Source organism: Lepisosteus oculatus, chromosome 18, assembly GCF_040954835.1.
Source record: "Lepisosteus oculatus isolate fLepOcu1 chromosome 18, fLepOcu1.hap2, whole genome shotgun sequence".
Lineage (NCBI taxonomy): Eukaryota > Metazoa > Chordata > Actinopteri > Semionotiformes > Lepisosteidae > Lepisosteus > Lepisosteus oculatus.
Window position 1 is genome coordinate 17,025,906 of NC_090713.1, and position 72,089 is coordinate 17,097,994.

General features: G+C 42.2%; 1 long non-coding RNA gene and 2 gene segments (V, D, J or C); all 3 read left to right on the forward strand.

Moving 5' to 3' along the window:
• The first annotated feature begins 2,719 nt into the window (after positions 1-2,719).
• Positions 2,720-6,856, forward strand: LOC107076261 (uncharacterized). The gene is made up of 3 exons (XR_011182346.1): positions 2,720-2,803; positions 3,109-3,878; positions 6,154-6,856. It is a non-coding gene; the product is annotated as an uncharacterized lncRNA (long non-coding RNA).
• A 4,270-nt stretch (positions 6,857-11,126) lies between these two features.
• LOC138223919 (Ig lambda-3 chain C region-like) lies at positions 11,127-16,010 on the forward strand. The segment is given in 3 exon segments: positions 11,127-11,147; positions 11,814-11,898; positions 15,462-16,010. Coding segments are annotated over 3 exon segments (420 nt in total).
• Positions 16,011-16,595: 585 nt separating this feature from the next.
• Positions 16,596-17,696, forward strand: LOC138224002 (Ig lambda-3 chain C region-like). The segment is given in 2 exon segments: positions 16,596-16,602; positions 17,085-17,696. Coding segments are annotated over 2 exon segments (399 nt in total).
• Positions 17,697-72,089: the final 54,393 nt, after the last annotated feature.

The window sequence follows — 72,089 nt, forward strand, 5'->3', positions numbered from 1 at the left end:
AAACCACATCTAGAAGATACTACAGAGACATGGCAGAAAGTCTTGTGGTCTGACAAGCCTAAAGTGGAACATTTTGGCCTGAATGGTCAGAGGTACTGTACTGTATGTATGGCTCAAATCAAACACTACACATCAGCGAAGTTACACCATCCCCTCTGTGAAGTTATCAGTAGTTATCATGTCATCAGGATCAATGGGAAAATGAACAGTGTACAGTATATCACTGACAAATCCTGGACAACAACCAGCTTCCCTTTTGAGCCAAAAAGCTAAAAATGACAAGGACGTTAGTCTTTCAAGCAACAAACAGACTAGATAGGCTACAAAGGCATTTGAGTCTGTCTTATGTTCTTATTTTCATTGACAAAGTAAATTTCTTCCACGATTAAATTTCAGATATACTGTAGGAATACAGTAACTAACATTTTCTGTCTATAGTAGTTCAGGTGGGTAGCTGCGTCAGCATGCGTAGGCTGCAAAGGAACAGGTAATAGGTTTATTCCATGCTAAAAAAAAGAAGAAAGAAAACACAACTTTTCGGCCATGGAGCCTTCTTCAGATGTGAGAGAGACAAGGCAGTAGGTAATGTAGCAGGAGAACAAAGGCTGGGAGGGAGGAGGAGTGAGAGGTGGGAGCAGGGGACAGGAAGAGAGGCCAATCAAGAGGTGTGGAGTCAGAATAGGTATAGAGGTGTGAAATGAAACTTCCAATGAATGGAGAAAATTTAAAAGAAGAGTAGTCTGTCGTTAAGACAAGGGGGAAGGTGTGATCCTAGCTGCAGGATAATTTTGGTTTCGGTAGTCTTTCTGATGTATGAATTTGGAAAACCATCTTTGAGAACACAGACAGAGAGATTGGAGTGGCCGTGGTCATCAGAGGTGAAATGAGAAACAATGGGCTTGGAGAGATCTTTAATCTTCACAGCCCTGATGTGTTCTCTGAAGCGGTCTCCGAGTCTCCTTCCTGTTTCTCCAATGTAGATGGCTGGGCATTTACTGCAAGAGATACAGTAAATAAGGTTGCTGGAGGTACAAGATGCCATCTGGGTGATCTGGAATTGTCCTGAGGGGTCTTGAATGAGTGTGGTGTTGGATGTGTACTTGCAGGTTATACAGCGAGCTCTGTTGCACGGGAAAGTGCGGATGGTTGCTGAGGGCAGTCAAGGGAACTGTGAACAAGAAGGTTGCGCAGATTAGGTGATCGGCGATATGAGATGATGGGGTGGTCAGAAAAGAGGGCCCCAATGGAGGGATCATTTTCTATCTGTGTCTTACAGTATCTTCAAATTCAGAGTTGAGCTTGAAAACATTATTAAGCCCCTTCAGAAAAGAGAGGGCTACATGTCCAAATTAAATAATCATAGCCGTATTCATATTTTTTCATCCCAAAGGATTGCAAAGAGCCATATAAAGTACATATGAGGTCAGCTCTTCTGCTCCAGCTACCCCACTGCACAGCAGATCAGGCGCAGATGTGAGAAATTACTTCATCAGCTGAACTTAAATGAAATAAGGAGGGGGCAGATTGTGCAAGCCCTGCTCCCTATTGAATTACCACATAGATAAATAAAAGAGACACAGATTAACATTTAGCCTGGATAAAGTGGTTAGAAAATGGATGAATAGATAAACAATTATTATATCTTTCTGAAATATCAAGACTCATCACAATGTTAAACATACAACACTGGCGATCTTACTAACCAGAGATATACAACTATAGTAGAAGCCCTGTTTTTTTTTCACAAAAAGTGATTAAAAAAACATTTTATCATATATTTATCATTTATTTTTGCACGCATGCTTTATTTTTATTTTGTCATATTAACAAGATGTTTAACCCCTTTTAGTTTAGAGTTAGATGTTTCATGTCCTGTGCTTTTTAACTATGTCCTCGGGTTAGCTCTCTTATTTCTTAATGCCTGACTGCAGGGATTATTGAGTTTCAATGCTGGGCCTCTGACACAGATAAAAACACATTTCTGTGTCTTTGTCTCCCCCTACAGGTGTTTCTTGCAGCTGCAGGTAAAATAACTTGGACCACTTTCCCAGATGGCTGCGCTTTGCCTTGAAGACACCTCAGTGCCTCTCAGTGCCTTTCCTGTCACTCTGATTGTTGAAGTGAAACAGTCCTTTCACACTCCTTGTCTGTTTCTACAAATCAATATCCTCTACCTTTAGAAATTCAGTAACTAAAGAAAGTTTCACCATGCTCCCAGAACTTCTTTTCAACATACAGAAATATCTTAAAATTGTTTAACTGCCCTTTTTTAAGAAATACTGCCCATTTACTGTCTGGGTGAAAATGAGAAATGGAATATATTACCAAGCCAGTGAAGGAAGTAAAAGATTTTTCTTTAAGCGGACAGGCATTGTGATCTTGAGTAATTCTTTACTTTAGATGCTAGATGTCAGTGATATATTCTTGTTCTGTTGTTAGGTGCTGTTAGGTGTTTTTTTTTACTTATAGCACTGCATTCTGTTTATTGATATACTGTATAGTGGAGAACAGTTCACTCTGCCACCACAGAGCAGGAAGATGCACTGAGACAGAGCGGACCAATAAAATACAGATTCACATAATCCACAGTTTACTATTATTATCATTAATCAAAAGGGTGACTTACAGCACATGCAAATTGTTTAGACCACAAGCCTGCGTGGTTTGCATAAAGGGAGTCAGACAGTTTTAAATCTGAAGACTCATCACCACTCTGACATTTTTTTCAAATCAGGAAAAGACATCAGCCATGGTGTCAGTCATTTCAGTCACCTGGATTATTTTATTCTACACTTACTGTATGGTGAGTCAAAGAAATATTTATCTACATTTAGTTCAAGTAGATAGGTGCGTCAGCATGCGAAGGCTGCAAAGGAACAAGTTAAAGGTTTATTCCATGCTGAAAAGAGAAGAAAGGAAACACGATTTTACGGCAGTGGAGCCTTCTTCGGTTGTGAAAAACGTTGTGTTTCCTTTCTTCTCTTTTCAGCATGGAATAAACCTTTAACTTGTTCCTTTCTCTACATGTGTTTTGTATTTTCACTTAAATATATATTACAATAAAATGGGATCTGTCTGACACACATTGTTTCTGTGTTGTTTCTGCAGGGACTGATGGTGAGATTACAATGACTCAGACTCCAGCCACACTGTCAGTGTCTCCTGGGCAGGATATCAGTCTCCAATGCAGCGCAAGTCAGGACATTAGCTGGAAATTAGTCTGGTACCAACTGCAGGCTGGTCACAGTCCTAAACTGCTGATTAAAGCTGGGGATGGGTGATTTGAGTTTCCAGTCGGGTTTCCAACTTGATTTAATGACAGCTGATCCAGAACTGTTTTTACCTTCAAAATCACTCCAGAACTTCAGGTGGAAAATGCAGGAGATTATTATTATCAGAAGTATAGAAGCTTTCACAGAGTGATACGTAATAATAAGTAGAACAGAGTGATGCAATTAATAGATGGGGATTATTAGGAGGCCAACAGGAAATTATACTAGGATGCCAGGGTAACACCCCTGCATTCTTCAAGAAACACCCTGGGATTTCTAATGACCACAGAGACTGAGGACCGCAGTTTTACATCTCATCCAAAGAATGGCTACTTTTTACAGTCTGGCATCCCCGTCACTATACTAGGGCATTAGGACCCACACAGACCACAGGGTGATTGCCCCCTACTGATCCCTTTAATATCTCTTCCAACAGCAATTTTAGTTTTTACCAGGAGTCTCCCTTCTAGCTACTGACCAGGCTCACACCTGCTGAGCATCAGTGGGCTGTCAGTTGTGAGTTGCAGGGTGATATACTCTTCTGGAGACTGAGAAAGGACACATACAATGAGTCAAACTGCCAACCAGTCTTTCTGCTTTTTTCAGGTTGGCATTTTGGCTCCTTCTTGCTCATACTCTTGCTCATAATCCATCTCTATCTCATTAGGAGTGAATCTAATGTGAAGTTAGCCTGTGTTACTGTACATACTGTACTGTACGTCCTCGGTTCGTCTCGTACATCTGTATGTAAGATATTCTTTATTTTACCACTCCCCACCAGATTTATTCAATTGTAAATACTTAGTAGTTACAAATGAGCTTCTAGATTCTTGTTCATTCCAGTGTTTTCTAACACAGAACACTTTGTTCATCTCATTTCTTTCCTAATATTTGCTTTCGAATACTGTCTGTAAGGCTGTTCACTTTCATGATAATCTCTTTGTTTGCTTCATCCTCTTTTTCCTTTCACTTGAAAGGGGAGTTTGATCTCTTTTTTAGATTTTCCTTTGCTTGACTGGATTGTTTTTACATAGCTCAGTAATAAAAGAGTTAAAGAGCAGGAAAAACAATGTCTTACATCAGCTATTCTCAGATTTCTGCACATCATTTGAACATGATTGTTATACCTGACTTCCCCAACTTCCACAGCAATACTAACTATGGGAGAAAGAAAATAGCCTTAATTGGAGCAGGGGAGGAGTGCTGGTGTCATCCATGCCTTTTCACCTGTGCTCCTCTTGGGAAGAGTGCCAGCCTTAAGCCTAAAACTTTGGCCTAAAAAGCACATCACTCTTCAGCCCCTTCCTCATTCATAACTGAGCTTCAGGTCCCTCTCTGTGTGCACACTCTATGATAGCCCTTAACAATGACCAGGATTACACAGCCCATTCCAGGTGCACTTCAGTGTAAATAACCTGACCTGAGAAAGCCTCTTGCCTTTGCCTCCGGACTGTGTTCCCTGATCTCCCCTCAGATCTGATCTCTGTGTGTCACTTGACTTCACCCCTGGCTTTTAACTTGACTGAACCTCACCCTGTCTCCTGATCAGCCCTTGTGCGTGACTACAGCGCCTCCCCAGTGACCCCCCACTTGTTTCGTATTACAACCCCGGACTGTGGTTACCAGCATCCTGCAGGTCTACCAATCAACCATGACCCAGGAAATTCCATGTGAGCTGTGACCTGTGGCTGATGTGAGAGCAGCCCCCGACACAACATGATCCTCTGATGAAACTGTCAAGATCCTTCCTAGAATGTGTGCTGGACGTCACCCAGTTGGATCAGCTTCAGCACCATGACTGAATAGCTGATTATAGACCCACAATGACGTGAAGTGAAAGGGTTTGTTACAACCTGATGGATCATAATGACTGTGTGGCAGCTCCTTTTTATTTTACTTTCACCCAAGAAAAATCTGAAATTGAAAGCATTTGTTTGTTGTGCTTGGTCTGGAAGAATCTCCGTTTCTCTGTCTCTCATTCATCATCGATGTCTGGGCTCTTGTGCAGAAGCCAGGTGTTTGGTGTCTCTAACCCTCCTGGCTGCCTCACACACCTGATGAAAGGGAGCCCGAGTGTAAATGGGGAGGATTGCCCTCTAACACAAGATCAGGCTGCGGTTGTTAAAAGTGAAAGTCTGGGAGGATGAAAGGCGCTGGAGTGTAATGCTCTGTTAAGCTCATGCAGTTCCCCCAGCACAGCATGAGGCAGCCTGTGAGGCAGAACTGGGGAAGGTGAACAGGGTTTCAGCTCAGGGCTGTGAAGGGAGGCAGGTGAAGGCAGCGACCATCTGGCTGTGTGGTTTCTCTCTCTGCTGCTGCCCTGAAACTGACTGTTAGTCTGCTGCTCTGTGATTGCAATCGCACTCTTTTCCTGTGATTGTCTCTTTGCTACTGTTCTGTGATTGTCATTCTTCCTTCGTTCTGTGGTTCTGCCAAAAGCAAAACAGACTAAATTAAACTTACAGTTTCAAATCTAATTTTAAGGTAATTTAAACAAATTAAGCTGAATTTCATGGGCTTCTGAGCAGCAGTGTTGTGTCATTTATCTGTGAAATACCATGTTGGCACTGAATGTGATTAATTCTTTCTCACTTTTTGTTGAAATGTGAAAATACTTACAGTATGTACAGTAGGTGACAATGCTGAATGATTGAATGAAGTGTGTCTATTATGAAGAGTTCAGCATATCATATTAAATGAACATTGTATATTGTATATCATATTTTTCTGGTTTATAAAAAGCAATCACTTTGTAGTAGCCTTAAAACAGCATATTTTAATTTTGAAATGTTAAGGACATTTTTGATGAGAGTTGGCTTTCATTTTTTTCATGTAAAAAGTATAATATATATCTGACTATATTGCAAATTTGTCCTCACAGCTCTCTGGTCCAGGGGTGCCTTCTGCATGGAGTCTGGATGTTCTTACTCTGATCAAGCAGGATTTTTCCTTGTGCTCCAGTTCTTCCCACCTTCCAGAGCCCTGCTGGCTGGGATAATCGATCTCCACAAGTTATTGCCCCCGTCTGCTTGTATCAAAGTGCCCTGTGTTGGACTGGCATCCTAGCTGCTGTCCCACCTTGCGCGAAGTGCTCCAGAATAGACTCTGGACCAGGAATAAGAGACTTTCTGATGATGGATGGACTCAGATTTGTATGATACAAGAACACAACTACACAATGCATCTGACTGTCAGACATGTCTGTTGTGGTGCTGGAGACTTCAGCCTTAGATGTACTGTAAGTCTTAGTAATAATTATTTCAGTACTGTACATCGATAAAGTTTCTAGTCAAACACCACAGAAAGAAAATCAAGTTAGAATAAGAAGAACTGAAAGTAAGACATTGACAGTGGAGGGCTGGGAAAGAGCAGTTTGGTGCAGGTTTTGGTACAGCTGCGTATGAGACTTCACACCACTTTATTTTCACTGACACAACTTTTTGATTTATAATTAGAATTATTAGATGTCTTGATAGGTACAGAAGATATACTGTAGTGCTTTATTGGGCAATCTGTGTATGTAAACGAATATATGTATATAGAAGTGCTACTGCAGGCAGTTAATTGTGCAGTTTATGCCCTAGATGGGCTGCTGGAAAAGGACTAAGTGCTGCTGTATGCATGTATGTTGATCTCCCTATTTAGATTCCTCACCGGGTGACTGTTTATAACCCCATCAGCAGCAGAACCATGAGTCCCCCCCATAGACTGGACTCCAGTGGTTTGGTGGTGAGCAACTGTGACAGACAGTAGGGGGTGGAGCTTATTATTAATTTTCTGGCTCCCACCTTCCCAATCCCACACTGTTATGTGGCTGAGGAGATTGATGTTTCATTTTCTATTGGTTTGGAAGCAGGAAAGACTCAGGAGGGAAATAATGTACAGGCCGCTACCCCTGGGGGAGAAGTCTATCCCAGACATTGCCATGAAGCTGCTGTGCATCTTCCTGACCTCTGTACTGAGAGGTCTTGCTAGAGCACCTGAACCACAAATCTGGACTTAATTCCCCAGGTGTTGGGGAGGTAGGGAGGTACCAGACCCAAGCTGGATGTCCCATTCTCTGACACATGTCCTGCAAGTTACAGCACAGATAAAAGCATTTTAAGATCGGATCCAATTGGTGATCTTTCCCTCCGAGATAATGTATCAGTATCCAAAAACTGGAAGATCTTGTCATGCCTCATAAGGATTGGCTGAGCATTTTAACAGCAGCTCAAACAAGAAAGGTGAGGAAACACACTTCCTCCAGGCTTCTGTGCACTGTTCACAGAGCCTTAGGCTGGGATTGTGAATGCATGTGTCAAGCCCTCCACTCATCAACCCCCATATGATAAGATCCTCCATCTGAGACTGAAGAAATGAAATTATATCTTTGTTTCACACATTGAATTGATTTATTTATGCTTTTATGATCTCAGTATTCTAAATGAGGTCGAACACGTGTGAGGGATCATTTTGGCTAAAATTTCCCTCAGTTCCTGTGTGAAATGTATCTTTATTTCTTTATGTCTGGTTCTCCCAAACCTCTCATTGCTGTCCTACGCTGAGAGACGATGTGCCTCTTCTCTCCAGCCTCACTACATGTTGCTTTTCTCCCAGGTGACACTAGACCCTCGCTGACATCCTGCCCCCCTCCAGCAGGGAGCTGTCGGGGAAGAGTGTTGGCCATACCACTGGGTCTGGCCAGCAGGGGCTTCCTGTCTGGCTGGAGCCTGTAGTGGACAGTGGACCAGCAAAGTCACCAAGACCCCCGGCCTCCTGGACGGCACTGGCCTGTACAGTTGGGGCAGCACCCTGACACTGTCAGAGGCTGAGTGGTCCTCAGTGGGCACTGTGGTCTGTGAGGCCACCCACAGCTCCCAGACTCCCCTCTCAACACCCCTGAAGAAATCAGAGTGTACGGAATAGCCCAGCCCAGATTCTCAGCTTCATTCCCAGATTAGAACTGCAGATAGTGGTGTTTAACTGTAACCTGTCCGTACTGTGATTCAGAAGCAGAGGCTCTCACCCCTTCGCCTGTGTGGCCCTTCATCTTGAGCCAGTGAGCTGCTTGTGTTAGACCCCTCTCAGAGCTCTGGTCATGTCTGAGTGTGGAAATGGTCTGTTGCTGCTAGTGACACAACAGTCAGAGTAATAAAGAGTTTTTGGATCATAAGCATCAATGTTCTCAGTATTATTGACAAACATTTTGTCTCATATTAGACTCCTGTAGCTAAACTGGTGGAGTTACTAATGATTTATTCTTCAAGATTCATATACTGCTGGAGATCATTTTTGCACAGTGTGCTAATGAATGGAGTTTAGAAAAAAAGTTCAGGAGGGATGACAAGAGCCAAGTTCAATCAGACTCAGCTCTCAGTAATTCAAAATCACCTCTGACGTCACTTTCTCACCTAAAACATTATAAATACTGTATGTGATCCCCTTATCTCCCTCTCATACATCTTTTTACATCCCTCCTCCACACCATCTCTACCTCTGCAGCTGCCCCTTGGTCACTCCCCACTCTGCAGGGGGTCCCTGCCTCCCCGTCCTCTGGCCAAAAGGACCAGGACGGTGAAGCCAAATTTTCACTGAACACTCCAGAAACCTTCTTGGGTGTTATTCCCTGTGGATATTCCCTTGTGTGTGTGCCCTGTGGTAAAGTTGGCTATGATACACACTCACACTCGGCTCATCCCAGAGTGAAGACTGACCCTCCGAGCAGCAGATTAAAAACTAATTACTGTCAAATGTGTGCTGCTGTACGGGCTACTACCTGTTAATGCAAATCATTTTAGGTTAGTGGATCACTAACCTCTTGGGATAGTAGATCAGTAGATCTATAGATCAGTAGATAGTAGATCAGGAATCTGTCATTTACATGTACATGCTAAAAGCTCTTCCTTTAGCCAGTTTTAAAGAATGATATGTGTTTTTGAAATTTGATTGTGTCTGATGTTCTTCAGTGTGAATTGACCCCAGACTATACCCCAATTTGCAATGTGACTCAATGGTTCTTAGCCACTGTTTTGTTCCTTTTGTATGAGGTCATTACAAGCACCTGAATGAATAAAACATCGCAATATTCACAGATACCCTGAAAAATACACACACCTGTCTTCACAAAATTGCAGTGAAAGAGGTGTCAGACAATATTTTTAGAGCAGCAAACAAAACATCAGCTTTGCTATATAAGAAATAGGTTTACAGAATTTTACAGTGCAACTTCTTCCAACTTGAGAAGGCTAACCTGTCTGGAATACTTCTTATGTATGATTCATAAACTGAACATTAATTAAATCCTTCAACCTTTCGAGTTTTAGCCTTGAAACTTGAGAGTTTATCATTTTTTCCAAACAAGGATTCGAGGATAGAGGAAGAAAGCAGGAGACAGCTTTTTTCACAAACAATGGTGAAATCTATCTAGATCTTTCACATTCTTTGTTTTTTTTTTGTAAAACTGAATATTTATCTTGATCACATTTTTTTAAGAAAAGAATTAGTTTCCATGTAAGAAAAATTGTTGCTTTTCAATACATCATGTTGTAACATCTTGTACATCACTACACAGTACTAACACATACAAAATAGAAGATCAAGCCTTTTACAATCTCTCCTCCAAAAACCGACAGTATCAGTTGAAGTTCACAGACAATGGTTCTGCAGTTTAATATGTGATCTTGCTGTTTTAGATAGTGAGGTTGCCTGAATGGCTTTTTACTGTTTGTAATCTGTGGTGCATTTAATTACTGTTATTTCAACTGTAGCCATAGTCAACAACCCATGTTAACACCTGTGTGTGCAAAGCACCAGTGAACTAACAATTTAAGAAGGGATTCGATGTGCACAGTTTCTGTGCTCTTGAAACACTGGCACTGGGCAGGAAGGCTGCAGGACTGTAAGATATACATTAATTGGTAAACCAGGCAGAAACCAGGGGGATCTGTTGGGAGAATCTTCTAAGATCACTTCAGTACTCCAGACTTACAAGGGTTGCTTGTGTTCTTCACGGCTCTTACTCACTTCACAAGGGGAATGTTGTTTTGTTGGTGGTGTGTTAGGATAGGAAATGGAAACAAAGAGCACGCCTAGTCAAAGCAAGATCTGAATGAAATGCAGAAAGACACTGACCATAACATGGAGGAGGAATCGTTTGAAAGAGTCTTAATGGATTATGGATCAGATTGGTAATCCAACCAGCAATTTCTTTTATTACTGAAGTCATCGTTAGGATCAAGGAGATTTATCACTTGGCAAGAGCAATGTTGTCTCTTGTATCTTAGAAGAGGATACTCATGAATTCAATGTCTTTGTTTATCCAGGATGAGGATGAATTAAAGGCCATTTCCTGACTTATTAACTTGTGGAAGTCGGACACATCATTGGATAAATACAAAGAGAGACAACATCACAGAGTCTTGGAGATCCATCTTGATTTGATCTTTGTGTCAAATGAAATTAGTCTTTGACACATGGCTTCTGTCCAATCCATGCTGGACAGAGTGAGCAGCACACAAGACAGAAGCAGACACTGGGCTAAAATTGTTTCTAAGAGAACAACAAGAATGCTGGACACATTCCATAAATCACAGAGTGACCTTTTGCTTTAGAACTTCTAATGAATCCTGAAGGATATTACAAAAACTGACTGAATGATCCTGAAACTCCTTGGTCCAAAGTCCATTCTTGACTGTATTTCATGGGAATAACTTACATTGGCTGGAAACTGCATTCTTTACTGACCTTTACATGGAACTGAAATCAATGTTTCATATTTGGAATGTGTGGTCTTTGGATGTGTTTTTAAAAACATTCTGGAGAACTATTATTTTTATTGGACTGTGGATTCATCTTGGAATACATTTCATCACAATCCCGAGGAAAGAGATGAAGGTATGTTAAGTTTACATAAGTCACATGTAAGTCAAGAATAGACTGTGATCAGAAATGACCTCCAGGTGTTATATAATCTACTAAAACGTCACCAGTGCATCTGGTGGATATACTGTGCTGCACAGATTTTACATTACAAATGCTTCTGTCAGCAAAGACAAATTAAACAACCTTGATTTATACATATACCCAGATACCTTTAATTGACAGTTTACGTCCAGGTCTCAGGTTCAGGCAGGATGTCCTTGTTTAGTGACATTTGGCTTAAAAGCAACAGCAGGCTGGCTTTCAAAGTGAAGTTTGCTCCAGTCTTCTGAACTCTAAATAAACCCCAACTTTTCTTCTTTTAAAAGTGGTCATCAATTCAATAACACTTTGTTCTATTTTCATTGTAATTTGCTACATTTAATATGTATGATGTCTTTTTAAAAATGAGGATAACATTTAACTGTGAAACAGAAAGCTATGAAAGTCTCTCTGTAAGTGTCCTGCACTTCATCCATACCTGAATCCATAAGATAGTGATAGCCCTCGTGTTTTGTTCTTGAAAATAAAGTGCATTTAAAAATGTGATAAAGACAAATAACATGTTATAATTGCAAAGCTTAAAGAAAAGCAGTATTGGCAGTAGGCAGTGTATTGAAGAGCAGGGTCTGCTCTCTGCAGCAACAGGAGGTTTTTGTACGGCGTCTGTATGGCAGTGAAGCACTGTGGCTCACTTTTGGACAAGGCACCAAGGTGGTGGTCAAATGTAAGTGACTTCTCTTCTTTTATTCAACTCCGCACGCTTCTTTGTCTGCACAAATGTTTTTATGATGTTTTAACTGTGATCCAGTGTGCTTTGTGCCTCCTGATCTTGGTCATTCTTAACTGATGTACAGTACAGCATATTTGTGGAAGAGGAGGGAAATCTTGACAGGACAGAAGCTGCTTCAGTCGAGCTTCTTGTGCAGCATTTTCCTCTCTCATGATCCTCAACGATCTTGGGTAACACAGTCTTCTGGGCTGGTTCGTTAAATTAATGCTGATTCTTTCACAGGGAAAATAAGCTTTCACATACTAACCCTCTTTGTAAAAAGATCTAAATGTAGAGTTTGAGAGTTGTTTTGGGCACTTAATTAGAGAAATAAAAGAGGAAAAACTAAAACTCAGTATGTTCATTTCTAAAAGAGGTATTTTAAACTCATCTGAACTGCAGCACAGTAATATCACCATAAACAAAAAGTAAAGCATTAAAGTATAGTGAGTACATAGAGTGGGCAGTGCACTGGAGAGCTGGGTGCTCTCTCTGGAGGTTTTTGTACAGCCTCTCTATGGTAATAAAACACTGTGGTGGACTTTCGGGCAAGGAACCAAGGTGGTGGTGAAATGTAAGTGACTTCTCTTCTTTTTCTCCACTCAGCAGACTTTTCTTGTCTTTTCAAATGTTTTTATTATGTTTTAACTGTGATCCTGTGTGCTTTGTGCCTCCTGATCTTGGTCACTTTTAACTGATGCACAGTACAGAATATTTGTGGAAGAGGACGGAAATCTTGTCAGGACAGAAGCTGCTTCAGTCGAGCTTCTTCTGTGGCATTTCCCTCTCTCATGATCCTCAACGATCTTGGGTGACCCAGTCTTCTGGGCTGGTTCATAAAATTAACGCTGATTCTTTCACAGGGAAAAGAAGCTTTCACACAAACTTTCTTTGTTTAGAGATGTGAATGTACAGTGTAATTAATGCTCTTAATTATAGAAACAAAAGAGGAAAGACTCAAACTCAGCATGTTCACTTACAAAAGAGGTATTTTGAAGCAGCACAGTAATATCACCATTAACTAAACTGAGATATTAAAGTTTTGGAATCCAAATGATCATAGAGCAGGCAGTGCACTGGAGAGCTGAGTGCTCTCTCTGGAGGTTTTTGTACAGCCTCTCTATGGTAATAAAACACTGTGGCGCACTTTTGGACAAGGAACCAAGGTGGTGGTGAAATGTAAGTGACTTCTCTTCTTTCTCTCAACTCAGCCGACTTGGAAGTCCTGCAATTTTTACATTTTAGCAGTTTAGAATCTTTAATTTCTCCTGCAGCCAGACTGTCCTGTAACATTATACTTCAGAACCTGCTTACTTTTGAATCAGCTCTAGCCCTGTCTCTTCTGTGACGTGTCCAGCTGTAATTATCACAACCAGCCGTGTGCTGTGTTCAGGTTGGCTTTCAAAGTCTTCTCTGAACGTTTTGATCCAGTCTTCCGAACTCTAAATTACCCCCAGCTTTTCTAGTGGTCATCAATTCAAAAATGCTTTTTAATGATGTTCAAACAGGGAAGAATGTTTCCACTCCCAGTGTCAGTGACTGAAATCTGTTTTATTGTTTTCTTATCCTTGTATTTTGTGTCAGGTTGCTAAAAGTAAATCAAGATCAGGCACTTCACTTACAAAATTTAATTTTCTATGCAGGCTAAAAACAAACCGCCAAAACTCCACTAATAGTGGTGTTCCTAATACTAATGAATTCCCATTGCCAGTCAGATTTGACATAAAGATTGCAGTGAGTCTAATCACTGCAGTTCACGTTCAGACAGGACTGGTGAAGAAAACTTTTTTTTTCTTTTATTGTATTTACTCAGCAGAGAAAAACAAAACCTCTTTAGTTTTTTTTTATCTTCATCAGAAGTAAGGTTATTTTTCAATACACTTTGACTGATCTGTAGGCAACAGAATCTAACTGAACTGGAGGCTGCTGTCACTGTTGAGGCTGAGGTCAACTGGCATTTTAATATTCACCCCATTTGCAATGGAATGGTTTTCTAAAGATACTGTTGCTTTTTCCTTAGACAGAGACATTATGTAAAGATAGAAATGATCAACATTCAATGTCTACTAATTCCGGTAACACTAGAATAGTGTAGGAATTTACAAATCATCATCATTATTTTCAATATTAAATTAAATTAATTTCAGTTGATTAATCAACTTTGTTATAGTAGTAATTAAAATAATAATGATATTGATATTAGTATAATGCACTGCAGTATGTTCATATTAATATATTAATATACTTGCAATCCACAACTGCTATCTTTAATTATCTATAAATGATCAAGTAATGATCAGATGGACTGATGAAAAAATAGTATTTGAGAATGTAATCACGGACAAACTGCAGGTAAGTCTTTTATACTTTTTTTATGTGTAGAAATTGATGACTTCTAATGTACTGATCAGCACAGGATCAAAAGCGTTGAAGTTATTTTATGAACCTTGTGAAAGTATTTCAATTTAAATCTTCAGGTTTTGTTCCAGCTGTTTCTTCAGACACATTTTCCTCTGCTGTGCTGCTCAGTAAAGCATTAAGTGGAACACAGATGACAGACCTAACGCAGTTGTTTTATTAATAATGCCTAATGATAGTATTAGACTTTAATTTATATACAGTACGAACTCAAAAAATCATTTTAAAGTGCTTATACATTGCAGGCATGTGTGTTTACATGATTCTTGTCACATTTTGTAACAAATGAAAACTATTCCAGCACTACTCAAGTCCAGACCAGCATCAGCCTGTGCTTTTTTCAGTCTCAGCTAACAGTTACCTCCACAGCTGAAGTTTAGTTTACAGCGCAGAGAAGTGACACTTACAGTATAATGTTTAATAAGATCCTGTTAAGTGATATGTGTTGCAGATATATTAATACATGTTGTCTTTAAATTGAGAAGATTATGCATTGGCTTATTTCAAGTCTTTCATGCAGACAATCCTCATAAAATAATCACTATTTGTTGATTTTGAATTTCAGCAGCAGGTAGAACGGGGAGTTAGTTCACTTGGTGGCTCTGTCTAAGTGTCAGTGAACTCATTGGAAACTGGGCTGGCTGATTCAGCAGACCTGTTCTATCTGTATCAGAGGCAAACAGGGTGCTCAGGGTCACAGCTTGGAGTCCTGGCTGGTCCAGGACACCTGGTGCAGAGAACTCAGGCGCCACGATTCCAGTGACGAGTCATCAGAACCTCAGAAAGGCTCCAAACAAGCACAGACCTGTCCTGCTCACTAGGATACTTGTAGCACATTGATCTAAGGATGTCAAGGGGCTACTTTGAAAGCATTCTCATTTATGATATGTGTGACTTTAAAATATATGTATTGATGTTAATTGTTGGGTTTCAAAACTACTGATACAGGAGTAGAAGGAAACCTGATCTTTGTTTAGAAGCGCATGTGGTGTTTCTAGGAGTCCCAAAGTGCGGTGTGTGTTGTCAAAGTTAGTGAGGCTCAGTCTTCTGCTGTACACCAGTCCTGACTCTCTGCCCTGCTCTGTCTCGCTCTCTCCCAGCCGGCACCAGCGTGAAGCCCACAGTGTCGCTGTTCCCCCCGTCCCCCAGTGAGCTGTCCGCCAACTCGGCCACACTGCTCTGCCTGCTCAGCGGCTACTCCCCCGAGGGGGCCAGCGTGGAGTGGACGGTGGATGGCTCCAAAGTGACCAGCGGGGTCCTGACCAGCGCCGAGGAGGGGAGGGATGGCAAGTTCAGCCGCAGCAGCTCCCTGAAGCTGAGCAAGGCCGAGTGGGAGGCCAAGGAGGAGTACGTGTGCACGGTGACCCACGACAACTCGCCAGCCTCCTACAGTGTCCGCAGGAGTCAGTGCACGGGCGCCGCGGCGTGATGCTGTCCTGGGAGAAGAGGGGAAGAGCCGCCCTCCCCTCGGCCCCAGTGTGTTTGCAGATCCTGTCGAGCCACGCAGCAGCTCAGTAGCCTCGCATGTTAGTCTCAGCCTCCGGCCGTCACTAGAGCTTGTCTGGTAACTGGTGTGTGTTTGTGTAGTCTAGGACATTTTTCACTGTTTGTTTCGCTCTAGATGTTCAAATAAAATATTGAAGTCAGAATCTGGAGTTGTGTCACTCTTTTTGTATGCGTTTGATTTTCTGAAAAGGAATATAAGATCTCCGGGTTGAGAAAGGCCCCAGTTTGACCCTGTGACACAGAGAGCCTCCATATCAAAGGCAGCTGGCAGCTCTTAACTGAAAGACAGGGGGTCAAAGCCAGTGAGTGGAAACCATCTTCTTATAACAATAAAAATAATAATTTAATTGATTTACCTGACATCTTCATCATCAAAGATACCCAAAAATTAAAGAACTTAAAAATAATAATAAACTTTATTTTATATAGCGCTTTTAAAGGTGGCTTCTCAAAGCGCTTTACAAAATGACAACAACAATAAATAAAAAGAATACACAAGATAAAACACAATTACAATATACAGAGGAGACCGTGGATGGTGGTACTAAGTATAGTAGGAGCAGAGGGGTAAAGAATGGAACCAGTTCAGAAAAGGCTCTTCTAAAGAAGAAGGTTTGAGTCTGGATTTGAAGGAGATTAGAGAAGGTGACTCTCTGATATCCTTGGGGAGAGAGGATATCAAGTATTATCATACATTACATGATAATATATAATATACATTATATAACATGATATGTAGAGTGGATGGATTAAAAAATCTTCTTTCATGGGTTATTATCAAACAATTCAGTGACAAAAAGTAGTGCAGCACAAGGGACAGAGACTTCAGTGAAACCGCAGGTCGAGACAGCAGAGGCAAACAGGGTGCTCAGGGTCACAGCTTGGAGTCCTGGCTGGTCCAGGACACCTGGTGCAGAGAACTCAGGCGCCACGATTCCAGTGACGAGTCATCAGAACCTCAGAAAGGCTCCAAACAAGCACAGACCTGTCCTGCTCACTAGGATACTTGTAGCACATTGATCTAAGGATGTCAAGGGGCTACTTTGAAAGCATTCTCATTTATGATATGTGTGACTTTAAAATATATGTATTGATGTTAATTGTTGGGTTTCAAAACTACTGATACAGGAGTAGAAGGAAACCTGATCTTTGTTTAGAAGCGCATGTGGTGTTTCTAGGAGTCCCAAAGTGCGGTGTGTGTTGTCAAAGTTAGTGAGGCTCAGTCTTCTGCTGTACACCAGTCCTGACTCTCTGCCCTGCTCTGTCTCGCTCTCTCCCAGCCGGCACCAGCGTGAAGCCCACAGTGTCGCTGTTCCCCCCGTCCCCCAGTGAGCTGTCCGCCAACTCGGCCACACTGCTCTGCCTGCTCAGCGGCTACTCCCCCGAGGGGGCCAGCGTGGAGTGGACGGTGGATGGCTCCAAAGTGACCAGCGGGGTCCTGACCAGCGCCGAGGAGGGGAGGGATGGCAAGTTCAGCCGCAGCAGCTCCCTGAAGCTGAGCAAGGCCGAGTGGGAGGCCAAGGAGGAGTACGTGTGCACGGTGACCCACGACAACTCGCCAGCCTCCTACAGTGTCCGCAGGAGTCAGTGCACGGGCGCCGCGGCGTGATGCTGTCCTGGGAGAAGAGGGGAAGAGCCGCCCTCCCCTCGGCCCCAGTGTGTTTGCAGATCCTGTCGAGCCACGCAGCAGCTCAGTAGCCTCGCATGTTAGTCTCAGCCTCCGGCCGTCACTAGAGCTTGTCTGGTAACTGGTGTGTGTTTGTGTAGTCTAGGACATTTTTCACTGTTTGTTTCGCTCTAGATGTTCAAATAAAATATTGAAGTCAGAATCTGGAGTTGTGTCACTCTTTTTGTATGCGTTTGATTTTCTGAAAAGGAATATAAGATCTCCGGGTTGAGAAAGGCCCCAGTTTGACCCTGTGACACAGAGAGCCTCCATATCAAAGGCAGCTGGCAGCTCTTAACTGAAAGACAGGGGGTCAAAGCCAGTGAGTGGAAACCATCTTCTTATAACAATAAAAATAATAATTTAATTGATTTACCTGACATCTTCATCATCAAAGATACCCAAAAATTAAAGAACTTAAAAATAATAATAAACTTTATTTTATATAGCGCTTTTAAAGGTGGCTTCTCAAAGCGCTTTACAAAATGACAACAACAATAAATAAAAAGAATACACAAGATAAAACACAATTACAATATACAGAGGAGACCGTGGATGGTGGTACTAAGTATAGTAGGAGCAGAGGGGTAAAGAATGGAACCAGTTCAGAAAAGGCTCTTCTAAAGAAGAAGGTTTGAGTCTGGATTTGAAGGAGATTAGAGAAGGTGACTCTCTGATATCCTTGGGGAGAGAGGATATCAAGTATTATCATACATTACATGATAATATATAATATACATTATATAACATGATATGTAGAGTGGATGGATTAAAAAATCTTCTTTCATGGGTTATTATCAAACAATTCAGTGACAAAAAGTAGTGCAGCACAAGGGACAGAGACTTCAGTGAAACCGCAGGTCGAGACAGCAGGGGCCTGAGGAGGCTGGAGACACACAGGTGTGTCTGGGGATCTGGCTCCACCTCAGGGGTGGACAACCAGCAGCACTGAAAGCTAGAGAGCAAAGAGAAGCAACAGCTGGGCTTGAACAGAGAGGAGGGGGGAGAATGAGAGATTATAAATATTATATGTGTATTGAATACTGACACTGTGAAACTTTTCACATTACTGTGAGTTGCAAACTGAGCACTGACACGCTAGGATCTACAGTACCACAGTGTTTTCAAATTAACAATTGTTTTTCCTGCATAGTGACAAAAAGAGTCAGCACACAATTCTGTGCTTGTCCTGCCGTTACTTGTCCTGTTTCTAATCTTTTATAGTTTGTATACATTTTGCAACATGCCTTTGCATTTCACATCTATTTATCTAGTAGTAACATTTACACACCCTGTAAGTATATATCACCAGAATACATGTATCACATCTGATATAAATCAGAATAAGGAATATGGTCTTATAATGAGACCTCAGGCCAGCTCAATGGAGAGTCAGACAGCAGGGTCCTGAGGAGGCTGGAGATACCCAGGAGTGTCTAACAGGAGGCCAGTTGGCTCATCTTGCTTATTTGTCAGTTTAGTAGCAAATTGAATCTAAAAGTTTGCCTGGACTTTTCTTAAATGTGCCTAGAGTTTGGGCCTCAACCACCAGGATGATATATTCTAGATACCCAGAACAGTTTGGTTACAGCATCAATTTTTATTTTCCATCCTGTATTATTTCCGTTTTAGTTACTTACTTTGCATCCTTGTTTGACTTCTGAGTGTGTAAAAGTCCCTATGTTGAATCTGTCTATAACCCATAACAGTGTGTATATCTGGAACAAATCTCTCAATTTCCTCTGTTCTAGTCTGATGAGATTTAGCTCCTTTAACTTGAATGTACATGATAATGCACTGAAACTAGAATTTATTATTGTTGCTCTTCATTTAACTCTTTCTCAGACTGCATTCTCCTTTTTGATATGTTGCCTAAAACTGAAAACAATTTTCTAAATGAAGCCTTAGAATTGCCTTGTAAACCTTGAGTATAACCTCCCTGGAATTAGATTCAACACTTCCTGCTCTACACTCTAGTGTTCAGTTTGATTTACTGATTCCCCATATTGTCTGGATGAAGACATAGAACAATTTACCAGATCTCTTTTGTGTGTAGCATCCTGCAGCCCAGACTCATTCATGCTTAATATACACAATGTACACAACATTTTCCTCCTACCTGCCTGTGTCACTGTGCACTTAACAATGTTAAATTTCATACCAGGTGTCTTCCCAATTTCTGATTTTGTCTTTAAAGTCTTATTTAGTTCCCTGTTTCTGTGTTAACCACTCTCTCTCTCTAATTTGATAACTATACCTGAAGCTGATGTTTATATGGAACAGGAAGATGATGGGCCAAAAACACATCCTTGAGGTACACCACTAGTTTCATCTGCCCAGATAAGTGTGGCACCCCTTAAGATTATGCACTATGCGCTTAAGGCTATGAACATTATGTTCCCTGTTAGTCAGTTACCAATCCATATATATAAAGAAAGGAGACCTGAACAGTGATATTTGCAGTGCTGTGAATATTTTGTGCCAAAGGTGTCTTTGTTCCTTCTTTCCTTTTAAGCCATTAGGTGTTTTGGTCTCTGGTCCATTTTAAGCTTCAAGGTGCATTGTCACTAAACTCTACTGGACACTGTTATTGTTTTTTACTTCAAGTTCTCCGCTTAAATGTCTAGTCACTTCAAAGCACATAAACAACAAACCAAATAAAAGGTGTTCCTAATTAATTCAATGATTAGTGATTAGATTTTAAAAAATCTGCAGATCTAAAGGAGCTACTTGCAAATGTAAGTGGTAAGAATGGGCAGACGATCATCCTCTAACTTGTACTTGTAGCTTTCTCTTACAGACAGTCCGACAGAAAGGGCTCAACCGGTGAAGGCACCTTTTGGAGTTCAGGCTGGGCTCTAAAGAGCTGGACTGAATCTATGATATCATTTACTCACTACCATAACTTAAACACAGACACAGACACACTCACACCAGGGCCAATCTCCCATAAGCCAATTAACCTGACAGTATGTATTTGAACTGTGGCAGGAAAACAGAGCACCCAGAGAAACCACTGAGAGAATATACAGACTCCACACAGACAGCACCCCACGTCCAGAATTGAACCCAGGACCCCAGTGCTGCCAGGCCACACTATCCCTGCTATCATTATCATAAGTACAATTTAACAGAGTCTTCTAATAAACTGTCTCTTTGACACTACCTGTGCTGAATCTACAACAGTCATTTCCAAAACCGTCAGTACCTACCATCAATCTTAATTTGCAGTGTGTGAGCACTGGCCTTTTCCTAGGGATCAGCCTTTAATGTTTGTGGGGATTTTTTGGGGGGTTTCATCTTAATTATTTTAATTACCATGCTGTACTGTGAATGGCCAGTGTGAATATTAATATTAATCGTGTTAAAGTCTTTAAAAACCTCTGAGGGAACTGCACAGTATTCTAAGTGCCAAAGAAAGAGAGTAAATTCATCTATCATGAAGGGATACGGGTGATGGTTTGTGAGACTGGAGCTGCCTGCTGCTCTCTGAGAGACTCTCACACCTGCAGCTGGTCTATTCCGGGAGCGCGTCGGTCACGCTGGGGCAGCTGCGCATCTCGCTATGCAAATCCTCTCGGCAGCGGTTTCGCTTTCTCCTCCCCGTCTTCCAGTTTCACAGCCAGAAATAGCCCGGGGACGGCGGGGCAGCGGAGCGCGGCTGGGGAGATTTGCCTGCTGTGGCAGAGAGCCAGCCGGGCGCACAGCGCGGTGGTTTCGGAGAGCCCAGCTGTCTGAGCCACAGACAGGAGCTCAGGAGGAGGAGCTCAGCTGCGTTGTTAAACTCTTTGACTACGTGAGAGACGGAGAAACGAGAGGTGCCGTAACAGTACACAGATAATGAATTCAGATTTCTAGATTAAATGTAATTTTCTGAGACTGAAGATTTCTGGAACTGTCAATTACAAAAGAAGTTCAAGTAGGGAGCTGCGACAGCATGTGTAGGCTGCAAAGGAACAGGTAAAGGTTTATTCCAGGATGAACGGAAAAGAAAAGAAAAAAAGACCTTTCAGGTGAAAGAAGAAGGATCCACAGCTGAAACGTGCCCGTTTTCTTTTCAGCATGGAATAAACCTCTACCTGGTCGTTCACAAAGATATTTGTTAAAATCTGACATATTAATGGAATAATACAGATTAAATTAGTCTAAATTCCCACCAGAAATCTTAATTCACAGTGTGAGCAATGACCTTTTTCTAGAGATCATCTTCTAACATTTGTGTAGATCTTTTGTGATTCCCCATTTTATTGATTTTAATTACTATGTTTTTACTTATACTAAAATATTATCCAGGTGTCAGAGTCTGATTTTTACTTATTAATCTGTAGTACACAGATAATATATCATATCTAGCAAATAATTTACTAATATAACTTCATTTACAATTTTCTACCTGTAATTTTGAGAATTAAAATGACCATTTTATTTATACATCTGACGTGCTTTAATTGCACCCAGGTTTAGTCTGAGTGCTGTATGAATGTTGGTAAACTCCTGTTTTTACTGCATTGATGAATGATGACATCAGCAATAAGAAACGGTTTAAGAAACTTAATCTGCCTGGGGTCCTTTAAGATCAGCTTGTAAGGCATTAGTTTTACTTTTTTAGCTTGTTCTCACACTGAATCTAGGATTCTAGCCTCTTTCTTAAATATTAGAGCATCAAGTACTTTGTGAAACGATTCATACTGAACACTGTTTACTCAGTGTTTATTACTCATCTGGTGTTGTTTCTCCTATTAAAATGCACCCAGTTGTGAACCTCTGTGTGACCTTTATAATACATCTAGTACTGTATATGCCAGTATAAACGTTATACAACATACAGTACAAACCAGATAGTACACTGCTCTGATTTCTGTCTTCACTTGTTATATATGTGCTTTCTTTTGAACGAATAATGGCGTGTTTCTTCGATTCTATTTATCTATCTAAATAGGCCAATGGATATTGTGGAAGTTTAGACATTTATTTTTGTGATAACCTGAGATCTGGACATTTCTATCTTAATTTTCACTATAAGATTGGAGAGGTCTGTGTGAGGGATGAATTGCTCTTGAATGGGGGCAGGGTGATTACCCAACTCAGAAAAACTTTCCAGGGGTTAGGTTACTTAGACACGATGTTTTTACATGGTTTTTATTGGAAAGATGCAGATTACGTACAGTATGTCAGACATCCAGACATAATATTGAAGCTGATGTATTTTGGAAATACTTCCCATGTTTATGTTGTGTCCTTGATTTGAGAAAGTTATTTGCTGGTGTTTTGTACACATTATAAAGATGTAAGCATGTTATCTAATCCCTAGTCATTGCAGCAGAATTGGGCCAAAGATGTATTTTGACTTTTTCAACATTCCCTGGAGTCTACAAATTAATTCAGCCATGATGATTTTTTACAAAGTTGCAGCTTTTTTATGATATCACCACAGTGTTATTTGGTTAGCAGGGTATTTTTTTAATCAATGTGTTTTTCCTTGTTCCTGTCAGCTTGTAATGCTCCAATTGTCTTTATGCTTTCTATAAGGAATGTCACCACTTAATGTTTGTACAGTATCTTGTGACAGACGGATCTTGTGGTAGTTTGGGAATAATCTCTATGAAAAAGATGACTTTAAGCCTGTCTGTTGAATCTGTCTGTACCGATCACAGCAAAACAAAAGAGATGTGCTGACGTCAGAGGAACTAATCTAGGATAAACTGTGGCAAAAAAAGATGAACACAAAGCTTAACAAAGCAGAAAAATGTTCAAAATTCTGTGGATATATACAGTATTTGATCTTTCAGAATTTTTTTTTAATTTAATTGAATGTGAAAATGATAATATCTCTGCTTTCCTGGAAAATGGAGGTATTAGTAATGTAAAATGAGGACTTAGACATCCTACCAAGTATTTTACCTGTTGTAAATACTGTACACATACAGTACTGCACTGTAGTGGTAATATGTTACTGCTCTCAATGGGTAGAAAAAAGCTATTATTCTTGGAAAAAAATTGCAGCGTTTCAGATTGTGTATGACTCTTCCAGGCTGAATAAATATTAATGTAGTTCTGAAGCTGAGGTAACCAACTGCTATTCTTTGTGCTGGAAGTGACTCAGCAGAGTTACCAGCAGTGGCAGGAAATGGCAGGAGAATTGAAGGAGAGTCTTCAGTCTGTTCACTTGCATTTCAGATGCAGTATATACAGTACCTTATTATACACAACTAAGACTCACATCACATAAATTACAATCCACAGGGAGTTCTGGGATAAATAAACCTTTATTGTTCTGTGTGCTTCTCCTTCAACTGTAATTTAAATTTTTAACGGTTTACTGTTGCTTTTTTAAGTAAAGTGTCAGAATTTGCATTTTGATTTAAGTTATAAATTAAATGCCCAAATGTCTTACTTGTAATAGTAACAATCACACTTTACAGTTTTGCAGTTAGATAAAGAAATAAAGATTTACTTTAAAAGTAATATGTGTCATTGGATTTCTTGTTCAATTAGCAGGAAAATATTGTGATTCCACAAAGACAATGTAAAATACAACAGAAATGCCGACAGTGGAGCACGGAAGCGTACGGAGGCTTATTATAATAAAATCTCATTTATATGAGATGGCATTGCGTTTATACGATAAAAGTATCTTGTATATATGACACATGTATTGCATTTACACAATAGTTAATTTGTGAACAATGTTGCCTACTATATTAATACTGTATATTACATTGTACCGTATATTGTAACGAGACGGGGTCAGCGAGGATGGAGACAAGAACTCAGGCTCTTTTTAAATCTCAGCGCTTTATAGTCAGACATGTGTCCAGCTCAGCTCCAGCAACAGAGAAAGTGAGAAAAGAGAGAAACAGGGAAGAACACCCTGGGGTCTTTTCATGTTCAGTACGTGGTATAGAATGGTAAGCGGGTACAGATATAAAAGGATAACTATTTACAGGGACCCTGGCAACCTATCCAGGGTGTACACCCGTTCAGAATGGTCAGCGGCACTGGCCAGTGGTTGTCCTAGTCCCCGCCCTGATCACTACTACTACTCCAGTCCTGCCCCTCGCCGCGCACCCCAGCCGAGCGCTCTTCGGCCGCAACGCCAGGCGAGGACGCCACAATATGAAATAATATTGTCACGCTTACGGCCGACAAGCAGTGTGTGTAAGAGCCGGCGTACCAGAGCGGGTGACGTCACCGCCCTTCCCTGTGATAGCAGGACCACAGCTACTGGGCTGTGGAGAGATCTCTCTTTAGCTCACGGGGCTAGGTCGCTGCAGAGAGACGCGGAAGTCCCGGGTTCGAGCCTCCAGTCGGGATGGGGCCGACCAGATGCGGCAAGGGCGCCCGCCTGAGTCCCCGTTGCGTTACATTGATGTCAGAGCGGGGTGGGATAGCTCTTCGCCGGGGACGGCGATTTAAGCGGGGGAGAGTGTAACGCTTACGGCCGACAAGCACTGTGTGTAAGAGCCGGCGTACCAGAGCGGGTGACGTCACCGCCCTTCCCTGTGATAGCAGGACCACAGCTACTGGGCTGTGGAGAGATCTCTCTTTAGCTCACGGGGCTAGGTCGCTGCAGAGAGACGCGGAAGTCCCGGGTTCGAGCCCCGGACGGTGCAGGGGCCGACCTAATGCGGCAAGGGCGCCCGCCTGAGCCCCCGTTGCGTTACAATATTGTCCCCTGCAAAGTAGCATTGACTTAAACAACAGCAGAACATTTCCACAGTCCTCGTTTCGGGAAAAAATTAAACAATTTAAAGGAACACGTGTTCTGCTTTTGTATACATGAAGTAAACGCAGTGTCAGTAAATACGGAAGCGCATTGCTGCCAAAAAGGGTAAAAAAACGCCCTTTTTTCGAGATAGCAATGATTACAACCTGTTGTTTAGCTCACTGAACACATGTAGAAGCTACCGTGAGCTTGGCTGGCGCTTTCGGTTTAATGATCTTGTCAATGTCCAGCGCTGCAGAATTTGTACGGATTTACTTTCGACTGGGGTGTAGTCATAATGAAGTCTTGCGATTTTTAGCAAGTATGAACAGAATCATTATAAGCATGACGACCAGTTGTGTGGGATTTAGAGATCAAAGCAATGATGGCTCCGTTATGAACAGTTAAACGTGCAATCAGTTCCACTGCTTAAAACTGCAAGTCCGCACGGAGCGACAGAGGTAATATATGGCGATCGCGCTGTCGCGTGATCACATAAAGTACCCGAAAATTACTATCTCGTACGAGAAAATTCCTTATCCAGGATTTCGTTTTCCTTGGTGGCAGCAATGCGCTTCCGTAAGTAAGCATTCCCAGGTTAAGCGCGTATCGCTTTCGCCGTTTCTGTGAGAAGAGACGTCAAGGCTTTCCAAACTTTCAGTATGTTCTTCTTGATGTGAAGCTGCAGAAACATGTCCCCTACATAAGTTGTACATTGCCTCCTCTTTAAACATTGAACGCAATACGTTCACTTGACTTGATAGTAAGACTTATGCCAAGTTTTATCGCTGGTAACAGTAAACGGAACGCCAACCATGTGCAAGCTGTAATACGGGTTTTGTGCCGTCCTGGAATTATTCTTCTTTTTCAACAAGTTTTTGTTTGGCATTACCCTGTCTCTGTACACATGCACATCCGTGCAAAAGGACACAAATACTGTTTCTTCTCCCATCAAAATGCACTTTTCCTGCATTTTGCTGTGTAAATCCAAATTCAAATTCATTTGATGTCAGCATACTGTAGTCTAAACGCTTTTAATAATTATTATAATTGCTTACACTTATACTGTTCTGTATAATTATTAATTTTTTGTAAGAGGCTGCACAGAGATTACTATTTTATTAGTCAACAGAGGGCAGCACTGAAAACTGAATTGAGAGTCTCCGTCTCTGCTAGCAAACGCTGCTGCTCTTACTGATGTCTCTTGTCTCAGTGTAATTGCCGTATTACTGACACTAGAGGGCAGCACTGAACACTGAATTGAGAGTCTCACTTTAAAAGAAAACACTGCTCTGCTCCTCTTACTGTGACACTTGTCTCAGTGTGTGAGAACAGTGCTGCTCTTTCATTTCTCCCTGCATGTCCAACACATTGTTTCATGTGTTGCAGAATTTGTATGGATTTACTTTCGACTGGGCTTTAGTATGGAAGCCCGTTTCCGCCAGGGAGTAAAAAAAAACGTGCTATGGTATCTCAGAATCGCGACTTTATATCTCGCAATTGTGACTTTTTATCTGAGATACTAAGTCGCAATTCTGGGTTATTAAGTCGGAATTCTGAGTTATTAAGTTGGAATTCTGAGATACCATAGCGCGTTTTTTTTTACTCCCTGGCAGAAACGGGCTTCCATACTTTAGTCAAATTGAAGTCTTGCAATTTCGAGCAAATATGAACAGAATCATTATAAGCATTAGGACCAGTTGTGTGGGATTTAGAGATCAAAGCAATGATGGCTCCGTTATGAACAGTTATACAGTACGTGCAATCAGCTCCACTTCTTAAAACTGCAAGTCCACACGGAGCGATAGAGGTATTATATGGCGATCGTGCTGTCGCATGATCACATAAACTACACGAGAATTACTATCTCGTACGAGAAAATTCCTTACATATGATTTTGTTTTCCTTCGTGGCAGCTATGCGCTTCCGTAAGAAAGCATTCCCAGGTTAAACGCGTATTGTTTTCGCCGTTTCTGTGAGAAGAGACATCACGGCTTTCCAAACTTTCAGTATGTTCTTCTTGATGTGAAGCTGCTGAAACATGTCCTGTACATAGGTTGTACATTGCCTCCTCTTTAAACATTGAACGCAATACGTTCACTTGACTTGATAGTAAGACTTATGCCAAGTGTTATCGCTGGAAACAGTAAACGGAACGCCAACCGTGTGCAGGCTGTAATACAGGTTGTGTGCCGTCCTGGAATTCTTTTTCTTTTTCAAAAAGTTTTTGTTTGGCATTACCCTGTCTCTGTACACATGCACATCCGTGCAAAAGGACACAGAAATATTGTTTCTTCTCCCATCAAAATGCACTTTTCCTGCATTTTGCGGTGTAAATCCAAATTCAAATGCATTTGATGTCAGCACACTGTAGTCTAAAAGCTTTTAATAATTATTATAATTGCTTACACTTATACTGTTCTGTATAATGATTAATTTTTTGTAAGAGGCTGCACAGAGATTTCTGTATTATTAGTCAACAGAGGGCAGCACTGAAAACTGAATTGAGAGTCTCCGTCTCTGCTAGCAAACGCTGCTGCTCTTACTGATGTGACTCTTGTCTCAGTGTAATTGCCGTATTACTGACACTAGAGGGCAGCACTGAACACTGAATTGAGAGTCTCAGTTTTTCCTCAAAAAACACTGTTCTGCTCCTCTTACTGTGACACTTGTCTCAGTGTGTTAGAACAGTGCTGCTCTTTCATTTCACCCTACCTGTCCAACAGATTGTTTCATCCTATCAATACAGCCTCTCCTAAGAATCCAGTCTGCCTGATATTGAGATACCTCACCTGTGAACCTCTCTGAGATGCTTTGCTGCCTCACACTTCTTCTTTGTACTTCGGGATGTTCACCAGTCAATCTGTTTCATCAGTTTCTATATATGATGCACTGAAAGTATTGATGTAACACCAGCATTTGAATCTGCAGCTCATAACAAAAAAAAACTTGCAGTACAATAATTATACTTAAAGATTAAAGTTGAGTTGAGAGGGTATCTTTGAAACCAACCCTCAATAAGAGTGATATGCTGCCTGGCAAGATTATTATCTCTGAGTCAACATATGTGTTTCTTGTAAGTAGAAAAGTGTTGGACAGTACGGGGCTGTGCAGCGATTCAACCATTCTCTAAGTTCACCAGCCCCGTTTCTGAGCTGTAAAACAGACCAGTTCCACTGGGTCCACTCTGCTCCACTCTGATCCCTTCCATTCACAGGGACAGCCGGAATGTGGGAGGAGTCTGCAGAGGATTTCTGGGCTCTCAATGTGCTTCAGACATTCAGAGCTCAACTCAGTAATGGTTTTCTTTACTGTTTTTTTATTAACAGAATCACTCTGAGCACAATCTAACCTGGTCCATAATCACTGCAGGCATTGTTTCACAACAAGAATAACATACTGTACGTTTGGAAAGCCGTGTCAGTTCTACTTGTCACAGAAATGGCGACAAACATGCGTTAGAGTGCTTCCCTCTGTTGACTTATAATACAGTGATCCCTGTGCATCCTTTTACAAAAAATAATCATTATACAGAACAGTCTTGTATGCAAAACTCTTAATACAATGATTCAAATGACTCAGACCAGGAGCAACAATTCTATAATTCTATAAATGGAAGTAAGGAATTCAGTCAACACTGTAGATTTTAATGATTCAAGCAAAAAAAAAAAAGGAAAATTGTCACTTTTAAATTGGCTCCTCAGACAGAATAATTTGCTCTAAAGTGCAGTTTACTGTACATCAGTCACATTTTTTGTGCACATCTATCACAGAACCTCGTTGAAGACAGAAATTTGTATATAGTAACACAAGTCAAAATAAACATACAAATACAATCAATCCACATTTCTCTTATTGGCCTATTTAGGCATTATGTTTGATACTGCATAATTACGCAGTTGTTGCAGCTCTAATTTCATTTAAGACAGTGGCATACTGTATCTGTGCTGTTGACTTCAACCTCACAAGCAAGTCTGACTTCATCCTCCAATCCATGACCCCATCCATGAACATCTGCAGGTTCCACGATGTCAAGGGCTGCTGGCAGCTAGTAGCTTTTATATTCCTCTGGCTTGATGACCAATATTTCAGCCCAGCAGTTATGTCACATAGAGTACATGGTGGTCTGAAATGAGCCACATGTGTGACTGGATGCTGTGCACGGCTGGCAAATAGCATTTGAGTTTGGTTTAAGTGTGGGCCAGAGTCCTTTAGGAACCTGACTAGTTTGCATTTAGTAATTAACAATGATATCAACTGTATCTAAGGCCTTGGGTTTTGCAATTCAGTTTGGTTCATTGTATTAAGAGTGTGTTCATATGAAGACTGTTGTGTGTAATTAGTCAAATCATTTGTAAAAACTGAAATAAGGCCACCTGGCCTTTTGTTTTGGCTTCAGTAATAGGGTAATTTCTCTAAAATGAAAATAACATATCTGTGTAATCCAGTTCGGAGGGGTTTGAAAAGGTTATTTGCATATAGATTGTTATTTAACAGAAGTATAACAGCACATTCTAGTATTTTTGCAAGAAAGGGTAAATTGGAAATGGGGTGAAAATTATTTAGATTGTCCAGAGCCATGTTAGGCTTTTTAGCTACAGAGGTAATAGCAGCAGTTTTGAGGACCATTGGTGCAACACCAGTGCTCAAGGATTCATTTATTATATTGAGGACAATGGGGCAGAGAAAAGTGAAACAGGACTGAAATAAAGTGGTGGGGATTGGATCTAATATACAAGTGGTGGATTTCATATAGTACGTGAAGCTAGTTTTCTGATGGATGCAGAGTCAAGAAGAGAGAAGGGAACCAATAAAGTTGGGCAAGCAGGGAGGAGGTGTGGAAGTGACATGTGCTCTGGTGAGAATGTGATGCCGGAAATTGTCGATCTTGGAGCTAAAGAAATCTAAGAATGTGTTGCAAAGTAGTGATGAGGCAGGTGATGTGGTGGGGCAGTTTGGCTTAAACAGTCTGTTGGTGGTGGAGAAAAGGTGTCTGGGGTTGCTATGGTTATTTTCAATGATGTGAGAGAAATCGGTGGATCTAGCAGTCTCTATCGTATCCTTATACTCAGACAACTCATCTTTCCAAGAATGATAATGTATGTTTAGGCCAGAAAGACGTCAAAAGTTTCTGGGAGACTGCCTTCATTGATTGCAGATGGTCAGTGTACCAGGGGGCAGAGCGAGAAAAAGAGATGGTTCAAGTTTTTAGAGGAGCAAAGGTGTTGAGTGTAGATAAAAGAGCGCTATTAAGCAAATTTATTTTGTCTTTTAGAGGGTCAGAGGAAGAGAAACAAGATAAGGAGGACAGAACAGAATTTGTGAACCTACAATAAGTTGATCAACTGATCGCCAGTTGTGGAAATTTAAAGAGCCAATTGCAATGATGAAATCTAGGGTGTTTCCTTTGTTATGTTTCGGGCTGAGAACAAAGTGGGTTAAATCAAAGCATCTCAATAGAGCTAGAAAATCCTTTGCCAAACTGGAAGACCTGGAGTCAATATGTATACTAATGTCCCCAAGAATAAGGATCCTCTTAAATCTGAGGCATAAAAATTCAAACTCACCTAAAAAGGCAGATCACTAGCTGATAATTCAAGCAGGTAGATGAGAGCAGGAGTGCCTCTTTAGGAAAAGGACCAGTGGAAACAGAGACAGAGAAAAGAAGTCAGTTATATTTAAACAGCTGTTATTGTTTGGATGTTCTGAAGTTTGTAACTAGTCCTGCTTCATTTCTCATTAGATAAAATTGCTTAAAATGTAGTTGCTGTGGGACTCCAGTAAGGAGTATGGCTTTTGTTTTAACTGTTTTTATATCAAAAGGGAATTCACCTGCCTGTCAAAAGTAGGAAGACTGGCTATTGGTGTAACTTTAAAACAGACACTTTATTAATTGAACATTAGTACTGTATAATGAGGTGAATGAGTGCTCAGTTGATGTGTGACCTGTTTATTCTATTTATATATTCCATAGTGACATCTAGAGGGGATACTGAGAATTGACAGTGAGCTGGTCACTGGAGTTGATCCAGTAAATCTTTGGACAGTTAGATAATTATGTATATAATCATGTTCCTAAACCCACTCACATCCTACTTTCACGTGACATTTATGATTATATATGCATCTGTTATGGGTATTTGTTCATGGTATGTGTGTTTTGCACAATATTACATGTACACCTGTCAGAGTGTTTTTAATCTGCATCAGTGTGGCCTGGCTCTGGCTCTGAAGGAGGAATGAGTTACCACTGAACTGAAATGGGCTGTGTTAATTGGAACTCTTTAGTTTAGGAACATGTAGAGTATAAAGGACCACAAGGTGATTACCATAAGACTGGTAAGGTAATTCCTTCTTAGCCACAGAGCCACCATGCCATCCCAAGGGTCAGAGGTTCCATCTCGGGCCTGTCCGGGCCTCGGGCCACAGAGGTGTAAATCAGATGTTTCAGCCATTAAATGGCTCTGTGGCTAAGGATCTGCGCCTGTGGCTGGAAAGCTGCTGGTTTGAATCCCATGGCCAGCAGAGGAATCCTGCTCAGTTGGGCCCCTGAGCAAGGCCCTTAACCCCAACTGCTCCAGGGGTGCCGTATAAATGGCTGACCCTGTGCTTTGACCCCAAGCTGTCTGCCTGTCTACATGTGTCTGTGTGTCTCATGGAGTGTAAGTTGGGGTAGGCGAAAAGATTAATTGCTAATACAAGAAAATTTTATTTGGCCAATTAAGTGTATCTTATGTTAAATTATTTTTCTTCTTCAGGCTGTGTGTGAAACATTTGTTTTTATACATTATACATGCAGATATCTGGGTCTTTGCAGTAAGACTACTGTAGCAGTCCCTGTGTCCCCAGGAAGCAGTGATTCCATGAGGAAGCCATGAGGATAGTGAAGATTAGAAATGTGGAGATTAGGAGAGGTTTTGTGGGGAACAGACCTCACACTTCAATGTGATACTATGTGCATAATGTCCTTTCATTTAGTGTGGACTGGATTTCATGAAATGCAAACTGACAGGAAGTTATTGAACTTTCAATTTTTAAACAGTAATTGTCATGTATAAGCATGTCTGAAACACTTCTCCAAATATAAACATAAAAACAAGATTTATTATAATGAGTCTCAGAAGATAGTTTCACTGATGAAATCATTTTTTCTGTTACAAAGAAGACAGCAATGACCTGTTCTGTCCCCCTCTTGTGATCATTATTAATATTGCAGTCATTGTTGATTCTTGTGGTTCTGTTTGATTAACTTATCTGAATGAAAAACATCCAGATCTCCAGTGTCACACTGATGACGTACAGAATTCTGTCCAAGATATTCTTTCTGCAACCAAGGAAATCTTCTGTTGGTGAACCCACTCTTATCTTTGCCTTATATTTCAAAATAAGACAATTTGACACTTTCTTTTTATTGACATGTTGAATGGACAAATCGAGTTCACCCACCTGTCTACCTTGTGGCAAAACCCAGGAAATCAAACTGTGCAAGATTGTTTTTAAAGACCAAAGTTCAGTAAGACGTGGTTATCCACAGGTGAAACCAGCTTCCTGTCTGACTGCATTTCCGCGGCAACCAGCCTGACTGGTAGAACTAGCCAACTCCACTGCAGCCCAACAAGAACGGAAGAGACAACTGGTACATTGTACAGTTTATAGGAATGATTTTTTGAGTTATGGCATTGCTGCCTGGCAGTGCTGGAGCCCTGGATTCAATTCCCGGGGTGCTGACTGGGTGGAGTTTGCAAGTTCTCTCCGTGTTCATGTGGGTTTCCTTCATGTGTTCCTGCCGCAGTCCAAAGTCATACTGGTAGAATAACAGGCTGCAGGCTGGAAACCTTACCCCAGAGTGAGTGTGTGAGTGTGTGTCTGTTTGTATCTGTCTGCACTGTAGTGGACTGGCTTCCCATCCATAGTGTATCCTGCCGTGCAAGTTATACAAGTAATGTAGCATCACATTGTATTCTGTATACATGGAACAAGTAATAGGTTCATTCCAGGCTGAAAAGAGAAGAAAGAAAACACAACGTTTCGGCCGTGGAGCCTTCTTCAGGTATGCACCTGAAGAAGGCTCCACACCTGAAAAAGGCTCCCTGACCTACCTGAACTTCTGTATACTGTATATGTATTCCTTAGGATTTTTCTTTCTGTTCTTGTATCTATATCTGTTATATCAAGCACACCATAAAAACATTCTTAGCAACCCAAATGTTTATTTTTGCAAGAGTGTTATCTTGACCTTGCTCCCCTGTGTATAAAGTGGTTAGAAAATGGATTAATGGAATTTTTGGTGCCACCAGTGAACACACTTCTCATAAGCAGAAAAATAAAACCCACTTAATATCAGAGATCTCAGATGTAATCAGTATCTCTCCAGCCTGACACTCAAAATTATTGAAACAAGAGATCATTTAATCACACTTGTTTGAATACTGTGACTGTATTAAATGATCTCTTATAGTTTTAAAATAAACTTGTAAGTGCACCTGCAGTAGGTCCCAGCTGCAGCAGTGCAGTCGCTGTGCAGTCCTGCTGAGGAAGGTGTTTGTACGGATGTGTAACACTGTGTGAACACCCATTTACTGCTGGGGTAATGCCAACTTTGACAGTAGTAATCTGCTGCATCTTCAGTCTGGACTCCTATGATGGTCAGAGTGAAGTCAGTCCCAGATCCACTGCCACTGAAACGCCCTGGGATCCCATTATAATGATTAGTTGCATCATAGATCAGTTTAGGACCTTCTCCAGCTTTCTGTTGGTACCAGGCTAGGTAGTTGTTATTATACACTGCAGGACTGGTCTTACAGCTCACAGTGACTGTCTGTCCAGAAACAACACATTTCATTGCAGGAGTCTGAGTCACAGTAACCTGTCCACTGGATTCTGAAAACAAGACAAAACACAATTTATACAGGAATTTAATAATTATAAAGGTTGATTTCCATTTTGTTATTTTACACTTTTCTGTAAAGCTTATTTTAATAATATTCTACAATAACGTTCTATAATCTTCAAAGATTGAAAAAAACTGAGTTTAAGTCAGTTAAATAATATGCTAGAAGCTGTATACTCCATCGCAAATAAAAAAAAACTTTTTTAAATCAACACCTGGCCAAATATACAATTATACCCTGAGCAGAGATGAGGAGTGTCCAGAGGAAGATGGTGATGAAGGTCATTGTTGCTGTGCGTTCTGTTGCCATGAAGGGCAGCTCTCAGTCATGAAGTGTTAAACTCACAGGGCTATAAACACTCCCAGAGCACTGAAGCACGTGCTGCCAATGCAAAGTGTCTCTTCTATGCAAATTGTCTTCCTGGGTTCAGCAGCACTTGTAGCCAGTCAGTGCTGGAAACACAGGTTTGGTGCTGTGTGTTGTGACAGAGCAAGATTAGCAGTTTAGCATGAACACTCCCAGGACAGCAGGACTAGACAGAAAGCAGCTTTATAAGGAGCAGAGAATGAGACACAACCAGCTGAGCCCTTATTCCACTCAACACAGCTGGAATGGAGTGGAGTGTGGAGAGTCTGGTTAAAGTAGCTCTTGGCTCTGTGTGTGGGGCTGGAGAGTGAGACATTGAAGAGGACCTCTCTGATTTCAGGGACACACTCTGAGAGAGTGTGCCCTCTGGTGGCATGAAAGTGATTAGGTTTTCAATGAAAATACATTTATTGGAACCTCTTCATTATAAATACATACAGTACTTACTCTATACATACTTGTCTAGCTTGAAAAATCATTCCTATCCATTGTGTTTCAAAAGGAGCATTGAATGTACATTCCTAAGCCAATACATTTTTCCGTCTCCAGAAATCATAAACCATGAAAACAATCTGAGACCCAAGCAGCCCTTCTTAGCACCAGTTGAGTTCCTGTTTTATTTAATTTTTTTCCATGATGCTCCCCTTGAAGCAGCTCCAGGAGATAAACATGCTCCATGGTTGTCCTGACATTAAAATAAATTATCACCCTGGTCTCAAGCAAGATGTAATCATATTAAAATAGAAAAAAGAGACATACTGGGGGATTTACTGTACTGAGCAACGGCTTCGGCAGCTGCTTTGTCGTTCACACGCTGGACCACCCTCGCTGTGGACTTCATGCAAGTCTTGATCCACACATGGTGTTACAACCCCAGGTGTCTAGGGGTAAAGGGGTGTAACAATTAGGATAGTTTTTAGATGCAGGTGGGTTCTGATAAGGGACTTAGGAAGCGTGACAACAAGTGTTGGTGCAAAAGTGATTTATTTTAAGGTGAATAAGTGACTGGTACGTAATAGGACACAATAACACACAGGGAGAGGGAACTAGAGTGGTGCCAAAGGAAAGAAAACAACAAACAAAATGGAGCTGGCTAAGAAAGTGAGGGAAAGCTGACCTTACTACAAAAGTACTACACACAGTCTTCGGCTTCTTCAAACACCCTAGCTAACCTTCACTGACTACCCAAAACCATACAAGACAAACGGAACTCACCTGTACTAAAGTAGTGTGACAAATACAAAAATCAACTACATGTGCAAAATGTACCCAACAACCTAAACTAACTCAATACACAAAAGTTCGCACAAATACACAAGTGAACTACGAATACCAATAAGGGAAAACGAGAGTAGACACAAGTAACAGGGTACAAAAGAACACAGAGTTTGATACAATATGTTTGGACAAGGTAATAGCTAAATACAGGATAAACACACAAACAAACAAAAGTCAGAGAGATGAATACAAACCAACAAAAGCCGGAGCTATAGGAAAACACACACACACACGGACACGCGCGCGCGCGCGCACCGGGCACGGACGCACGGACGCACGGACGCACGCACGCACGCACGCACGCACGCACGCACGCACGCACGCACGCACGCACGCACGCAAGGTGAAACAAAGCCGATGCTGAACTGAGCAGGACCGAAGTCAAACGAAAGGCCCATTCATTCAGAAAACCTGCAAGTTATATACTAAATAAGCTGCACTCTGATTGGCCGAGAAGCTGATTGTTGATGATGTGTAATGGTCAATGGTGTAATGATGGACCAATGGGGGAGGGAGAGCAATCAAGGTCAGGAAGTGTGGAACATAGCAACAAAACACACATGGACCACACACTGGGACGTAACACATGGGCAGGGCAGTATGCTCCCCCGTGAAGCAGACTCTCTGAAAGGGCACGAGCAGGTCCTAATGATAATCCGACAGCTGAAAGGGTGTGAAGAGCACAAAGGCGCCCAGGCTGGACTCATCCAGGCTCCACTTCTTCACCAGCCCGCCTTCATACAGAGCACGGATGCCCTCGCTGTGGATGGCGGCCAGGTCACTCAGCACCAGCTCCTGGCAGGCCTTGTCGCTCCTCTTCAGGAATAACAGGGACTCGTCTGACCAGGTGTGAGACACCAGACCAGCCTGACCCCGCTCTTGAGCGCTTCGCTCACATAGGAAATAAAGATCAATGGGTGATCTGTGATGGACTTGCCCCCGTGGATCCCTTCCTTCTTCCAGAACATCTCCTTGAAGACCAGGAAGAATTCAGTCCAGCTCTTGTACTGGACAATCTGCAGGGCCTCTCTCTTGTACAGGGGGAGAGGGGGGTTAAATCTGACTTATATGAGTGTCCCATAACTATGACATGGAATCCAGGCACAGAGAAACAAGACCTATAGGTGTAATGAGGCTGTTTAAGGTGGAACTGTAATAAAGGTCAGTAGGTCATAAGATGAACCCTAGAGCTGGAACAGGTCAGCTGGTGAGCAGCAGGCAGGAGCAGCAAACAGGTAAAGCACAGTCAAGAACTGAAGTTAGGAGACAATCGCAGCTCTGAGCTGGAGTGACACATCAAAGGAACAAGGAAACATCTGATGTTTTAGGACTAGTGAAGCAATCCAGGTACTCAGTTGAGTGAAATTTAAGGAAAATTCAAAGCCAAAGTTAAGACAAATCAGGTCGATAGTCCAAGGAGAAACAAAGACACAGCCAGGAACAAGGCAGTGGCTCAGAGCCCTGAGCAGAGCTCAGTCAGACCTTAAACAGCATGCTTCACCAGGAGACGGGGAGGACGTGGCGATCCACAGGTGAAGCAGGCTTCCTGTCTGACTGCGTTTCCACAGCAACCAGAACTAGCCAACTCCACAGGGCCCCCACGAGGACGGGAGAGACAACTGGTTCATAGTGTTCCTGAGCTGTTAAAACTGAAGGATAATTTCTTTAGTTTTTTCTAAAGTTTAAGAAATAAAAACTATCCAAATCCAACTAACTCTAAAATGGACCAGTGGTGTTTCATTAGTACCAGGAGATATAATCTTACACTTACATCTTTGTATCATTACATTGTATCTTTGAAGTGTAAACAGAGGAGGATAAAGACTTTAAAGAAATATAAAAATAGGGTTTTTCAAAATGTTTATTTCTAAAAAAAGCACTAGAGTCTGGTATTGACCTCACGTGTCATTCTGTGAGCAGTGTGATTAAAAATACAGTTTGTAGGAATGATTTCTTGAGTTATGGCATTGCTGCCTGGCAACGCTGGGGCACTGGATTCAATTCCCTGGGTGCTAACTGTGTGGAGTTTGCATGTTCTCCCTGTGTTTGGTGGGTTTCGTCCAGGTGCACTGGTCTCCTCCCACAGTTCGAAGACATGCTGGTAGAATTACTGGCTGCTGAGGAAATTGACCCCACTGTGAGTGGGTGTGTTTGTGTCTGTCTGCCCTGCAATGGACTGGCTTCACATCCAGAGTGTATCCTGCCTTTTGCACTCTTTGAGATTAATTCAAGTAATGAAGCATCATATTGTATTCTGGATATATGTGTTACTTATGTTTTTCTTTCTCTTCCTATATCTATGTTTTTTTTGTATCTTTATTATTTCAAACATGACACTTCTCAGCTGCAGGAAAATAAAACCCCTTGGATATCAGAGATGGCATATGTAATCAATATCTCTCTCCCCTGCCTCACAGTCAAAATGATTCAAATGATAAATAATTTAATCACAGTTCTTTGAATACTGTAACTTTGTGAAAAGGTCTCTTATAGTACTAAAATAAACATGTAAGTGCACCTGCAGTACTGTACAGTAGGTCTCAGCTGCAGCTGTGCAGCCCTGCTGAGGGAGGTTTTTGTACGGCTGTGTAACACTGTGTGAACACATAGGTACTGCTTGGATAGTGGAAACTCTGACAGTAATAATCTCCTGCATCTTCAGCCTGGACTCCTGTGATGGTCAGAGTGAAGTCAGTCCCAGATCCGCTGCCACTGAAACGACTTGGGGTACCAGAGTTTAGTTTATTTACAAGATAAATCAGAAGTCTAGGAGCTCCATCAGATTTTTGATGGTACCAGGCCATGCGTTCACCTGCTGAGCTACTGTAAACTGGACTGCTGGTCTTACACATCACAGTGACTGTCTGTCCTGGGAGAACTGATCTCACTGATGGAGTCTGAGTCACAGTAACCTGTCCTCTGGACTCTGAAAGGAAGACAGAACAAGAAATACTGAAAGTTATACTAGAATACTGTTGAAATATGTAGCACAATATTTGTTTCCATATATCATCCACAAAATCTTTCTGCTGTATATCATTCTTACCTTGAATGCACAGAAAGAGAACAGAGATCAAGATGGTGATGAAAGTCATTGTTGCTGTGGGTTCTGTTGCCATGAAGGGCAGCTCTCAGTCATGAAGTGTTAAACTCACAGGGCTATAAACACTCCCAGAGCACTGAAGCATGTGCTGCCAATGCAAAGTGTCTCCTCTATGCAAATTGCGTTCCTCTGTCTGTAGAAAATGGAGAAGAGCAGATTCTGTAGTTGTTAATTAAAACAGTGTGGCTCTGGTATGCAACGCACTTCCTTCTCTTGTATATAAATCCTGTTTCAGACCAGTCAATGTAATCTGAGCAGTGAGCAGAGGTAGGACTTGAAATGGATGGTTTTCCTCTGTTCTGCATCATTCATTAATCACAGGGTTTTGAAAGATGAGAGAGAGGGGCTTTCTGTCTGATCCCTGACTGAATTGAAGAGACATTGACCAACATGAGACTCCAGTAGGTGAGGGCCAGGGAGAGAACACATCGTCTCACTCTGTACAACATCTCCCTCTGCTGGGGACTGTGGGGAGAGCATTATCATTACAACCCTGCTCTCCTCACGATCTCAACTTTCTCACACAGCCTGCGCTCAGCCTCCAAGGGACAGCAGCTCCCTGTAGTAGAGAGCAGGGACTTGCAGCCTCCAGTCGACAGCAGAGGGAGCTTCACTGAGGGGCCGTTCTTTCCGTTTGCTGGAGGGTAGAGTTCACACTTTCACACACTGGTCTGGTGAAGTGGTTTCGTTATATACAGGGAATTCATGGTGGAGGTTGGTGTTGGGATTTGAAGAGCTTCCAGAGGAAAGATTTGCAATGTAATTATTCTTTCTTCTCAAGTTTTACTGTTCTTAGGCCTTGTGATCCACACCACAGGAGTCACAAGTAGATATTTTTCTAGCCATTCCTTCACCCTTTGGGATTAACTACCATCTCCCTGCAATGTTTAATGAGATCTCTGCTCTTCACTGTGATAATGCATTCTGCAGCTGAGTATGAGATCTCTGCTCTTCACTGTGATAATGCCATCTGCAGCTGAGTGTTTCCTGTGTGTTGCCTCTTTTTTATAGCCCAGGGAAACAGTAACCTATTGGAGGCCTCTGTATATTTCTATATATATTTCCGGATATGCTCATTGTGATTCCAGAACGTTGTTGATTTAATTTGGATGGATTTTATTTGAAAAAGGAATATTTTAAATTCAGTTTTATTAGAGGTCTTCCCCACAGCCATAAGACTCCAAACCTCTTCCCACTCATAACCCCTGAACTCACAGTACTGCCACTGCTGGGGTTTTGCACACTGCAGCTATCTGAATGCTACCGAAGATTACAGTTGTTACTCTACCCAATCATGTATTAATCAAAAACATGCCTTTACTGTTCAGTGCTTTTAATATTTTAGTCTTGCATTTTTTTAATAGTTTAAATGAAGATACGATATCTTAACTATAGATTTCAGTCTCTTGTTTTTAATAATAATAAACTTTATTTTATATAACGCCTTTAAAGGTGGCTTCTCAAAGTGCTTTACAGAATGACAACAACAATAAATTCAAAAAAGAATACATAAGATAAAACACAATTACAATATACAGTAGAGACTGTGGATGGTGGTACTAATTAAAGTAGATTCAGAGGGGTAAAGAATGGAACAAGTTAAGTAACGGCTCTACGTTTTTAAGGTTCTAAGATTGGATTTGAAGGAGTTTATAGAAGGTGTCTCTCTGATATCCTTGAGGAGAGAGTTCCAGAACTTGGGGGGATAACAGGAAAAGGCCCTGTCACTCATAGAGTGTAGACAGGCTTAGTGGACCATTAGGAGACCAGAATTAGAAGAGCGAAGGTTGCGAGGTGGGGAGTAGGGCGATTATAGTTCAGACATGAGGTGCCAAGCCATGCAGAACCTCATACAGTAGGTGAGCGCGAGGATTTTAAAGTCCACATGGAATTTGGCAGGAAACCAGTGCAAGGACTCCAGGATAGGAGTAATGTGATCACTTGTACTTGCACTAGACCTGGTCAGGATTCTGTCTGCCAAATTTTGGACATACTGCAGTTTGTTCACAGTAGATTTAGATACCCCAGCGAGTACAGCATTACACTAGTCAATTCGAGAGAATACAAATGTGTTGATTAGCTTCTCAGCCACAGTTAGTGATAACATACTGTAGGGTGTAGTCTAGCGATATTTCTGAGGTGAAAAAAAAGATGTTTTGACAATATGCTGCACATGTGGGTCAAATGTTAAGCCAGAATCGAATATCACCCCAAAGTTTTTCAATTTAGACTGAAGTTCAAGTACATCTTCAACCATCTACAGATAGAGTTACAGGATTGGCTTTACAAAGTTGATGGGGGGTACCAATAAGCATGACTTCAGTCTTATCGCAGTTAAGATGAAGGAAGTTTTGAGTCATCCAGATTTTTATGTCAGAGATGCAATTAGATAGAATAGTGACAGCCACATCAGTGTCAGGTTTGGTATGGAAGTATATTTGAGCATTATCAGTATAGAAATGATAGCTGAGGCCATGTGATCTTATAAGCTGACCAAGTGGAAACATGTACATGCTGAAGAGCAGGGGGGCCAGTATTGAGCCCCGAGGAACACCAAACTTAACAAGACCAATTTCAGACCTATACCCATTAAGAGAGACAAAGTGACAGTGATCAGTGAGACAGCGATTTGTTCCTATTTCATCTGGGATATGAATAAAGCTGGAGCCACTCTATCTCATTATTGAGCTTCTCACTACTATGGAAATGTCATTAATTAAATTCAGTGCGTTTGTGTGCATGTGAGCTCCTCCTCAGGCTGGGTCCTGTGTCTTTACCCTCACTCCCAGCAGCTGCAGGAGGTCCCAGCTGCAGTAGTGCAGTCACTGTGCAGTCCTGCTGAGGGAGGTTTTTGAACGGCTGTGTAACACTGTGTGCGTGGCTAGTAACTGTTGATCTTGTGTAAACTCTGACAATAATAATCTGCTGTATCTTCAGCCTGGACGCCAGTGATGGTCAAAGTAAAGTCAGTCCCAGATCCACTGCCACTGAAACGACTTGGGATCCCAGAGTTTAGGGTATTTACATAATAAACTAGAAGTCTAGGAGCTCCTTCAGATTTCTGATGGTACCAGGCCATGCGTTCACCTGACGAGCTTATGTAAACTGGACTGCTGGTCTTACAGCTCACAGTGACTGTCTGTCCTGGGAGAACCGATATCACTGATGGAGTCTGAGTCACGGTAACCTGTCCACTGGACTCTGAAAGAATAAAACAACAAGAATTTAAAGTACATTTTTAACTAGAATATTGTTCATATATGTAGTATGATATTTGTTTACATAAATCTTCCACACATTTTGTATCTTTCTACAGTATACCATTCTTACCTTGAATACAAAGAAGGAAAGCAGAGATGAAGATGGTGATGAATGTCATTGTTGCTGTGGGTTCTGTTGCCATGAAGGCCAGCTCTCAGTCATGAAGTGTTAAGCTCACAGGGCTATAAACACTCCCAGAGCACTGAAGCATGTGCTGCCAATGCAAAGTGTCTCTTTGATGCAAATTGTTTTCATTTGAATCGTGGACACTTCAAGAAAACTGTTTGTCTTTGAATAGAGTAAGATTAGCAGTTTAGTATTAAAACATCCATGAAAAAACAGATTTATATGAAGAACATGATAAAGTACAATCAGCTGAGGCCATATTGTATGTGTTAAGGTATATTTTTTAAATAAATATATTTTTTTAATAAATTATTTTTAGAAATTATGGTTTGTTACTTCACTACATTTTTAGCTGAAGTCTGTTCTTATACTGTACACATACTGTATGTATGGCATTCCTATCCTATTGGTTCTGGTGATAATGACATGAAGGAGGAGTATATGAGAAATAATGAGAATTTATCATTTCATTGCAATACATCAAAATCCTATTCTTATAAATATGTGTAGTATTATGTTACTGTCTGTTGAGTTGCTATTAAAATGGCAGTATAAAAATAAATACAAATTTGAGTTACAACTCCAGAGCAACATAAACAGAGCTGGTTGGCCACACCTGAGAGGGAAAGTCAATTCTAGTGTTGTAGAGGAGATTTGACAAGCAGACACCAGCAGTGAGATCATTGGAGCTGTCTGTTGAGGCACAATGAGGCAGCAGATATTTCTCACTGTCAGGTGTTCAGACACTGGTGTCTGATGTTACTCTTATATTTCTGGCAGGTTGCTTGTGATACAAATTTAATCACAGTCACTGCCTGTGTGTAATCAAAATGAATTAGCTTGACTTCCTTATGAATAAATCAACTCGCTATTGAACCAAATGAATGATGAAGTGTTCAAGAGGTACAAATGACTTTTTTTTTTAATCATAGTGATGTTCATCATTATGTACTAGAATGTGCATCATAACACCCAGACCCCTAAATAAAACCTCCTTTTCCCTAAGGAAAACAGGGGGTGTATCCATGGTGCGCTGGTGTTCGGGGGAGGTGTGGCTGAGGCAAACAATCCGAGGGAATCCGAGGCAAATCAGAGAGTGTAGCAAATGTCCAAGACCAGGTAATCCATCCTGACAGACAAACAGAGTTAAAAGCCGGAGGAATAAAAAGGGGTAACAGGACCAGACGCTCCAGTCCCAGTCCCAGATGGTCAGGACACTATGGTGAAGCCAATGCCATCGAGTCACTCCTGGACTCCTGGGTAGGCGGGCTTCCAGGCGTCCATCTTCCAAAGCTGAGTCCAGATTGGCAGGAATGGCTCTTTTATAACACAGGGGGCAGGAACCGGAGGCAGGTGCAGGAGATAAGTACAAAACAAGGAAGGGCTGGAGCGTCCTTAAAGGAGGAGTTTACGATCATGACACATCCTTGCTCAGTATTAGGTTTTCACCTGAAGGTTATACATCCTGTTTTACTATGAGATTCTCTCTGCTGTCCCCTTTTGGCCCATGGACTTTTGCCTTGTCTTTTAACCACAATTTCTGGATTTTCCCTTGGATACTTATTGCTCCAAGACTTTTTGGCTTTTTGACCTATTGATTGTTTGGACTTCAACCTTGTACTTCCCTGTTTCTTCTGCTTGCAGCTCTTTGAGTTCCCTGTATCTGCATAGGGTCCATCCCTGACTATATGCTGCTCTCAGCGGAGCAGTATGGATAGAGGCAAAAATATACTGTAGAGGAAAACATGTTTTAATAAATTCAGTAATAGTGAATTAAAAATGAATAGAAAATTCACTCTTCTTTAGTGCAATGGCTCGAAGTCTAGAGCCACACTGAAGAAGTTTGACAGGAAGAGACTGAATGTCCTTAAGTGTTCCAGTCCCAGTCAAATCAAAGACTTGAATACCATAGAAAAGTGATGGAGAAGCCTGACAGCTGAAGTTCATAATCAACCCTCAACAAACCAAGTGAGGACTGAAGCAGCTTTCCCAGGAAGAATAAATACGATTTTACTACACCATCCTGCTGTACACATTGAGGGACATGCACTGTATCCAGGAATGTTGACAATAGTATTTATTGTTAAATTAGTTTCCAACAGTGATTGCCTTAGGGGAATGAATACTGATGCTTCAGTAAATTTCACAGTCTTTGGCATCTTCGAAGATTTACGCTGATATTTTCCTCCTACACCTACTGTATAACAGAGTTCTTTTGAAATGCAATGAAAAAAAGCACTTGAAAAATTACATTAGACACATTACTTGGAATTCAACAAAAGCTGATATCATTGGCAGGAGGTACTGTACATGGTACTTTGCAGTACTACAGCTTTACTTGTACTTAATACTACCCATATGTATAAGTAGGAAAGCTTTGTGGTATGAAAAAACCCTTAGGTTTTTTCAAATGTAAGAATATAATTATTTATTTCAGGCTTTAAAACCTAAAAATTGCTTGAATCACAAGACTAAACTACAATCAATAGACCAAAAACTCCTGAAAAAGATCAACTGTCTTTTATTATTACTTTGTCACTTTTTGTACTGTAAATCAATGATAGACTATATATTAAACTTTATGAATTGTCTGTACCTATATAGTTTGTTAGATTATTGTATTGACATGTTGTATCTTAACGAAAACATTCTGAATGTGGGAAATGGCCTAATTTACAGAAAGACCTTATTTCTTAAAAATGGCGAGATTAGAAACAGATGCCACAATATCAGAAAAAATGTGCAAATTTGTCTTGTACTGTATGTGAAATTAATAACTGTGGGTAAGAGTGGGGATTTCTTGTACACTAAATAACTGAATAACAGAATACAGTATTAATATAAAAATATTGTATTTTCTCACTTTGTTAATTTTGTTTTTATGTTTGAATATGTGCTTGAAGCTTTTATTTTCCCCGTTGTTTGAAAATAGTATAAATATGAAATTATAGGATTCCTCTAATATTTTTCTTCAATGTTAATCAAACCCCACCTACTGTACAGTATGTGGACTGGGGGCTCAGGATGAGCTGGGATATTACACAGGGTCACTATGAGCTCAGACGGTAGAGACAGTGAGAAACTGTAGGTGTGAGATGAGGACTTTAATAACATCACTGTTCTTTTTCACACAGACTGATTTTCAGATTTATAAAGCTGGGCTTTATGATCTTGTGTTTGAGCTTTCTTTCTGTTACAGAGTGTAGGAATGATTATGATCAGAATTGAATTAATTGTATGAAATACATTATAGAATATGCAAACACAAATTTTAATATTATACCTAAAAAGGATTATTTTGTACGGAAACGTATTGCTGCAACCAAGGGGAAAAAATCTCACCCTTATCTTATAATTAATGATCTTGTAATTATGAATTAGTAATTCTCATGTACTTCATGTGATAACGCAATAGCACAGTTGTCATATAAAACCTATAATATTTCTACGTGCAGACTTACAGTTTAAAGCAGTGGAACTGATTGCAGATGTACATAACAGAACCAGCGTTGCTTTAATCTCTAAATCCCACACAAGTAGTCCTCATGCTTGTAATGATTCTGTTCATATTTGCTTAAAATGGCAATTTCATTATGACTAAACCCCAGTCAAATGTAGATCCATACAAATTCTGCAGCGCTGGATATTGAGACCATCAATAAACCGAAAGTGCCAGCCGAGCTCACTGTAGCTTCTAAATGTGTTCAGGGGAACAGGTTGTACATACACTGACGTAAGCATTGCTATTTCGTAATTACGAGAAAACTATCTCCTAATTACAAGATAACAAATGACCACGTAATTATGAAATACCTGTACTTTTCTCGCAATTACTGTTATGCTGGGCATGTGGGTGGAAACGGGGCATGGCGAAGTAATTATTTCCGGAGCCTGTTCAGCAGTGAAGACTAAGGAGTTTATTGGATGATGACAATGGGAAATAGAAGGAGGGATGGTGAACAGCTGAGATGCACAGATGAAGCAGGTAGGAAACGGCAGGCAGGAGAGATGCGCAGGAATGGCAGATGGGTCTGGGATGAGGTCAGGGCGGGTTGATAGATGATTAGCGGTGGCAAGGTCTGCGAACTGGAGCTGGGAGACCAGAAACTGAGAAAAAAAAAACTGTAGTTACCTTCTGGAAACTGAAATAGAGAGCAAACAGACACTAGGGTTATTGACTCAATGTCTGAGCCCTGAGGAATACTTCTTCATGAAGCTGATAAGCCCAGCCTGATCTTGTTAGAGATGGTCCTGACGAGCTCCTTCCATGTGTGGAATGTGTCGTGGAATCGGAAGGAATAATTGTGGGAGCATTGGAACTCGCCAGTGTATCACAATTATGAGATAAAGGGGAGTTTTTTTTCCCTTGGTGGCTGCAATGCACTTCCATACTTGTGTATTTTATATTTTGTTAAATTATTAAAATATTTTCATTCGGGGCATTTCAGTAATCCTTCTTCAGGTGTTTAATTTTAAAGAAATGCAACCATTGGCACAGAAGAGACAAAGCCAACAATGAGAGAACTGGATTGACAAGGGTGAGAACTGCAGGCTGTTCTGTTGGTTTTATCAAGTTGCTGTTGTACAGTGCAGGTAGCAGTGATCTGTCTCTCTCTTGTGATCAGCGTTGAAAACTGCAGTCTGTAACGATTGTCGTTAAATTTAACAATAAACACACCAGGAGAATGATCAAAACTTCTGTGTCTTCAGGCTACTGCTTCATCTGAATGTCATTTTAAAAGATACTGTGTCCTGTGAACAGGCTAAGAAATAAAAAAATTGCCTGAACAGCAGCTTTTGCTTTCTCTTCTCAGTGATTGAAGTTATCATTGGACTATAAACTAAAACTGTACTAATATTTAATATTGTTTAAAATGCTAAACAGCTATACTTTTATTTTATTTTTAATTGTAAAAATGTATAACATATTATTTACTTAGCTGTTAAATGTCCAAATCATTCTTCATTTTTAATTTTCAGTTTCATTTAATAATGTGGATATATGTTTACCCAGTAATTTGATACTGACCCCCTGTACTGCTATCAGTACTTGGTACTGCTACCCAGTAATGTGGGTAAAAAAATTACTATAACATAAAAGTTTAATACATTATGTACAAACTTAGTTCTGTTCAGTTCACTTGTAGCAGCTCTACAGTTGTTCTCAGTCTCAGTCCTCTGTGGTTTCTGTTTTTTAGTCAGAGCAGCTCCTGTAGAGTTGAGGGAGGTTTTTGTATAGACGTATATCAGTGCGTGTAAAGTAAGCCAGCAGCCATATCACCCTGCAACTCACAACTGGCAGCCCCACTGAAGTTAAGCAGGTGTGAGCCTGGTCAGTACCTGGAGGGGGGACTCCTGGGGAAAAACTAAGGTTGCTGCTGGAAGAGGTATTAGTGGGGCCAGCAGGGGGTGCTCACCTTGTAGTCCATGTGGGTCCTAATGCCCCAGCATGGTGATGGGGACACTGTACTGTAAACAGGTGCTGTCCTCCGGATGAGATGTAAAACCGAGGTCTTGACTCTCTGTGCTCATTAAAAAATCCCAGGGTGTTTTTTGAAAAAGAGTAGGGGTGTAACCCCGGTGTCCTGGCCCAATTTCCCATTGGCCCTTACCAATCATGGCCTCCTAATAATCCCCATCTATGAATTGGCTACATTACTCTGCTCTCCTCCCCACTGATAGCTGATGTGTGGGGAGCGTTCGGGCGCACTATGGCTGCCGTCGCATCATCCAGGTGGATGGTGCACATTGGTGGTGGTGGAGGGGAGTCCCTGTCATTACCTGTAAAGCACTTTGAGTGGAGTGTCCGGAAAAGCGCTATGTAAGTGTAAGCAATTATTATTATTATTATTATTATTATTATTATTAAGATGCTACTCTGCTGACAGTAATAATCTCCTGCATCTTCAGCCTGGACTCCATTGATTGTCAGTGTGAAGACTGTCCCAGAGTAACTGCCAGTGAATCGATCAGGAACCCCAGACTGAAGGCTTGTTGCAACAGAAATCAGGAGCTGTGGAGCGTGCCCAGGTTTCTGCTGGTACCATTGGACGATATTGCCAAAAGATTTACTGGCTGTACAGCTGATTGAGGCAGAACTTCCTGTGAGAACTGTCTGAGCTTGAGACTGAGTCAGAACAATCTGCCCACTGGACTCTGAAGAGGAAACATTTATAAATAAAGGAATATTAATAATTGTAATAAGCCTTTTAATGGTTTTAAATTCAGAATTCAGAATAAATCTCAGACATAGAAAGCAAGAATGATCTTTAATTCTCAAGTTGAGCAAAGAGCACCAGTGTCCCCAGCAATAGAATCAGTGGCATCATTGTCCTGTGTGTGTCAGTGACTCTGAAAGGGCTGAACAGTGACTGATCCACACTATGAGTATTAAAGTGTTTGGAGCAGTGAGGCGGCACAGGTATGCAAAGCTCCTTCCTGTATACAAATCCTGTCACAGACAGTTAGAAAAGGCCGGAGCTGGGAGAACAGGTGCAATCTGCAAGGGTTGGATCTGTTGTTATGTGTATATAATATGTAGTGCATGTACTGCTAGATCAGTACTCTGACGTTAGACCTCTACCACATTTAGACTCTGCATATACACCTCTTAAAAACAACAGCCTTTCCTCTAAACATTCTGAAAACACTGATCCAGCAGAGACTCGCCTTCCCCTGGAAGTCCTCTTGCCAGCACTTGGGGATCCCAGTCCTCCGCTGGCCTTGCCCCAGAACCTGCTATTCCTCTGTCTATTTATTCCCAGTGAACTCTCCCCAGTGACCCTGCTGTCTCCTTTCCACACAGCTTCTCTCACGCTGGTCTCCCCACCTTCTCCACAGACAGGTCCCAGTCTGCAGACTGCAGCCTTCACTCGCTCCCAGCCCAGTCAGCCCACACATCTCTCGCTCTCTGCTTCCTGCTCGCTGCCTCACCTCCATCTCATCTCTCTGATCTCCCAAAGATCCCTGCAGTCCTGCGCTTGGGGCTCAACCTTTCACTGCAGGGCTTAATAGCAGCTGCAGCATAACATACATGTACATGATGTACAACTTATTGATACAACACCACAACATGCATAATAAACGATAAATCTTAATAGAATATATTTGTGAAATGATCTGCTGTGATAAGAAAGATTGATCTTTCACTCAGGGATTACCAAGATAAGACTTGAAAACATCAGAGTTTTTATATATATCACATATGTTAATTCTAATGATCTCCTATCTTATAACATAGTGTAGATCAGCTATAAAGTGTTGTTGTAAACCTTGTAGGTTATATCAGTCTCAAGCAGTTAAATCACATTTATTCCTTCATACAAATAAATCTGTTTTCACTACCGTAAAACTATCAAACGTGTCAATACAAATTTTTGCATATTTACTTTTTATTTTGCATCTGAACTTCCTGAAGTTCTTATCATGGAAAGGTGATCTATTTTGTAGGAGTTTGGAAAGATGTAATATTGTGGTTGGGAATCTTCCAGGATTTTCCACTTGTTATTTAAGATGCAGACCAGAAGATCGGGGTCCACATTTCAAGTGGGTTTTAAAATGGCTTTAGGGATATCACTGCCAACTGTATATTGATTCATAGGAGTATTACTATAAGATGACTGACAAAGTGTTGTTGAGTACTGTCTCTTTTTTCCTTTAGTTCCTTCTCTTTAGTGCTCTTTCTGTCCCTCTATTCCAGTTGTGGGCCAGACTGCACACATCCATTCTAACTGTGTGGTAATTGATGAGCACCCAGGCATCTAGACAAACTGTATGATTCTAAATGTGAAGAAGCTTCTGCTGTGCTTATTGTACTAATAAAGATAATATTTTTAATCATTCTCAATCAGAGCAATCCAATTGTTCATTATGATATCAATGATGTGTTTTCAAATTATTATTAGACTATGTTAATTAGCAGATTCTATTAGAATATCCCTTACTACCAAACTTCTATTAACTTTTTATTTCTGTATTTTGATTGCTACAAAATACTAGTTTCTGAATTCCCTTCCACTCGCTAGATATTCTATAAATACCAGTGTCTCGCATCTGAAGTTAGAGAAATTATTTTTAATAAAAAGTCAGTCTTAATTGCAGTTTCCTCATACAATGTTTCTGATAGCACAGTCCGATGATTTTTATTTTTGTTTTTATATCATCATACTTGTTTAATTAGTCTGTTGATTCAATTTTTTGTATGTGAGCTTTTTGGATGATCATGTTCTTTCTACATTGAAAAAGAAGTATCAGAAGCATTCTCTTAATTTTCTAATTATCTTTGTGTGCCTTGAGCAAGCAGAAAGGGCACAAGAATGTAGCTGAAAAGACCCCTGTCTTTAGCTCTATATGGCTCTCATGCTGTGATCTCAGCCACAGAGTGACCTGGTGCTCTTTGTGTGTGGGGAAGTGAGGGAGATGGGTTTGTCTTTCACAGGACAGTGATGACCCAGTACTCTCCATGATGGATGTTTGCTGCTGGTGGCTGGATGTCTAGCAGAGAGTCATCTGGACATGATCATAAGGTCAAAGGTCACTGTTCATCACCCAGAGGAAGATCCACCAGTGGGAGATCTGTAGGGTGGTACCAGAACCAAAGCTGACAGCATCTCAGCCAATCACCAGCTCTGATGTACAGAATTCTGTCCAAGATATTCTTACTTGTGTTCAAGAAATCTTGTGTTCGTGATCCAACTGTTATGTTTGCTGGCTATTTTGAAATAAGACAATTGCACTCTTTCTTTTTGTCGACATGTTGAATGTCCGAATATATTAAGAAATAAGCTGTAGCCGAGACAAACTGATTTCTCCCACCTGTCTACCTTGTGGCCAGACCCAGGAAATCAAACTGTGTACAAACTTTGTTTTTAAAGACTGAAGTTCAGCAAGACATGGTTATCCACAGGTGAACCCAGCTGCCTGTCTGACTGCGTTTCCACAGCAACCGGCTGGACTGGTAGAACTAGCCAACTCCACAGTGCCCCCGCTGCTTTGAAAATTGACCTCGGTGTGAGTTGAAGTGGAAATCTAATAAGTAAATTGATTCTTAAAATGTAGAGAGCTTTGCAAAAAATATATTGGTGCTTTTAGATAATATATTTCAAGGATGTAATTGCTGTGCTACAGTACGTGCAGAATTTTAGAAAACAGTGCGTCAACAAAGTACACTGTTTAGGTTACTTTAGAAGACAATGTACCAAAACAATATATGCTGTCTGGGTCGTTAGAATTAGCCGAAAGTAACTGATTAGCTTTGAATAACAAATCTAGTATTTCTTCTCTCGCTCTATGATGTAATCTGTTTTGTCTTAGGGAAAGGGGAAGTTTTAGAAGGGACAAAGTGCTGAGCTTTTTTACAGCGCAACGTCTTATAAAAACCCTGTACTGCTTGTAACAAATTGAGTCTCTGGTTTCACTTTGCGAAGTGGCAGAAGGGCTCCCAATATTGCAATATTGAAATAAAGACCTTACTCAGGTGAGAACTCGCTCTTGTGGCTTCCTTGATAGTTATATTTCCATGACAGAGTGTTTGTGTTTGTGTGTCTGTCTGCCCCAAAGCCTCACTGTCAAAATGATTTAAATGAGAAATAGAATAATCACAGTTTCTTGACCGTGTTAAATCATCTCTTACAGTAGTATAATAAACTTGTAGGTGCACCTGCAGTAGGTCCCAGCTTTAGCAGTGCAGTCACTGTGCAGTCCTGCTGAGGGAGGTTTTTGTACGGCTGTGTAACACTGTGTTAACACAGGAGTACTGCCAGGGTAGTGGAAACTCTGACAGTAATAATCTGCTGCATCTTCAGCCTGGACTCCTGTGATGGTCAGAGTGAAGTCAGTCCCAGATCCACTGCCACTGAAACGCTCTGGGATCCCAGTCTGACGGGTAGTTGCAAGATAGATCAGGAGTTTAGGAGCTTCTCCAGCTTTCTGTTGGTACCAGGCTAGGTAGTTGTTATTATACACTGCAGGACTGGTCTTACAGCTCACAGTGACTGTCTGTCCAGGGAGAACAGTTTTCACTGTTGGAGTCTGAGTCACAGTAACCTGTCCACTGGATTCTGTAAACAAGACAAAACACAGGGAATTTAATTTCTTTTAGCTATTTTACTCTGTTCTGTAAAACTTGTTTACATAATATACTAACAGCGACAGTATATACTCCACAAATCAAAACATATCTTAAAGTCAACACCTAGCCCAATAATTAATTATAATACACACTTTTTACAAATATATTTGCCTCTGTAAACATTATTAAAATTTTAGATTTATTCTAAATGTATTCAGTTCTTTCAACTTTAACTTTAAAAGGTTAATGTTGTGAAATTAATGTTAATAAAATAAATATAATAAAATTAGATAAGTATTTTCTTTAATCCTCACCTTGAGCAAAGAGCCCCAGTGTCCCCAGCAGTAGAATCAGTGGCATCATTGTCCTGTGTGTCAGTGACTCTGAAAGGGCTGAACAGTGACTGATCCACACTGTGAGTCTTAAAGTGTTTGAAGCAGTGAGGCGGCACAGGTATGCAAAGTTCCTTCCTGTATGCAAATCCCGTCACAGACAGAAAAGGCCTGAGCTGAGAGAACAGCCTTCACTCCAGTGATTATCAGTGTAAAGGCTGGTCCAGACTCACCACCAGTGAATCAATCAGGAAACCCAGACAGATGGGCTGTATGCAATATGGATTCTACTCTAGTCCGCAGAGATATCTACACAATTCACACTATCTGACCCAAACCACACTTTATACCCAATCTTTTTTTAAAAATGCTTTCTTCTGTTTCTCTCATTTCATCTTAATTCTGAATCTTTATACACACGTGCCTCTTTTTTAATGAGTCAGCATCTCTGCAGGATAGAGTAGAATCCAATCTTCCCACAGTAATAATCTTCTACATTTTCAGCCTGGACTCCAGTTATTGTCAGTGTAAACGCTGTTCCAGACCCACTGCCATTGAATCACATCAAGAACCCTAGATTTATGGGTTGTAAGCAATATGGATTCTACTCAAGTTCATAGAGCCTGTAGGTATGCAATGTGTTTAATTACAATCTAGGTCCTGGAGATTGGTAGCAGGATGAGCCGTCAGGTGGGAATGCAGGTGCAGGAGTTTCCCAGGGTGTCAACAAGGTAAGTGTAGGGAGCTCCAGCTGAGAGATGTGGAAGACAGGCTGATACTGTGCAGAAAGCAGGCTGATAGTTGAGGGGAAGGGCAGGTGGCAGAGCAGAGACACTCTGGGGTAAGACAGACAATGGAGCTGCTGAGCAGGAGCTGTCTGGTTGCTCAGTGAATAAGAATGGAAACTGCAGTAGGAAGCACAGCAGCTGAACAAGAAGCTGTGCACATACTGCCTGTGGAGAAAAAAAAAGTCTCCGCTAGTTCAATGCTATTATTACTATTCATTCTGAAATACCCTATTGATATTTGGTGCAGCCTGGCTCCCCTCAGTTTGCTATTGCCCTTCTGCCCAAGACATTCAGACACCCTCAGCATGATCATTCACTGATGGACCTGATAACATCCAAATCAGTCCTCAGCTGTGATTTCGTACCTTAAAATATAGCCACCAACTCATTTGATTGGTAAACTCACTGGCTCCACTTTTATCTCTGACTAACTTGGCAAATTGGACTTTACCAAGCACGTGACTGCAACAGTCCAGATCAGGACTTAACTTTTCTCCAGGACATACTGTAAGACCCAGACAGTGAGTCACTAAAGTGAAGAATTCTGCCCGAGATATTCTTCCTACAACACATGAAATCTTACAGTATATTTCGCAAACCAATTGTTAATTTTTGATTGATGAAACTGAGGCAGTTGGACTCTTTTTGTCAGCATTCTGAATATCCAGACAAACCTTTATTCAGTTAAGGGTTATAGCTGGGACAAATCAAGTTTATCCCACCTATCTTCCTTGAGGCTGTATCCAAATGGTTAACTGTGACCAGCATGTTTTAAGTGGGTTCTTTAAGGTATGCCTATAAGGAGCAGAGGATGAGACACAATCAGCTGAGCCCTTATTCCACTCAACATAGCTGGAATGGAGTGGAGTGTGGTGAGTCTGGTTAAAGCAGCATATGGTTCTGTGTGTTCAGACATACTGTAGCAGGACTGTAGGATTAAAGCTTAAAATGTAAGTTGCTATTATAAGACATCAGTTAACTTCTTCTTAATGTTCAGTGACACTGATGATTAACTCCCTCCTCAATTCCTGCACTTTGTACAGTATGTTGGGCTGGAGAGCAGCACATTGAACAGAACATCTCTGACTTCAGGAATTGACTCTGGGAGAGTTTGCCCTCTGGTTGCACCAAAGTGATTTTACTTTTCTGTGAAAAGAAATTGCGAAAACTGTGAAACAGTACACTGAATGTACAGTACTTTTCTAAACCAATATAATTTTCCATCTCCAGAACTCACTTACCTTGTGCAAAACCTGAAAACCGTCAGAGAGCCAAACATTCCCTTGTAGCACCAGTTGTGTTTCCTGCTTTTAAAGAGGTTATTTTTCCAAACACTACAATCCCCCTGAAGCACCTCAAATCCAGAACAGAACAGGCTCTTTGTGGGTCCTGGCAGGAAAATAGGGTATCATCCTGGTTTCTTACAAAATACAATCATATTAAAAATGATACATACTGGAGATCATCGGATTTGTAATAGGTATCAGATCTGTACATGTTTTGGAGTTTCACTCTGATGCCTGAAATGCAACCAATTGGATCTGTAGAAGGAAAAACCTCTCTGGGTGTGTCTGATACCTTGTCTGTCTCCAAAGTGGTTCATAATGTGTCACTCCCACTGTGGGCATGTCTGATACCACATCACTCCCACCTAACTATTCATCTTCAATTAATCAACTAGTAGGAGCTGTTCAATCAGAATAAAAAGCTGACAAATTAAAAACAGGTCGTGTAAAGATCTGTGTGCTGACGCTGCACAACTGAAGTGTAAACAAGCAAGAATATCAATGAAGTTATGAAAATGCAATGGAGTAGCAGAGCTCAGCTGGAATGAAAACCAGCAGACTGTGTTCCTGCAGCCCCAGGGCTGGGAGCCACTGCTCTGGATTTATTTTCACGTCCAGGGAAATGTGAGAATGACTCTCAGTGAGACTCTGATCTCTGGAGGGACTCTGTAGAGACCTCCAGCCTATAGAGATCACTGTGCTTTGGAAAGAAGAGCCCAGAGGCCCTGCAGATTTTTTTAAAGCTCCATCTTAATACATGGAACAGCTTCGGCAGATGCTCTGTTGTTCACATGCCGGGCCTCCCTCACAGCAGACTTCCTGGACATCTAGATCCCTGCGTGGAGCAGGGCGGTGTGTTCCCCCACTAAGCAGACTCTCTGAAAGGGCATGAGCAGGTGATAATCCATCATTTGGAAGGGTGTGAAGAGCACAAAGGCACCCAGGCTGAACTCATCCAGGCTCCACTACTTCACCAGCCTGCCTTCTTACAGAGAGCAGACGCCCTCGTTGTGGATGGCGGCCTGGTCCCTCAGCGCCAGCTCCTGGCAGGACTCGTCGTTCCTCCCCAGGAAGAACAGGGATTCATGCGACCAGGTGTGAGACACCAGACCAACCCGACCCCGCTCTCGAGTGCTTTGCTCACGTAGTAGATAAAGATCGACAAGCGATCCGTGATGGATGTGCCCCCTCGGATCCCTTCCTTCTCCCAGAACCGCTCCTTGAAGACCAGGAAGAGTTTAGTCCAGCTCTCGTAGTGGATGCTCTGCAGGGTCTCTTCCTTGTGCAGGGAGAGAGGGGGGTTAAATCTGATTTATATGAGGGTCCATAACTATGACATGGAATCCAGGCACAGAGAAACAAGACCCAAGGGTGCAATGAGGCTGTTAAAGATGGAACTGTAACAGTGGTCTGTAGGTCACATGAACCCTAGAGCTGGAACAGGTCAGCTGGTGAGCAGCAGGCAGGAGCAGCAAACAGGCAAAGCACAGTCCAGAACTGAAGTCAGGAAACAATCACAGCTCGGAGCTGGAGAGACACAGCAAAGGAACAAGGAAATATCTGAATGTCAAGGTCTAGAGAAGCAGTCCAGGTACATAGCAAAGTTAAACTCAAGGAAAGTGCAAAGATCAAATTGAGACAAATTTGGTCAATAGTCCAAGGAGAAACTCAGATACAGCCAGGAACAAGGCAGTGGCTCAGAGTTGAAGCTCTATACTGGAACCCAGAGCAGAGCTCACTCAGACCTTAAACAGCCTGCTTCACTAGGAGACAGGGAGGACGTGGTGATCCACAGGTGAAGCCTGCTTCCTGTCTGACTGCATTACTATGGCAACCAGCTGACTGGTAGAACTGCCAGCTCCACAGCGCCCCCACGAGGTCGGCAGGGACAACTGGTATATTGTACTAACAACCAGACCCAGACACCACAGTGTTCCTGAGCTGATAAAACTGCAGATTTCTTTAGTTTCTTCTAAAGTTTAAGAAATAAAAAGTATCCCAATCCAACTAACTCTAAAATAGACTAGTGGTGTTTCATTAGTACCAGGAGATATAATCTTACACTTACAATGTATCTTTGAAGTATTCAACTGTAAACAGAAGAGGATAAAGACTTTATAGAAATATAAAAAAGGTTTTTCAAAACATTTTTTTCCCAAAAAAGCATTACAGTCTGGTATTGAGCTCACGTGTCATTCTGTGAGCAGTGTGATTAAAACTACAGTTTGTAGGAATGATTTCTTGAGTTATGGCATTGCTGCCTGGTTGCACTGGGGCCCTGGATTCAATTCCCTGGGTGCTAACTGTGTGGAGTTTGTATGTTCTCCCTGTGTTTCGTAGGTTTCGTCTAGGTGCACTGGTCTCCTCCCACAGTCCGAATTACTGGCTACTGAGGAAATTGGCCCCACTGTGAGTGTGTGTGCATGTGTCTGTCTGCCCTGCAATGGACTGGCTTCACATCCAGAGTGTATCCTGCCTTGTACCCTTTGCAATTAATGCAAGTAGTGAAGCATCATATTGTGTTCTGGATATATGTGTTACTTATGTTTTTCTTTCTCTTCCTGTGTCAATGTTTTTTTCTATCTTTATTATTTCAAACACAACAGGTGCAGGAAAATAAAACCCCTTGAATATCAGAGATGGCAGATGTAATCAATATCTCTCTATCCTGCCGCACAGTCAAAATGATTCAAATGAGAAAAAAATTAATCACAGTTCTTTGAATACTTTAACTTTGTGAAAAGGTCTCTTCTAGTACTAAAATAAACATGTAAGTGCACCTGCAGTACTGTAGGTCTCAGCTGCAGCAGTGCAGTCACTGTACAGTGCTGCTGAGGGAGGTTTATGTATGGTTGTGTAACACTGTGTGAACACATAGGTACTACTTGGATAGTGGAAACTCTGACAGTAATAATCTGCTGCATCTTCAGCCTGGACTCCTGTGATGGTCAGAGTGAAGTCAGTCCCAGATCCACTGCCACTGAAACGGTCTGGGATCCCAGTATAACGGGAAGATGCATAATAGATCAGGAGTTTAGGAGCTTCTCCAGCTTTCTGTTGGTACCAGGCTAGGTGGTTATTACCATATACTGCAGGACTGGTCTTACAGCTCACAGTGACTGTCTGTCCAGAGAGAACAGATTTCACTGCTGGAGTCTGAGTCACAGTAATCTGTCCACTGGATTCTGAAAACAAGACAAAACACAGGAAATGCAGGAATTCAAGAACTAGAATGCTTTAACTTATTTTAGCTATTTTTACATTTCTATAAAGCTTGTACATAATACGCTAACAGCCACATCTTCCATCACAAATTAAAAATATGTTTAAGACAACAACTAGCCAAGTATTAAATTGTACCCTGAACAAAGATGAGGAGAGTCTAGATGAAGATGGTGATGAAAGTCATTGTTGCTGTAGGTTCTGTTGCCATGAAGGGCAGCTCTCAGTCATGAAGTCTTAAACTCACAGGGCTATAAACACTCCCAGAGCACTGAAGCATGTGCTGCCAATGCAAAGTGTATCTTCTATGCAAATTGTCTTCCTGGCTTCAGCAGCACTTGTAGCCAGTCAGTGCTGGAAACACAGGCTTGGTGCTGTGTGTCATGACAGAGCAAGATGAGCAGTTTAGCATGAACGCTCCCAGGACAGCAGGACTGGACAGAGAGCAGCTTTATAAGGAGCAGAGGATGAGACACAAACAGCTCAGCCCTTATTCCACTCAACACAGCTGGAATGGAGTGGAGTGTGGAGAGTCTGGTTAAAGCAGCACTTGGCTCTGTGTGTTCAGACACAGCAGGGCTGAAGGATTGAAGTTCAGAACGTAAGTTGCCATTTTAAGACATAGTTTTTTTCTTAAGGTTCAGTGACACAGGTGATTAAGTCCCTTCTCAATTCCAGCTCTTTGTGTGTGGGGCTGGAGAGCGAGATATTAACAGGACATCTCTGACTTCAGGGAAAGACCCTGAGGGACTGTGCCCTCTGGTGGCATGAAAGTGATTTGGTTTTCAGTTAAAATACATTTATTGGAACCTCTTCACTACGAATACATACTTGTCTTTTCACCTGAAAATGCAACCTGAAAAGTCATTCCTATCCATTGTGTTTCAAAATGAAGTTTATGCCCCTCTTGAATCCTTAGATTTAATGATCATCTTAGCACCAGTTGAGTTCCTGTTTTATTTTTTTTTCCATGATGTTCCCCTTGAAGCAGCTCTAGGAAATAAACATGCTCTACGATTGTCCTGACATTAAAATAAATTATCACTCTGATTTCAGGCAAGATATAATCATATTAAAATAGAAAAAAAGAGACATACCGTAGCTCCTCCAATCTCTATAAATGACTGCTACAGCATTTGAGAATTCAATTGCCTAGTAATGTCTTCGACCCCTCTCTATAATATTTGCAGATTTCCATGAACATATCTACATTGTCACACCTGAAGAAGGCTCCAGGATCAGAATCATTTTTATTTGCCAGTACGTATCAGGTACAGGAATTTGCCTTAGCACATTTGGAACCTGCTCACACCAAAATCACACAGGAGCATTAACATTACCGAAATATTTACACTGGACAATATACAAGAGATGGGGAGACACAGAAACACAATCACAGTATGTGCTCATATTACAGTACAGATGTGCAGAAATATGTAGACATTAGAGTTATATATATGACATAGTGCATTTCACATTTTGCAGTAGAGTGCTGTTGTAACAGAAGGAATAAGGTTCTTGATCCCGAGATGAAGTAAAACAGATGAGTTTATTGCATGCAAGGAACAATAAAGCCGAAGTCTTGTTTCCCGCAAGAAACAACAAAACCGAAGTATTGTTCGATGTGCCGGTACAAACTTTTAGGTTATATAGTCCTTGCTTGCTGCTTCAGACGTCATTCGATGTTATGGTAAGAGGGGAGGGGGGGTCATGGTATTTGGCCAAATGGTCAGTTTAAGATTATGCCCCCAGGGGGTTCCTTGCTCGCATCTGGAATCCTTATCAGTTAACCCCCTTTCCTGCCATAAACCCCTGTTGCTTAGAAGTCTAATTTTCAGGCAAAACTGACTTAAGTTATTAACCCTTTTAACATCTTGTCTCTTACTTCAGTGCTAATGTACAAAAACAATACACATTATAGTATAAACAATTTCAGACCATATACTGTACAAGAGTACAATCTGAGGAGTAAGGTGCAACTGTGTAAACATATTGGAAGACACACCAGTTCTTAGGTGCAAAATGTGCAAGATGTATGAACCAAGTTGTCAATAATAATAGTTCAAGTTTTCCAGCTGGAGTGGGGGATTTACATGAGCAATGGCTTCATCAACTGCTTTGTCATTCACGTGCCGGACCACCCTCACGGCGGACTTCCTGCACGTCTCGTTCCACACATGGTGTTAAAACCCCAGGTGTCAAGGGGTAAAAGGGTGTAACATTTAGGACAGTTTTTGGATGCAGATGGGTTCTGGTAAGTGACTTAGGAAGCGTGACAACAAGTGGGTGCAAAAGTGATTTATTTTAAGGTGAATAAGTGACTGGTACTGTACATAATAGGACACAATAACACACAGGGAGAGGGAACTAGAGCGGTGCCAAAGGAAAGAAAATAACAAACAAAATGGAGTTGGCTAAGAAAGTGAGGGAAAGTTGACCTAACTACAAAAGAAAACCCGAAACACTCGGTCTTTGGCATCTTCAAACACCCTAGCTAACCTTCACTGACTACCCAAAACAACCCATATTAATCTAATGTGACTAATACAAAAATCAACTCATGTGCGGAATGTACCCGACAACCCAAACTAACCCTATACACAAAAGTTCACACAAATACACAATTGAACTACGAATACAAACGAGAGTAGACACAAATAACAGGGTATAAAAGAACACAGAGGTTGATACAATATGTCTGGACAAGGTAATGGCTAAATACAAGATAAACACCCAAACAAACGAAAGTACGAAGAGACGAATACAAACCAACAAAAGCTGAAGCTATACGAAAACAGAGAAACACACGAGGCGAAACGAAACCAAAGCTGAGCCAAGTGGGACCTAGGTCAAACAAAAGGGCCATTCATTCAGAAAACCTCCAAGTTATATACTAAATAAGCTGCACTCTGATTGGCCGAGAAGCTGATTGTTGATGACGTCATACGGAAACAATGGTGTAATCATGGACCAATGGAGGAGGGAGAGCAATCAAGGTCAGGAAGTGTGGAACATAGCAACAAAACACACATGGAACACACAATGGGACATACTGTAACACATGGGCAGGACAGTATGTTCCTCCATGAAACAGAGCCTCTGAAAAGCCACGAGCATGTCCTGGTGATAATCCGTCAGCTGGAAGGGCATGAAGAGCACAATGACACCCAGGCTGGACTCATCCAGGCTCCACTTCTTTACAAGCCTGCCTTCATACAGAGCGCAGACGCCCTCGCAATGGATGGCGGCCGGGTCGCTCAGCGCCAGCTCCTGGCAGGCCTTGTCGCTCCTCCACAGGAAGAACAGGGATTTGTCTGACCAGCTGTGAGACAGCAGACCAGCCCGACCCCGCTCTCGAATGTTTCCTCACGTAGTAGATAAAGCGCCACGGGCGATCCGTGACAGACTTGCCCCAGCAGATCCCTTCCTTCTCCAAAAACCGCTCCTTAAAGACCAGAAAGAGTTCAGTCCAGCTGTGGTAGTAGACGCACTGCAGGGCCTCTCTCTTGCGCAGGAGCAGCGGGGGGTTAAATCTGACTTGTATGAGGGTCCCATAACTGTGACATGGAATCCGGGCAAAGAGAAACAAGACTTATGGGTGTAATGAGGCTGTTTAAGGTGGAACTGTAACCGTGGTCCAAACAAACAAATCCGAGGAAGTCCGTAGGGAGAAAACTGGGGCGAAGACCAAATGTCCAAAAGCCGTGAAATCTAGGAGGAGACGAAAACAAAAAAGCCGGAACGGGATCCGGTGCAAGGACAGGAAATAAAAAGGATTAACGGGACCAGGCGCTCCAAGTCCTGGAGTCGGCTGGTTCAGGATGCCGATAGGAGGCCTATACCCTCAAGCCGCGGATGTAGGGCAACTTGGTGGTAGGTGGGCCTCCGGGCTACGTGTTCCAATGCAGAGCCAGGAATGGAGTGAGTGTCTGGCTTTTGTAGGGAAGGGCTGGAACAGGGAGCAGGTTCACAAGATCAACTAAATTGTGAAAGATCCGGTGCGCCCTTAAGGGGGAGGGATTACAATCGTGACAAGTGGCCTGCAGTGGTAAGATGTCTGACTGCGTTTCCACAGCAACCAGAACTAGCCAACTCCACAGCGCCCCCACGAGGACAGGAGAGACAACTGGTATATTGTACTAACAGCCAGACCCAGACATCACAGTGTTTCTGAGCTGATTAAACTGCAGGAGAATTTCTTAAGTTTCTTCTAAAGTTTAAGAAATAAAACTATCCGAATCCAACTATCTTTAAAACAGACCAGTGGTGTTTCATTAGTACCAAGAGATATAATCTTACACTTACAATGTATCTTTGAAGTATTCAACTGTAAACAGAGGAGGATTAAGACTTTAAAGAAATATAAAAAAATCCCAAAAAAGCACTACAACATGGTATTGAGCTCACGTGTCATTCTGTGAGTAGTGTGATTATAAATACAGTTTGTAGGAATGATTTCTTGAGTTCTGGTATTGCTGCCTGGCAGCGCTGGGGCCCTGGATTCAATTCCCTGGATGCTAACTGTGTGGAGTTTGCATGTTCTCCCTGTGTTTTGTGGGTTTCGTCCAGGTGCACTTGTCTCCTCCCACAGTCCAAAGGCATGCTGGTAGAATTACTGGCTACTGAGGAAATTGACCCCACTGTGAATGGGTGTGTTTGTGTCTGTCTGCCCTGCAATGGACTGGCTTCACATCCAGAGTGTATCCTGCCTTTTGCACCCTTTGCGATTAATTCAAGTAGCGTAGCATCATATTGTATTCTGAATATATGTGTTACTTATGTTTTTCTTTCGCTTCCTGTATCTATGTCTTTGTTGTATCTTTATGATTTCAAACATGATACTTCTCAGGTGTAGGAAAATAAACCCCTTGGATATCAGAGATGGCACACATCAAGCCCCTCTCTGTCGCTGTCCAGGAGGTGGTGAAGGGTCACCTGCTACTCGTGCGAGTAGTTCTCGGGAAGAAAACCTTTGTTTTTATTAATGTTTATGCACCCACCGATGGCGGGGAGAGGGTCACCTTCTTCGGGGAGCTTGAGACTGCACTGGCGACCTGCCAGCCTGAAGAGCTGGTCTTCCTGGGGGGTGATTTTAACTGCACAGAGAGCAGCACACTGGACACGAATCACGCAGAGCCACATGGCCCATCGGCCAGGGAGCTGCGCAGGAAACTCGTCCAGTCTGACCTCATTGACATCTGGAGGAGATGTCATGGGGACACGAGGCAGTACACCTGGGCCAAGGTCAGGGGGAATACCCTCTCTCTGGCCAGGCTAGACCGATTCTACTGCCGTAAACATCATTACAGCATCGTCAAGCAGTGCTCCATCTGTCCAGTGGGCCTGTCGGACCACTGTCTCATTGTCTGCACAGTTGTTGTGCCATCAGCGAGGTCCTGCAGTGCCTACTGGCACTTTAATATCCAACTGCTTGACGATGCTCACTTCTGTGACTGCCTCGTGTTCTTCTGGCAGCAGTGGAGGAGTCAGAAAGCCCACTTTGTCTCCCTGAGGCAGTGGTGGGATATTGGCAAGGTGCAGATTCGCCAGTTCTGCCAGCAGTACACTGGAAGTGTCACGAGAGGTATCCGTGAGTCCATGAAGGCTCTGGAGAGAGACATTCTGGGGCTCCATCAGGCTCTGGAGTGTTGTACAGACAGGAGACTAATTGATGACCTCCACACCCAAAAAGAATCACTCATTGGCCTTCCGGACACAAAAGTACAAGGAGCTCTAATAAATTCTAGGGTTCAGAGTGCATCACAGGTAGACGCCCTGTAGAGATAGAGAAGAAACCAGGCCAGAGGCGGCAAATCCACTGCCTGCGCTCGGAGACAGAACAGGAGCTGCACGAGGCCCGGCAGATCCAGGAGAGGACCATGCAGTTCTACAAAGAGCTCTTCTCCAGAGAGGCTAGTGAGGACTCGGTCCGCACACACAGGTTCCTTGAAGACCTTCCACAGGTCCCCGAAGAGGAGAGGGCAGGGCTGGAGAGGCCTCTCTCCCTGGAGGAGCTCTCCACTGCACTCAGTGGCTTGAGCAATGGCAAGACCCCTGGCCTCGATGGCCTGCCGGCCGAATTCTATCGTACCTTCTGGGCTATGCTGGGACCTGACCTGCTCGATGTATATGTGGAAAGTCTGGAGCATGGGGACCTGCCACTGAGCTGCAGGAGAGCTGTTGTCACCCTGCTACCTAAGAAAGGGGACCTGTGTGACATTAAGAACTGGAGACCTGTTGCCCTGCTGTGTGTGGATCATAAAATCCTGTCCAAGGCTCTGGCCAACAGGCTGAGAGTGGTGCTGGGGTCCGTGGTGCACTCCGACCAATCGTACTGCGTGCCCAGAAGGTCAATCTTTGATAACATATTTCTGATTAGAGATGTTTTGGCCACCTCCAGACTATTGGGTTTAGATACTGGTCTCATTTCGTTAGACCAGGAAAAGGCCTTTGATATGGTTGAACATCAGTATTTGTGGAGGACCATGAGGTCCTTCGGGTTCAGCCCTTTGTCTTTGTTGCCATGATTCAGGTGCTGTACAGTGACATCTTCAGTGTGCTTAAGGTCAACGGAGGGCTGAGTGCTCCATTTCCAGTGCGGAGCGGAGTCAGGCAGGGTTGTGCACTCTCAGGAATGCTCTACTCCCTTGCCATTGAGCCTCTGCTACATCAGCTGCGCCGGGTCATCAGGGGCCTGTCCATCCCGGGCTGACATCATGGTCATGGTTGGAGGAGAACAGGATGTCAGGGCGCTACAGACAACTTTGAGTGATTTCCAGCAGCTATCATCAGCCAAAGTAAACTGGGCCAAGAGTAGCGCCCTACTCCTGGGGGAGTGGAGTGAGATGGGTCCCCCAGTCTTGCCAGAGAGGCTCAGCTGGACCAGAGGGGGACTCAAATACCTGGGGGTGCACCTGGGAGATGAGGCCAGCGTGAAAAAGAACTGGGAGGGGCTCCTCGAAAAAGTGAAAGGTCGTCTGGACCACTGGCGCTGGCTGCTCCTCCAGATATCCCCCAGATATCCTACAGAGGCTGGGTTCTGATTGTCTGATTGTCCTCGACTTCTTCTGGGACGGACTGCACTGGCTGCGGAGGGGCGTCCTCTATCTGCCCAGAGAGGAGGGAGGACAAGGACTCATTGACATCCGGAGCCGGGTGGACGCCTTTTGCTTGCAGGCAGTGCAGAAGCTGCTGTTCGGCCCGGCCTCGCTGTCCTGGAGGGAGCTGACCTTCACCCTGCTGCGTCGAGCAGGACACCTCGGGCTCGACTGTGTGCTCTTCCTGATGGACACCAGCAGGGTTGACCTGTCTCCACTGCCGCCTTTCCAGTGCAGTCTCCTGGAGGCCTGGCGGCATCTGCGCGTACAGAGAGAAGAGGAGCGGCCTAGTCTATACTGGACACTCAGAGAACCGTTAATACACAATCCACGAATGGACATAGAACCGGGCCGCTCCTTGGACATTACCAGCAGACTGGTCCGCGCCAACATCACACAGCTCCACCACCTACTGGACGTGGATCAGGGCTGCTGGCGCAGCGTGGAGTGGGTGTGTGACGTGCTGGGACTACACTCGCGGCGGTGTGTAGACAGGTTTCTTAGTCAGCTTCGCTCTGCTCTGCCTCTCGAGGAGATGCTGCTGGTCCAGGGTCTGTTTGAGGACCATTGCCTTCCAACCACACAGCCTCCTTTCCCTGGTCTGCTAGTGTCTCCTGCGCTCAGTCCCGGACCGACGGGATCTCTCCTTGAGCCCCTTGCTTCAGAGGAGAGGTCTCTAGCTGGTGTTGGGGGGAAATGTCTGTACAGACTAGTCGTAACATCTAGACACCAGGCCCAGCTGTCCGCGCTCCCTGACACTCCCTGGAGGGCTCGTCTGGGAGTGCCGGATGACAGCCGGCCTGCCTGGGGTAGCCTCTACAGATTTCCCCTCAACAAGAGGGCTGGTGCAATGGAGGGTCCCGCACACCATCCTGGGGGTCAACTCATTTGTGTCAGTTCTGGACCCGGCGGTGTCTGACGCCTGTCCCTTCTGTGCTCAGAGGGAGACGGTGTTCCACTGCTACAGCGCCTGCCCCCGTCTGTCGCCCATGTTTGCCATACTGATCCGGCTCTTCACCAACCTTGGCCTTGTCTTCAACGACGTTATTTTCGTGTCTGGGGTGGGTCGTACAAAAAATATCGTTAGAATTTTTGTTTTATAAATCTCATAATGACCTCGGAACGTTTGAAAAGCTTTGGTGTTTTGGAAATGTCCTGTGCAGGACTGTAAATAATGAAAGAGTATTATTCCAATTATGATTTTATTTTCTTAATTCTTAAAATGGGGTTTTAAGACTCTTGATTAATACTTTTGTTTCTTTTTTCTGTCAATAAAGTTTGATTGAACTCTCTCTCTCCTCTCTCTCTGCGGCTGCTCCTTCCTTGCTAGTATGAAACAGACTCGTCCATCCAACTGCCTGACACCACACGCAGGGTTCTGTCCTGCGAGAGACGACCTGGGCCAGCGGGACTTTCCGAACCGGCGGAACTCACAGCCTGACTGATGTACTATCGATTGCCTTTATTTAAACATCCCATTGAATATCCGTCATTTAGTGGTTTCTGTGAAGTTTATTATTAAAGTAACTGTGAAATTGTTATTTTTTTAATCAAAGTCAATCATTGTCAATACCAAAAAATCCCCAGCACAGATCCCATGGAAATTCTGTGTGTCCTGGTTTCTCTTCAGTCTGAATCGCCGTTTGAGATTTCTAACAGGCATCATCCCTGTACAAGCTCTGTGTTTTGGAACTTTAATTACAGGCCCGCTGATGCCCAATTCTCTGTCAGTTATGTTTTATTCAAATGGATTGAATTCCACCTATTTCAGTACACTATAAACTGATTCTGTTTAACGAGACACCTTTATTTACACCATTTCTCCTCAAAAGGCCAACAGCTCCCTGAGCTCTTAAAGCAGGGGCCTCACACTCAGTTCCTGAAGGGCACAGTGTCTTCTGGATTTTATTCCAACCTGAATAGTTGACTGAGACATATTTCTGTTATTTTATTAGGCATCAACAGGAGTTTTCTCACAGTCACATCATAAAAGGGACAGTCACCAAGTGAATGCCTCAATATCTGCAAATATATTACAGGTGGTGCAATTTATAGTGCAATTGAGGTGGCGCTGAGCGCTGGTTTTAGAGGTTGTGCTACAAGAAACGAGGGTGGAGAAAGGTGAATGGGAATTCCACGAACTGCTCAAAGAACGACTCCACAAAACATGGCAGTAAAATGCTAAAGGACATATTTCCAACTCCACAATGAAACTGTTCTTATTTAAGCTCAGGCTTGTGGTGTGTGAGAGCCTTCAGCGACCCTGGGGTGTTGTGTGCCCAGGTCAGAGTTACAGAATGGGATCGCTCTTTGGTGGGTGTGTCAAATTGCAATGAATGCTGGACTGGTCTAACACATGTGAAATGTAATTGAAAGTCTGGTGTGCCTTCTCTTTTGTCGAGTCTGTCAGACCATGCTTTACCAGTGTTAAACAACTGTGGTTGATACAATGACATTCAAACCCACTGTGTTTGGTCTCCAGAACACGATATACATCAGGACACGTCATTCCTCACGCATTTTAACACAGACGATTGAAGATGTTGGGGATAACACTTGAAAACTGACGTATTTTACAGCTTCTTGGTTTTTCAAATCTGATCGTTTAGCTATGGCCCTTAGTTGCACGCCTTAGTTCAGAAGTATTCGTGTAGATCAGACTAAAGGACAATCCTACTGAGGGAGTAAGCGGGACTCTTTTGAATCCAGGGGCAGGCCAAGACAGCGAGAGGAAGAGAGTAATGAACTGCGTCACCCGCGCCAGTGGGAGCACATTCTACAAGCTTTCGTTTTCTCGGAAAACTCAAAGATACACAGTAATTATGGAGAGAAAGGGGAATTACACCCGGGAGAGTAGGAAACACAGAATACCTTCAGTAACAAAGTCCTCAACAATTGTGTTCGATTACATCAATATTTATTTGAGATTTCAACTTTCCAAGTGCTAGAAACGGAGTAAATGTATACAACAAACCTTCTTCATCACCACCTGAAACAGAATCATAGTACAGTAAGTGATCCCAAATCCCTCCGGAAAAAAAATCAGAAGAATACGTCTTTTCAACTACAAATGCGCACAAAATTCCTCCATAAAGAAAAAGAAACTAAAAAGCAGTGAGCTTCCCGTTAATAAAAAATACTAAAGATTGTACAAATAATCTACGAAGAACATACGAAAAAGACAATTTCAAATGAATTGAACTGAAAAACAATGATCGCTGCTCGGGTCCTCGGTTCCAGAGCGAATCGAGTGCTTTGGTTTTTAAACTTTTCGGAAAGCGAGTGCAAATACTCAATTAGCGAGAAGCGCAGGCAGAAGTAGCCGCCCGTTCCCTCTGTGACTTCACTCTGTTCCCGTGTTCAAAACTTTGAGCAACATGACTCACTTTCCAGGGGGAACCGCCTCGGAGACAGTCGTTCACATTGAAGGCGCCTCTCTGAGCAGCGCGCTCCAATCCAGGGGTGCCGTGCCCGCGGCTGAGCCAATCGCCCGGGCTCATGCGCGTTCTTGGTCACAGAGGGGCTGTGATTTTCTCGGGGAGGCGGAACGCGTTTTGTGGCCTCTGATCCGAGTGATAGCGGCTGGGATTCATCTCTCGCAACGTGTGAAACCGGTCCTCGTCATCATTGGTGTCCTGCCTGCGGCTGCTCATCCCTTGCCAGTATGAAACGGAGTCATCCATTCAGCTGCCCGACACCACGCAGGATTCTGTCCTGCGAGAGACGGCATGAGCCAGGGGGACTTTCCGAACCGGCCGAACTCACAGCCTGACTGATCTACCATCGATTGCCTTTACTTAAACATCCCATCGAATATCCGTCATTTAGTGGTTTCTGTGATGTTTATTATTAAAGTAACTGTGAAATTGTTCTTTTTTTATCATGTCAATAATTTTCAATACCAAGAATCCCCAGCACAGATCCCAGGGAACTTCTGTGTCTCCTTGTTTCTCTTCAGTCTGAATCACTGTTTGAGATTTCTAATGGGCATCATCCCTATACAAGCTCTGAGTTTCGGAACTTTAATTACAAGCCTGCTGATGCCCAATTCTCTGTCAGTTATGTTTTTATTCAAATGGATTTAATTCCACGTATTTCAGTACACTATAAACTGATTCTGTGTAGCGAGACATATTTATTTACACCATTTCTCCTCAAAAGGCCAACAGCTCCCTGAGCTCTTAAAGTAGGGGCCTCACACTCAGTTCCTGAAGGGCACAGTGTCTTCTGGATTTTAATCCAACCTAAATAGTTGACTAAGACATATTTCTGTTATTCTATGAGGCATCAACAGGAGTTTTCTCACAGTCACGTCCTAGAAGGGACAGTCACCACCTGAATGCCTCAAAGTCTGAAATTATATCACAGGTGGTGCAATTTATAGTGCAATTGAGGTGTCACTGAGCGCTGGTTTTAGAGGTTGTGCTACAAGAAACGAGGGTGGAGAAAGGTGAATGGGAATTCCATGAACTGCTCCAAGAACGACTCCACGAAACATTGCAGTAAAATACTAAAGGACATATTTCCAACTGCACAATGAAACTGTTCTTATTTAAGCTCAGGCTTGTGGTGTGTGAGAGCCTTCAGCGACCCTGGGGTGTTGTGTGCCCAGGTTAGAGTTTCAGAATGGGATTGCTCTTCGGTGGGTGTGTGAAATCGCAATGAATGGTGGACTGGTCTGACACATGTGAAATGTAATTGAAAGTCTGGTGCGCCTTCTCTTTTGTCGAGTCTGTCAGACCACGGTTTACCAGTGTTAAATAACTGTGGTGGATACAATGACATTGAAACCCACTGTGTTTGGGCTCCAGAACACGATATACATCAGGACACGTCATTCCTCACGCATTTTAACACAGTCGATTGAAGATGTTGGGGATAACACTTGAAATTGACATATTTTACAGCCTCTTGGTTTTTCAAATCTGATCGTTTAGCTATGGCCCCTAGTTGCACGCCTTAGTTCAGAAGTACTCGTGTAGATCAGACTAAAGGACAATCCTACTGAGGGAGTAAGCGGGACCCTTTTGAATCCAGGGGCAGGCCAAGACAGCGAGAGGAAGAGAGGAATGAAATGCGTCACCCGCGCCAGTGGGAGCACATTCTACAAGCTTTCGTTTTCTCGGAAAACACAAAGATATACAGTAATTATGGAGAGAAAGAGGAATTACACCCGGGAGAGGAAACACACAATACCTGCAGTAATAAAATCCTCAACACTTGTGTTCAATTACATCAATATTTATTTGAGATTTCAATTTTCCAAGTGCGAGAAACGGAGTAAATGAACACAACAAACCTTCTTCATCACCACCTGAAACAGAATCATAGTACAGTAAGTGATCCCAAATCCCTCCGGAAAAAAAAAAATCAGAGGAATATGTCTTTTCAACTACAAATGCGCACAAAATTCCTCCATAAAGAAAATAAATAAATAAAAAACAATGAGCATCCCGTTAATAAAAAAATACTAAAGATTGTACCATTAATCTACGAAGAACATACGAAAAAGATACTTAATTCCAAACGAACTGAACTGAAAAACAATGATCGCTGCTCGGGTCCTTGGTTCGAGAGCGAATCGAGTGCGGTGGTTTCTAAACTTTTCCGAAAGCGAGTGCAAACACTCAATTAGCGAGAAGCGCAGACAGAAGTAGCCGCCCATTCCCTCTGTGACTTTACTCTGTTTCCGTGTTCAACACTATGAGCAACGACTCACTTTCCAGGGGGAACCGCCTCGGAGACATTGGTGTCCTGCCTCAGGCTGCTCCTTCCTTGCCAGTTTAAAACAGACTCGTCCATCCAGCTGCCCGACACCACATAGGGTTCTATCCTGCGAGAGACGGCCTGAGCCAGGTGGACTTTCCGAACCTGCCGAGCTCACAGCCTGACTGATCTACCATCGATTGCCTTTAAATAAACGTTCCATTGAATATCCGTCATTTAGTGGTTTCTGTGAAGTTTATTATTAAAGTAACTGTGACATTGTTCTTTTTTTGATATCACAGATTTTCAATACCAGAGATTCCCAGCGCAGATCCCAGGAAACTTCTGTGTCTCCTGCTTTCTCTTCAATCTTAATCGCTGATTGAGATTTTTAAGGGGTATCACCCCAGTCCCCAGCTCTGAGTTTTAGAGGTTTTATTACTGGACCACTGAAGCCTCCTTCTCTGCCAGTTATGTTTTTATTAAAATGGGTCAAATTCCTTCTATTTTAGTACATTATAAACTGATCCGGTTTGTTTAGCGAGACATCTTTATTTACACCATTTCTCCTCAAAAGGCCAACAGCTCCCTGAGCTCTTAAAGCAGTGGCCCCACAGTGTCTCTGGAGCTAATGTAGTGTCAGAAAACAGACCAGAGTCCCCAATGAAGGGGCTGCAGCAATCTGCAGGAGAAACTAAGACTTAATTTTAACCTGTTAATGTTAATTTATTAAATGTTGATACAAGTGAAGTACAAGATATCTTTATTAATGGGTGGGGAAAAGGAAGATCTGCATAAACTCCTGCCCAGTAAAAATATGGTTGAGCCCAAGGAACAGTTTTTGCCTGGCTACCCACTAGGGGTACCAGCAGTGCTCTCGATTTCTGTGGGATTGTTTACTATATCTTTTTTCCTTCTTTTGTATATCTTTGTGATTGTGATATCTTCGGTACGTTTATAACCCTCACAATAAGATCTACCATCTGTGTCCAGGCAGACTGTTATATGTTTTACATGCACAATTCTATGTATTAATAAATATATTTTGTGTATTTGAACCTCTGTGTGTCTCACTGATTATTCTGATGATTGATTCCTAATAGGCAAAAGAACCACAATGTAATTTACTATTACAATTAATAAATTGTCCCAGTAAATTCACAAAACTCCTACATGTCTTAACAAAGACGTCCTGTGTATCCTAAGATGATATGATATGAGTAACGGTTCATACTGTATATTCCTAGTGCTTTTTTCCCCAAGACCATTAAATTAATATTTCTTTATTATGTATGTAAGGTGTGCATAATATGTGAAAGAATAATT